Below are 71,079 nucleotides of genomic sequence, written 5' to 3'. Positions count from 1 at the left end.
GTATTATTCTATATGTTGGCAAATTGAACACCAATAAAAAATAAATTTATAAAAAAAATAAAGTGCAAACAACAAGTTAATTGACAGGCTGACCAACTGGCTGAATAGATAAATGGAGAGGATGAGATCCAGAGCCCAGTGAGAAGTTTCCAGAATCCTATCCCTCTCTCCATCTCTCCCATCCACCCTCCTATCCCTTCAGCCATCCACTCATCCCATCATCCATTCATTCATCACATATGTATGGAGCTTCTATGCTGGCCCTGCCCCATGCCGGGCTCTGGACCCCAGAGAGCACTCACATGTGCATCTACCCGCAGACCCCACCAGCAGAGGATAGAGGCGAACGTACACACCAAACAGGTAACATACTTGAAAATGTTTTGTACTTTGAAAACCCCTTTGGGATCCCTGGGTGGCTCAGCGGTTTAGCGCCTGCCTTCAGCCCAGGGCGTGATTCTGGAGTCCTGAGATCGAGGTCTGCATCAGGGTCTCTGCATGGAGCCTGCTTCTCCCTCTGCCTGTGTCTCTGCCTCTCTCTCTCTGTGTGTGTGTGTGTGTGTGTGTCTCATGAATAAATAAATAAAATTAAAAAAAAAAGAAAGAAAAAAAACCCGCTGCGAATGGTCAGAATTTTTCCTCTCAAGGCTTCACTGCTATCCCTGGCACAGAGCCTGGTCCTGATGAAGGCCCTTTATAAACACCAAAATGGGCTGAATTAAAAAACAAAACAAAACAAAAACAAAAACAAAAACAAATTGGGCTGAATTGACCACTTTGGGACTTGAAAGAGGAAGTGATAAGACATTGTGATATAGATGGAGACAAGACAAGGCAGACATTGGCATAATTTCCACACCTGGGGTAGCTTTTAGTATTTTTGCCTTGCAGGGGCTTTAGTAATTACTCAGACCTCAGTTCAAGTGTTAACCCTCCTACTTTCTAGCTGTGTGATCCTAGGCAAGTTACATCACCTCAGCCTCCAGTCCTCATTTGCAAAATAGAGATCAATTTGCTGAAAGTGGTGTGAGAACTAGGTGAGGTTTAAGTCCCCGGCCAGGGCCTGGCACACAGTAAGTGCTCAGTAAAGACAGCTCCAAGTGCCTGCTCAGGGGGGAGAAAACGGAGGGGGTGGGTCTCTATCCTGACCCTGCTTCTACAGCTATATGATTTTAGGCAAAGCAAGTCAGTTCTCTGAACCTCCTCTCAGGTTCTGATCCTGGCAAGGAGGGACCGGGGAACAGTAAGTAAAAGAATACAGAGTCCTGGGGCACCAGGTGGTGGCTGCTTAAGTAAAAGGGGAGGACAAAGTATGGAGAGAACAGCAGAGCTGCCTGCCTTTCCTCCTGGGACTGTGATCTAGTGGGAACTCCACGTCCCACCATTGCCAGGCTCTCGTCTCTTCCAGAGCATCCCTAGAGCCTCCTCTCTGGCCTCTAGGACCTGCTCTGCATCAACGCCTCCAGTGCCTGGAGCCGGGTCTGAGGATGTCACACCTCAGACAGGTCTCCCCATCCTTCAGGGTGCCTCTTCTAGGAAGCCCTCACTGGCTCACTTAGCTGGCCCTTCTCACTCTCTGCCCTGTAGGTTTTTGGACAGGTCTCTTCCTTGCACACACACACGCACACACATACACACACACACGACTGTCAACTCCCGGAGGCCAAGGTCTGGCTGGGATTTGCTTCACTTCCTATTATGGCTGATGCAGAGTGGACTGATACGTGTTTGTCAGTTGCATCCATTGGGGTTCTTTGGGTTGCTTGTAATGGGAAATTCAACCCTAACTGACTTATGCGTGAAAGGGAGTCCTTGCTCACATAACTTGAAGGTCTGTGGGTTTCAGGCGTGGCTGAATCCGAGCACTCAAAGGAAATTTGGGGGGCTGCTTCTCTTCAGGACGTGGCTCTGCTTTCTTCTTCATTGGCTTCATTCTCAAACTGACTGCCCCTAAGAGGTGGCGGAAACAGCCACTGGCAGCTCCGGGTCCATGCCCTGTCTTAACAACCCTAGCAGAAAGAGGGTATTTCTTCCTTAATATTCCTTCAGAAGTCTAGGGCTGAGCCCCATTGGTCCACCGTAGGGTTACATGCTGAGCTCTGAAGAGTTCACAGTGACTGGGGCGAAGGAATACAGATGGGCCGGTATGAACACACATACCCATGAGAGGAGGCAGGGGCGCAATGGACAGAGGGGTAGGAGGACAGTCAGGGGAGCATGGCCAAGGGAAGAACAGGTTTCAAGGAGGAGGAAGTAGTGTGGGTGCCCAGGCTGAGTAAGATGAGGCTAACAAGGGCCCACAGGTTCCTTCTGCGTGGAAATTGTTGAGGACCTGGTGGGGGCTGGGTTGTGGGGTGGAAACCAGGGGATAGAGGGCTAAATGTGCCCAAGATGAGCCTGCAGCCCAAAGGGTGACCCATGGGCTCTGCAGGGAGACTGTTGGCAATGAGGAACCTCATCCGCCCAGACTAATCACCCCAGGACCTGCATTTTAATGAGGGTTCAAGGCTGAGAAGCTCAGCTCTGGGGAACTTGGCTGAGAAGGGAAAGGGGGGTGGAGCTGGAGGGAGTGGGGTGTCAAAAGAAAGGACCTGGATTCTTCCTAAGGTGGGAGACACTGGACTGTGTTTAGTTGTATGCTCTTAACAAGGGGAAAAAAAGTTAGCTTTCTGTTCACAAAGTGAAACTTCATTAATATTTCACAGGACATTGTTTCATGTTTGCATAAATCAGAGTCACATCAAATGTGACCTGACTGTATTTGTTGCCTGAAAGAACAGACATCCTGAGAGCCTCCCACTCTGGGTCTTTTGGCACCTGAAGGCCTCCCCGGGGTTATTGCTGGACCAAGGAAAGCAGGTGCTGGGGGTTCTGGGAGAACACCAAAGGCCACTCTGCTTCCCTCCTGTCTCCCCACTTGGCTCTGCATGACTTTGCTCCAGGCCGCCAGGGACCTTCAGGTTCACAAAGATGTTTCTGGAAAAGGAGGTTGAGAGAATGGATGCTGTCACTGGTGTCGCTAGGCAGAAGAGCCTTGTGAGCCACCCCTGTCAGTGTGTCTTCAAGCCATGGGCCCATGTGACATGAGGGAGGCCTAGAGGGACTTGAGCTGGGGGTCGCTTTGTTCAGGGTGTGGGGCTACCCCTGGACTTGGGGCCCTCCTCTCACTGTGGGCTCCTTATAACCCAGCTCTGGTACCTTCAGGATTGGGGTCTCTTGGCTGCCAAACTGTGAGTCATAGAGCCAGGGGGTTGCAGAGGGGTCTTGGCTTCCTGCATCTCAGTTTCCTTTGGTACCAGTGGGGAAACTGAGGCCAGAGCAGCCTGGGAGCCTTGATGCAGAGTTGTAGGCCAGGACAAGAACCTAGGGCATCTCACTTCCCTGAGACCTTGGATGACCCCCACCTCCTACTGCTCTCTGCCAGAGACTTGGGTGGAAATTCCTGTGTGGGAATGGGACGGGCAGCTAGCCTCTCTGGGCCTTGTTTCCTTATCTGCAAAACAGAGATATTAACAGCCACCTCCTAAGGTAGCTGTGAGGACCTCATGAATGATTTATGTAAGGCGCACAGCACAGGGCTGGACACAGAATAAAACAGATAGCTAAAGTGGTGCCTGGGTGGCGCAGTGGGCTAGGCGTCCAACTCTTGATCTCAGCTCAGGTCTTGATCTCAGGGTCGTGAGTGCATGGGGCTCCACACTGGGCATGGAGCCTACTTAAAAAACAAATAGCTGCAGTTTATTAGCTACCATAATGTTACTGCTATTATTAGCCTCATTTCTCAAATCCCGAGGTTGAGGTGCAAACAGGTTTAAGTATCCTCGTAGGCTGTAGAACTGGGATTTGAGCCCAGGAATTCTGAGTCCCCAGCCCTCACTTTAGTCATATCACTTCTCCGAGCCTCAGTTTCTCCATACTTAAAATGACACTGATCCTGAGGGATGGCTTTGAAAACCAAGCAAGGTCATGAAAGCCAAGTGGCCAGCACAGTGCGCCTGACCAAAAAAATGCTGTTTTACCCAAGGATCTTCAGACGCGGTGTAGGCAGCGTGGTTAGCGGGGACTTGGCTCCACCTGGTGGTGTGGCCTGGAAACTGCACCCCGTCCCCCAGACGTCCTTCCGGTCTGCTCTGGTTGCCCCTTCTGGTTGCTCCTTCTGCTGGCTCCGGGGGATGGGGGAGGGGTGGGGGCAGCCAAGGCTCCTGCGGCTTCCACCCCTTTCGTTGTAGGGGCACGTCTATGGGGCGCAGGGGTGCCGCGGAGGGTTTGTGCGTTCTCACACTCCCTGAGGTTCGTGTCCACATCTTTGCCCACTTGCCCCCTCTGCCTCATCATTTTTAGACTGTTACCCGGTGGTGGCAGTTTGCTACGCTTCATGCATTTTCTCAGGATTATCCTGTAAGATACGGGCTATTCTCACGCCCATTTTGCAGAAGAGGAAGCTGAGGTTCAGAGAATCAATGGAAGAGCAGGATTTGAACTCCGGTCTGCCTGACTCCAAAGCCTGTGCCCTTCACTGTTGCAACAGGGGCCACCCACTCCCTGAAACAACCCCCTGACGGGGGCACGATGGTCACAGCCTGGCCTTCCCCTATTACAGCACCTCCCTGTGGTTCAGTTCTTAAGAAGCTTTTCTGCTTAACCAGCCCCACACTGAAATACCTTTCTGGAGAGATATTCCATCTTACCAGTTTTGAGCTTATCCAAACCCAAGCTCTAACAAAGGGACTATTTGCAGCTTGGCTGTGGGAGATCATCGGTGTGTGAATCAAGATGACAGCCCCTCAAGGTGGGGTCAGAGGGTTCCACAGGGACTCTCCAGGGTGTAAACATCCTTACCGTAGTCCTGGCAGGGGTGCCATGCTGATCCTAGAGATAGGAGGACCGCTGGGTTTCTGCAACTGGCAGCAAAGAGAAACATGAAAAGATGCCTCCTTGTGGTAGTCATGATTTTTCCAGAGGCCCCTCTGGCCTCTGGTCTTATCCTCTTCCATTTTCCCAACATTTTAGAGACTGTGCATACTTTATAGGTGAGGAGAGGAGAGGCCCAGAGAGAGGATGGGACTGGTGTAAGGTCACCTGGAGAGCTGGAAGCTGAACTGTGGCTTGAAATCAGGTCTCTGGATGCCCAGGCCAGGGCTCTTTTTGGCCATCTTCCCTGGCTTTCACCACAATCATGGAGAACTCCCAGGGAAGCAGCTAGAAGGCTCTCTGATGAGCCAAGCTACCCCTGGCTCTTCAGGGAGACTATAGGCTGCCCTTCCTGCTTGAGGGGGGGGGGTCTTGTTTCCTTCCGTGCCTCTTCCCAGAGACCCAATCTTGGTGAGAAATCTAGAGGAGGCAGAGGTGGCCTGAGGTAAGCTATGATGATAGTTCTGAAGCCTGGCCAGGGCTGCTCTCTTTTGTCCACTGCCCTCTCTCCCTCCCCACAAAGAACATAGGGTGTTTGGGAAATAGCCTGGAAACACAGTGACATGATAAAACCAAAACAAAACAAAATTCCTCTGAGACTCCGAAGTCAGTTGGTTTTATTAGAAAGCTTCTCACAATGGAGCTGTGGGATATCTCAGGAATCTCACCACAATGCTCTTCACCATAATGTGAGTTAGCTTGGAAACTTAACCATAATACTAAGAACAACCTCATTTTAATACCAAGAGAATGAGCTAGCCCAGAAACTCAATGGTAATACTTGCACTATGGAATGAGATATTCCAATAATTGACTGCAATAATGAAATATTTTAGGGACTTCATAGTAATCTTCCCAATGGGGAAGGATATCTCAGAAATCCCATAACGCTGATCATTATGGAGCAGAAAATTTCAGGAATTTTATTGAAGGGTTAACTATTATAGAGTGAATGACTCTCTTTCAAAACTCTTCACTATGGAGTAGGTTGGTTCAGGAGCTCTACCTTAATGCTGATGATTATGGAATGGGCTATCCCAAAAACTCCACTCGAACACTGATCACTACGGATGGGCTACTTCAGAAAAATCTACAAAAATCACAATGGAATAGGAGACCCTAGAATTCCAGTGTGACACTAATCACTGTGGAGTGGGCTGTCTCAGGAACCCCACTGTAACACTGGTCACTGTGGCATTACTATCTAAAAATCCAGCTTTAGTGGTCATTATGGATTAAAATATGGATTCTGTGTCAGGTGGGCTCTCCATGGCCCCAGGATTTTACACATGCTTTCAGAACCCCCAAGAAAGGACTGCTCAACACTGAAGAAAGCAGTGAGGTCGAGGGGCAGTGGGGATGTATATAAGAAGAAAAACTTACTTTCAATCAGCCAGTTAATGAAAGATGCTGGGAAGTGTTTGTCCTGGGGAAAACCAGAAAGCCTCCATTAATTGAGCACCATCTGTATGCCAGGCCCTTAGCCTCTCATTTGATCCTTCAACAAACTCACAATATAGGGATTGTAGACAAGGAAAAGGAGACTTGGACATGTGAACAGCTTTGCCCAGGTCTTACAATGAGCTGGTGGCAGAGCTGTTCCTAAAATCTGGACTCCCAACTCTGACCCTGGACACCTGAGTGTTGGAAGGTATGGGGGCTGAGCTTCCAAGGTCCCTGAAGGTTCTACTTTGTGGAACAAAACACATTCCTCATAATGAGAACTTCCCATGAGTTGAGGTGCTGGCAGGATCATGTTCATGCATAGAAGAAGCTCAGAGGGGAAGGATGCAGGAGAGGCCACCATGGGCCACTCCCCCATCATGGATCACTCCTCCACCATGGACCCTACATATTGTGATGCCAGGTAACTAACTTGACTGTTTTTGTTTTAAGTATTTAAGTCAAAGGGAAAGGGAAGTAAACCAATAAGCTTTGAGTCCCTACTCTGTGCTGGACAAATAACCAGACATCTTCTCATCTAATCATTTATATGATGATATTTCATGTGTATCAAGATACCATTGATTAAGATACACATTGTTTAATGTGCCACTAAGAACTTTTTAAAATTGTCAGCTAGACTATGACATACCACTGAATCTAAGACATATGCCAGTTTCAGAAATGTTACAATATGTGGGGGGGGGGGGGAATGTGTATCTTGGAATTGATGATCTATGATCACTTCACATTGGTCTGATAATCATTCTCATATGATAGATGAGAAAGTTGAGGCATGGAAAGTAAGGGGATCTGCCTGAGGTTGCATAGTCAAGCAGCAGCCAAGCCTGCCTGCCTCCAAAACCATGGCACATGCACCTCTCTTAATAGGGTAACTGTAGCACATTTGTCTGGCCAAAGGAACCACAGTGAGTGATGGGATGGGGCCACCAATGAGCTAGTCTCAGATGCAAAGATATAGCTAATCTCAGAAGATTCCTAAGGAGAGAAAATGTTGCTTGTACCTGAAAGTCCAGGCGGTAATAAGGCTCAGATGATGGTGGCACTTGGGTGAGAGCAGAGTAAAGGCTCCTAAATAATCCAAGGGAGTGAACATCTGAAGGAGACAGAGGGACAGAGGTGACAGTGGGAAGGAAGACAAGAGGAAACACAAAAGATCAAGTTGACTGAGATGCAGACTCATGAAATGAGTCTTTCCTTTGTCCTCTGTCTTATACAGACTTATCCAGCAGAGGGAATAATTCCAAAACTGCTGGAAAAATACATTGTAGCTCCAGAGCCCTACCAGCTTCCAGGATGAGAGAGTGAAACATTCTTAACTTGGCACATAGTAATCTGTCCATCCACCCATCCATCCATCCACCCATCCATCAACTATCCATCATCCTTCATCTTTCCTACTTCTCTTATATCCACTTATCATTTTTTTCTATCTTTCCTCTATTCTTCATCTATTCATCCATACACCTAAATTCCCTTTCCTCCATTCTCTTTTCCATCATATTCTGCCCATATCTCCTTGTATTTTCATTCTTCAATCCACCCATTCTTTCACACATGTTTTCATCTTTCTATTTTACCATTCTTCATATTTCTGTCCTTTGTTCCATTCATCCATAGTCCCCCCTTTCATCTCCAGTTCATACTCCAACAAAGTATATATGAAGTAACTACTCTGTACCCAACTAGAAACAATGAGACAAACACAAAAAAGACTATAATAGAGTCCCTCCCCTCAAAGAACTTCTGTTCTAGTGGAAGAAACCAACAATTACTACACAATATGATAAGCATGCTGGATAGGTGTGCACAATGTCGTGGCAGTCCTGAGGAGGAAGTCAGTCATTCTACCCGGAGAGATCTGGAAAGGCTTTGGGGAGGATAAACCATTGGAATCACACCTTGAAGGGGTGTGGGATTTTTCCAGGCAGATGGAGGGTGTAAGAAGTCATTTAAAGCAGAGCTATGATGTGTCAAAAGGGCCTGGAGATCAGCTGGCTGGAGCAGTTGCAGGAAAGACCTTGACTGCCAGCTTTGGGGGATTGAATTTGATCCACCTGGTAATGGGAAGCTACAGAAGATTCTGATCAGAGGTGTAGTTCAGAAAAATATCTCTGGAAGTCATGAAGGGGAGAAAACAGGAGTGGGTTGGGTGACTACCTCAATGTTCCAGCAAGAGAGTAATGCTCAGGCCCATAGCACATCTTACTTTTCAGAATGCTCAACTGTTGATTGATGATGTAGAACCAGAATCGGACTACTGGACACAGCTGAAATACAGATGAGCAGAGGTCCCTGTGATGGGGGACTTGGGCCACCCTTCCAGCAGCCCAGCCCAGCCCAGCCCAGCCCAGCCCAGCCCAGCCTCTGACTGGCCATGTACAGTGGAATGATTTTATCAGAGCTTTTTGTAAACACAAATCTCTCTCTTTCACAGGTGAAAACTACTTGGCACACATTAGTCCCTCAGTAAATGTCCCTTTCTGCCCTCCTTCCCCCCAGCATCAGGGACCCAGACAGAGAACAGGGCAGCAAAGTTCTGGGAGGCTGGAGGGTCCAGGGATAAAACTGTATTGCATGAGCTCCCTCTCTCTACCTTGGTTGTTCCTCTGTACCTCCAGCTGATCTGCAGGGTCTGTTGGGCCCACTTTGCCAAACTTACCATGTTAGGTAAGGAGTTCTGCAGAGTCCGTTTCAGCATGAATTTTGTCACTGAAGAGAGCAGACTGGGAAGGGGAACAGGGATATTCAAGATAACAACATTATAGCTAATGGTACAAAATGTTTTTTCCACTCCAGAGATTAGTCTAAGCACTTGGCATCAGTAACTCAAATTACCATAATAGTTAAAAACTATTGAAACAGATGATTTGCCTCCCCACGCCATGCCCTACTTCCTGGCTGTGTGACCTTGTCCAATTTACATAACCTCTCTGCGTTTCTCCTGTATAATATGTAAAAGAGAGTTGTTGTGAAGATTCAATAAATGAAAGATAGAGATGGGCTGGAGGACAACCTATCAGCAGTTGGGCAGCTAGCGCCTCCCCAACAGATGGTAGCTTTCACATTCATTGTGACTTGATTTAAGGCACATAGAAGGCATTTCCTCTTAGAAACCATGTTCTAACATAGTGGTTGCCAACTGGCAGGTCTCAGGCCAGAAGAGGCCCACAGGTGTGTTTTCTTTTGCTAGGACAGTCTTTTAGAGTTTTACAGTAAATTTTCAAATTTAAGAAATAGGTAACTTTACATAAAAACCCAAACTTCCAGGTCCTGTTTAAGATACAGAAATCAGATAAGATTGGACCCACCTTCTCAAATGGCTACAGTCAGCTGAAGCCAAAGAGGGACTGCCCTCTTCAGATGAGGCATATAATGTCTGATTTGCCACAGTGCCCGCCATTCTTTATTGTATCCCTAAAATTGAAATTGAACTTGGATGTTGTATTTCTCTTAACTGGAGCCCACTTACTAATTTCTGCTAACTTCCTACCCCTAGTGGGTATTTAAATTTATAATATTTGTTCTAAGGCATTGAATTAAGAATCTGGGAGTTAGAAAGGACCGCAGACAGCAGGCAGTTGGGTTCTCAGGCTAGCCTTTTTTTTTTTTTTTTCAGGCTAGCCTTTTTAAACCTTGAGTTACAGCAGCCATCTGTGATTTACAGTATCTTTCTCAACCATGAAATAATGATTCTAGAGAGCATCCATTTAGATGGTGATTAAGTTTCCAGCCCAGCCTCTGAACACCTTTTTAGGGACTGGTCTGTCTGAAATATAGTGCTACAGGATCTGATTAACCCTTAGCCTATTGCTCTTAAACTAAGTAAGCATGCATTTTTAGATCTCTTCTAGTGAACCAAGCTGAGGCTTTTAGGGAAGACCACAAAAGTGTTTTTGAGACATCAGTTTATTTTTTTACTCTCCAATCTATCCCTCCACCCCTATACCCATCCATCCATCCATCCATCCATCCATCCATCCATCCTCCCCACCATTCATCCTTGCACTCATCCTCCCATTCATCTTCCTATCCAATCAACTACTCATCCTTCTCTGTCTTGTTCTCTAGCGTATCTCCAAGAACAACACTGTAGTGACTGGCTCAATATTTGTTGAGTAAATAAATGAACAAATGAATGATAAATATAAGGCAGCTTCTGCTCATGTAGTCAGACATACTCAATTACAACATAACATGAGAAGTGATATGACAGAGATCCTGCCCAGGATCTCTGTGTGAGCACAGACAAGGGATCATGCAATACTGAGGGCCACTTTTAGGGAAGACGTGTGCTTCTAGCAAGAAGCTAACCTCTCCTGTTTAGAAATATACGTTCCTTGGTGGAAAAACCTGGGCAAAGGTTGAACTGAAATGAGAGATGCTCTGGTGGTATGGCTTGCTGTGTCCTGGCTGTGGTCCCCAGTGAGCCTGGAAGCTGCCACTGTGCATACCATCATCCCCCACTGCACCCTGCACAGTGCTCAGCCTTCCCTGCATGGTACCTACTGTGCTCGCATGTGGATCCCGGTGAAGACAGGCTGGCAGTTCTGCAGAGTGAGTGAGACTTGGCCAGATCTGGTCTGGGGCAGTGCTAAGGGAGCCTTGATGGTCACATCCAGCATGGAGCCATTGAGGAAGCTGAGCAGCCTGGACACCCAGTAGGAGGACAGTGTGAGCTGAGTTGCTGGGTTATCTCCAGATGGGGGCCTATGCAAGAGCAACCTGGGAAGTCATAGCCAGGGCACTCCCTCAGTCCCAGGCCAGTCCTAGGGGCAAGTCACTGGGCTTATTTTCCCCACCTCTGCAGTGCAGAAAACCCTCCCCTTCCAGAACAAATGTTTGGAGCTGTTCTAAAGGCTTCCCTCAAGCTTGGAAATAACCACTGGCATTTATGGGTTTGAGAGGTGACCTATACACATTTTTAAATGGTGCCTGCTTTTCAGTATATATTGTTAACTTAATTTGTTTTTGAATATATATTAGGAAGTAAGTTAAAGTAAATTCTTTGGTTTAATTTACTTTTTAATAGGTAATAAAATTTCACAGTTCAAGATTCAAAAGATGGAGAGAATGCACAGTGAAAAACCCACCTTTGCCAGTGATCCCCAGGCACCCAGCAACCCATTGGGATCACACACATCACCAATGATTTCAATGTCTCCTCCTAGAGATATTATGTGCACATCCCATCCACATATATGCTGGGTTTTTAAAAAAGATTTTATTTATTTATTCATGAGAGACACAGAGAGAGGCAGAGACACAGGCAGAGAGAGAAGCAGGCTCCCTGTGGGCAGCCTGATGCAGGACTCCATTCCAGGACCCCGGGATCATGACCTGAGCACTCAACCACTGAGCCACCCAGGTGCCCCCAAACACGTGTTTAATTTAATGTCTCTGAGTTTTTGTTTCTTGTTCTGTGAAATGGGCATAATAGCAGGGCGTAACTTTCTTCTAAGGTTATGGTGAATAATATACTATATATATTAAAAATATATTTTATATACATTTCATAAAATAATTCATATATAAATATAATTCATAAAAGCCTCAGCACAGTCCCTGGAATATATTAATCACTCAATAATATTAGGTATGCTTTGTCACTGTTGTCATCTCTTTGGAGGACAACTGGCAATACTTACCAAAAGCTATAAATTATACGTCTGAGAATTCCTAAGTAAATAATCAGATATCTGAACAAAGATTTATAAGGCAAGATAGTAATCATAGAATTATTTATCAGAATTAAAATTGGGAGGATGCCTGGGTGACTGAATCGGTTAAGCGTTCTAGTCTTTATTTCAGCTCAGATCATGATCTGGGGGTCATGAGATTGAGTCCTGAGTTGGACTCCATGGTCAGTGGGGAGTCTGCTTGAGCTTCTCTCTCTCCGTCTCTGTCTCCCTCTGCTCCTGCCCCAACACTCACATTCTCTCTCTCAAATAAATAAATAAATCTTTAAAAAGAACAATGAAAATTTGGAACAACTCAGGTATTTAACTTGAGTGGAATGGTTAAAATGTATCATGGTACATCTATGTGATGGAATATTTATTGCCATTCAAAATGGTGCTGAAAAAGGTTTGGGTAGGAGCAAACTAAAATGTTAATGGCCATTGTCTTTGGGCTGTGAGTTTAGATTTATACTTCAATTTTTTCTCCAAGTTTGTTACAACAAAGCATACAAAAGTGGCAGAAAAAGTAGATTTACTTTCATACCTAACTTCCTATTAACAATCATTGCTATGAAGCTTACATGTTTAGAAAGATATTGTCAAGGGCATTTTGCAGTTGTTTAAAAAAATTTAAAAACTACCCATACCTCCAGGGATTCCCTTCCATGACCCCTTCTCTAGCCATGAATGGTTACTTAACCTTGGGAAAATGATAGTCAGTCTGGTCTGAAACTGCAGTTGGAGGTCAGAGAAAGGATGGACCTTCCACGATACCTGGACGATGTCAAAGTCAGTGATTTTGAGCCTGCAGAATAGGAAGTGTGAGAGAAAGTGAACCAGCAGAAATTACCAGTCTTTAAACTCAACACCCAAACTGCAATGTGGCCTTTCCTCCATCCTGAGCCCTCCCTTCCTTAACCTGGGTTTCCATTCTGAATCCTATCCCTACTGGACAGGGAAAGTATTAGTCAATAAATGAAGTGTTTTCAGTTCATTAAAATGCTAAGGGAAAATCAAGACAGATTCAAAGCATCCCTGGGAACTGTCGTGTTAGCTTATAACAAAGATGCTGTTTTAATCACTGGGGTATTAAATAATAGCTAAGATATCAGCTGAGAAAGGTTTCCTCTGTACCCTTTTCCAGTGACATTTGTAATTCAGTAGGGGCTTGGACAAGCTTGCATAAATCCAAGAGATGAAGCCATACAGGAGAGTGTTGGGCAGTGGGTTGACAGTTTGGAAGAGGAAGCAATGTCTGATGCTGCCTTCTCAATGTCGACTTTCCAAGCAAGTAAGTGAAACTCTGATGTTCACAGCACAGGGTGTTATCTTTCAAATACCTGCAACCTCTACTAATTAATGCTTTGGAGAACTATTTTATTGCTAAAAGACTCAAACTCACCAGCTGTTGAGTTTCCCAAAAGGAATTGTGCTCTTCAGAACATCGTTGATTCCAACAAGACTCCCATGGCCACAGAGCCCCCCAAGAGAACCGTTGCAGAGCAGGCCCTCCAGAGCCAAGGACCCAGCTGCCTCCAGGAGGTGATCTTCGCCAGCATGTAAGGTCCTGCTGCCCAGGAGGATCCTAAGTAGCATTTCCCTCTTCTGGACCAAGTTCTGGCTGTTGAGAATGATGGCTCCCAGAAGTCCTTCCTGAGCCAGGAGATCTTTGTTGAGGACATTTGTTTGGCTGAGAGGGTCTCTAGATTCCATTTCAACACCTTTTCCTTGACTATGATGAACCAGGGGAGGCAGCACACTGCCTTTGACTGGACTCCTGTGTTGGGGAGCCCTGCCATTCACTGGAGTTCCGATGTGGCCAAGATTTCCAGATTGCACTTTTATATTGGGACCAGAGGGGCCAGAGATGCTGTATCCAAACTGATTATGAGCTAAGGATGACCCAGCCTCAGACTTGCCATAATCATTATGTGTCCTAGCTCCAAAATGACCATAACCAAAAGATACTGCAGCCCCAAATTGATTATAACCTCTAGATGGCCCAACTCCAGACTGACCATGACCATTAGGTGACTTAATTCCAAACTGACCATAGCCGAAAGATACTCTAGCCCCAAACTGACCAGAATCTGGAGATGACGCAGCCCCAGAATAAGTATAATGATTAGATATCCTTTCTCCAAACTGAACATTTCCTTCTGATGACGTAGGCCCAGATTGAATATAAGCATCAGATGGCCCAGCCTCAAGCTCACTATTCATTGACAAAGCCCCAGACTGACCAAACACACCAGATGACTCGACTCTAGGCTGATCCAGTCCACTTATTGATCTAGTTTCAGACTGACTAAAATGACCAGATAACCCATACCCAGGTTGGCCATATCCTCCATGTGATCTTGCCTCAAACTGACTGCCACCAACAAATGTTCCACTCCCAAGATGACCATTCATTGACCTTGCCCCTGATTGACTATTCTCTCCAGATGACTCTGTTCCAATTTGACTATACCTGTTAAATGACCTATCCCCAGGTTTACTACTCATTAACCCCACCCCAGACTGACCAAAACCACCAGTTTTCCTTGACCCAGGCTGACCATTCACTGGCCCTTTCCCAGATTGACCAAAACTACCAGATGATCCAGGCCCAGACTGACCATTTAGTGTCCCTGCCCCAGATAGACCATAGCCACTGGATGACCTATCCCCAGTTGGACTATTCATTGACTCTGCTCCAGATTGACCCAAACCACCAGATGATCCAGGCCCAGACTGACCATTTAGTGTCCTTGCCCCAGATAGGCCATAGCCACTGGATGACCTATCCCCAGTTGGACTATTCATTGACCCTGCTCCAGATTGACCCAAACCACCAGATGATCCAGGTCCAGACTGACCATATTGTCCAAACGACCCTGTCCCAAACTGACTGTGGCCACCAGATGACCCAGCCTCAGTTTGACTATAACCACTCAGTGGCCTCCTGCTAGTCAGACTGGTCATAGACCCTATTCCAGATTGATCCAAAACTCCAGATGACCAAGACTCAGGCTGACCATATATTGACTCTGCCCCAGACTGACCATACCTTCCAGATGACCCACTCCCTAGGTGATCAGAGCCAACAGATAGCCTATCCTCAGTTCGACTATAATCACCAGAGGACCTATCCCCAATTTGACCATAATCATTAGATGATCTATCACCAGACTGACCACTCATTAAGCCCATCCCAGACTGACCAAAACCACCAGTTTTCCCTGACCCAAGCTGACCACTTACTGGCTCTTCCTTAGACTGACCCAAACCACCAGATGATCTAGGCCCAGACTGACCATAACTGGCAGGCACAGCCACCCTAGATATGACAGCACTTTCTACAGAAGCATCTGTGGGAAGGCCACTGCCTGAGACATTCATACTTCCCACACCTGTCTTCCTATCATCTTGACCAAACTGTCTGGGGGGAGTCACTCCTCTGTGGCCTAAAGATCTTTGGCTAATCACATCACTTTTGTCAGTAGGGCCTTGACCCCTCATCTCACTTTGACCAAGGTAACCCACAGTGACCTGATTGGCCACATGGGTTCTCATGGGTGGAATAGGACTCGGACCAGCCATTCTCACTGGGGGTGCGGTCAACAGGTTGGTTTTCGGAGTCAGGGCTGGGAGCACACTAGATTTCTTAGGCTGGAAACTGTACTCAGTGACATCTTCAGTGTTAGGGTCCTTCAGAGAAATGTACTTCTGGTCATTCTTAGGGGAGTTCTGTTCAGAGAAGCGGGCATCTCTTCTGCTACTTGAACTGCTGGTGACTTGAAGCTGCTGGTTGCTCCCACTGAGAAGGCCTGTGCCAAGCACACCACCATTGCCAAGCACCCGGCCGGTCTTGAGAAGGCCTGTGCCCAACAGGCCACCGCTGCCCAGGAGACCTCCACTTCTACTGCCTGCTGGGACAAAGACGCATAGGTGAGTCCAAGACCACATCCTCCCACTAGCACCACAAGAATGAGGAGCTCAGCCCACAACTAGCTCTGTGACCAAGCCCAGGAGCCAGAATAAGGATTGCCCTCACAGATTTAGAACTGAGGGCACCCCGGTGGCTCAGCAGTTTATTACTGCCTTCGGCCCAGAGTGTGATCCTGACACCCCGGATCGAGTCCCACGTCGGGCTCCCTGCGTGGATCCTGCTTCTGTCTCTGCCTCTCTCTCTCTTTTGTAAATAAATAAATAAATAAATAAATAAATAAATAAATAAATAAATTCTTTAAAAAAAAAAAAAGAACTGAGACTAAATCCCTTACTAGATTTTTTTGAGCTTTGACTCAGGAGGCAATGACAAGTCAGATACAAGGTGATCACACTGGGGTCATTTGTGGTGGAACAGAGAAAATGATGAAGTTATGCTCTGAAAAACAAGCACTGTGGCTTCATGGGGATGGGGAGCAGGTAATCACTTAGTTTTTGACAGCTCTCAGATCTTGGTGTTAGTGTTCTAGGAGGCCTTGGGAGGCTTCTGAACTTTGAAATCACTGGGATTACACCTCTCCCCTTTTTATAAATAATTTTTTTTTACTTAACTATTTTTTTAAAGAATTTATTTATTTATTCATGAGAGACACAGAGAGGGGAGAGAGAGAGAGAGACAGAGACACGGGTAGAGGGAGAAGCAGGCTCCATGCAGAGAGCCCTACGTGGAACCCGATCCCAGGTCTCCAGGATCAGGCCCTGGGCTGAAGGCGGCGCTAAACCACTGAGCCACTCGGGCTACCCATTTTGTAGGGAAAGTGTCTGTATCTTGCAACCAAATAATCTCTAAAACAGAAATTGGTATCAGGATTAGGGTTCCAGATAAGAAATCTTCAGAGAAAATATGGACCAGACTCTGGAATTGAGGCATATGAATAGCTTCCAGTCTTTTATCAAAAGATTGGGAGCTATAAATCTATGCTATGTGGTTCCAAAGCCATTGGCTCAGCACTTGGCTGCAATCTCCTGGGACTTAGGTCATCAGAGACTAAGACTGGAAAGATTTGCCTGGGAACAATGTGTAACAGGAGAATATTATAATCAGAGAGTAGAGAGGCAATGTGTGATTTGTATTTGATTTAGGAATGCCTAGGTGGCTCAGTCAGCTGAGCATCTGCCCTCAGCTCAGGACTGGTACCGAGTCCTGCATCAAGCTCCCTTTTCAGTGGGAACCCTGCTTCTCTCTCTCCCTCTGCCACTTCTCCTGCTCATGCTCTCTTTCTCTTTGTCAAATAAATTAATTAAATCTTTTTAAAAAAACCCATATGATCTAGACTCCAAATTGTATTTGAAAAGGATTAGGAACCTCTGGGAAAGGCAAAATTCCTCCTGTATCACCTGCATATCTAAGAACTTCTAATGAATCAGTCTTGGTGACAGGTGTCAGCTTGTCCAACAGAAGGGAGTTTGCTTCTGAAATCTTCTTGGAAGGAGCTTCCAGGAAGGATGGGGCAACTTACCTATTTGGGAGCTAGAACCTCCAAACTGAGCATGGCTTGTGCCAAGCAGGTACCAGGGGAGGAGGAGAACCCACAAAAATGTCTTCATGTTCATTCCAAGTCCCTGTAGACATAAGAGGGAAACATTGATCCAGGAGCCCTGGCATCTTATCTGATTTTCTCTATCACTTTCTACTTGCCTTAATCAAGCCACTCAATTTTTCTGAGACTAAGTTTCTTTATCTGTAAAACTGCCATATTTTTACTTGCCCCATCTCTTGAGAGGAAAACAAGACATTGGCCATAGAAGCACTTTGTAAATGTGCAGCAATTCCTCTGCACATGTAGTCCTAATAATGACTAGCACTTACTGAGCATGTTATGTGCCTGACATTGTGCCAAGCACTTTGTCTGCATTATTCCATTCCATCTTCACAAAAACCTTATGTAACAAGTGCTTTTATCATGCTTGTTTCATGGGTGGAGAAATGAGGCATGGGGAAACAAAATAACTTGCCCTAGATCACACAGCTGGGACTTGACAGTAATAACCCAGAACCAGGCAGGCTGGCCCCAGAATGCACACTATGGTATGCATACCACACTATGGTATGATGCTTCCATTGGTAGACATGGTTGAAGCAGGAGTCACCGTTTACTGAGGACCTACTCTGTGCCAGTCTCCCATGCCAGGGGCTTTCCACCCTACATTTCACTTAGTGAAATCTTAACAACCTTGAGGGGCATGCACTGTTAACTCCAAGTTATAGACGAAGAAATGGAAGTGAAATAATTTTGCCCAAGGTCACTCAGTGGTAATGACAGAGCTAGAATTATGAAATATGGTTATTGTTTGAATTTGCTCTAATACTTGAGCTAGTGGATGAGATTGCTATGGTAGATTGCATTTTCCAAAGATGACCACAACTATATATTTATTCTGTCCCACATGTTCTTCATACAGTATTATTGGCATTTCCCCATGGGGAGGGGGTGTTCTGTATTCCTTCTCCTATAGTCAGGGTGAAACTGGTGCTTGCTCCAAAGAATGCAGCATAACCAAAGTGATGCTTTGTGATTTCTGAGGCTAGGTCATTAAAAGAACACAGCTTCTAGACTGGACTTCAGTCACTATGTTGAGAGATAGCCCGGGCCACACAGGTAGGCACTCCAGCTGACAGCCCCAGGTAAGGACCCAGCTAATAGCCGGCACCACCCACCAGACATGTAAATGAGCAAGTCTTCAGGCAACTAGAAACCCAGCCAATACCTAATTCCAGTCTCATGAGACTTCAAGCTGGAACTGTCCAATTGAACTGCTCCTGAAATCCTGATAGAGGCCACCAAGTGTTGGGGGCAGTTTGCTATGCAGTAATATCAGATGAAAAGGAAATGATAACAATAACTACACCCATCCCTTATCACAGTCATCACAGAAATCTACTTCCCCTTGGGTGTCACCTCCTGAAGGAAGGCTTCGATCTGATATCCCTGGATCATAGCACAGGGACTATCTGTATGCAGTAGGCATTAATGGGAATAATGAGAATATTCTTCTCTACCAGTTTCCTTCAGTTCAGTCCCGTCACTGGGGAGGCAATGAGACCATGGCACGGTGGGTCGTGAGCTGTGCCAACCTCCTCAATTCCAGAGAAAACCAGCAAAGACTCCCCTTTGGCAAGGATGGAAGTAGATCAGAGTGGGGGCTTGTAGGTGGTTATGGGGGACAAGAAGATCTGCCTTCCAATTCCGGCTCCACCATCTAATTGCTGGGTGACTTTGGCTGAGTCCCTTAGCCTCTTTGAGCTTCAGTCTCCCCAGCTGTAAAATGGGGCCAAGAGCAGACCGTTCATTACAGGCATGGTACTGGGCCAATGAAAAACCCTTGGTGATGGCAATGATCATGGAAAGATAATTGCTTAATAATCGAACGGAGCTTGTGGCCTCTTGAGAATCACCTGGAATTTATTTTTCATATTGTAGAAACTGGGAAGGAATGGCCCCTATCCACTAACCCTAGGCCTGGGCTTTTTTTCTGCACATGTTGGAGGTGGGGAGGAGACAATGTAAACAGAGCAGGGAGGGGAAAGGCAGGGAAGGGTCCTTAACAGTCTTTCTTGTAGATCAAGACTGACAATAGTTGCTTTCCATAAGTCTAGCCCAGGAGGCAAGGAATTCAGATGCCTTCAGGACCCAGACAAGCAGCTCAAATGAGGGAAGAAGGCTGCCATGCACTAGAGGGCAACTGCCTTTTAAAATGTGTAGCTCTTACGAGATACCAGCCAACTGTTGCCACAGGAGAAATGTGGACCCCTTCTGGTTAGAATCTAGAATTTTCCAGAAAAGCAGGGATTTTTTTTTTTAAAGTTCTTATGCAAGTGCTTGTAAAATGGAGGGTCCCTTTTGGCAAGGTCCCCATTTTGTTCACTGCCATATTCCCAACTTCCACAGTAGGGCCTGGCTCATCACAGACATACCAATTTGTCAAGAGAGTGATTTGAAGCTCTTGATTTTAAGCTACTGGCAAATAAGTCAGATTTTAAAAATTATTTAAATATGCTTTGTGGAATAAACACACACACACACACACACACACACACACACACACCCCTGTGGATCCATCCCTGGGACTGCCAGTTTGAGAACTCAAATCCAAAACTACAGCTAACTGAGCTGGATGGAAGGAAAACACCCTAAGGAGCTTGGGATTGGAGGTCACTGGGGTAGGGCAGGCCCCGGGCATGAGGGGCACATACAGAATGTTGGGTTGGGGCTCTTACCTGATGGATGCTCATGGTCTGAACATGAGTGAGAAATGCTGGAAAGAGTGGCCTGTGGCATTCCTCCAGGCCTCAGGTTGACCAGGGGGCTGAGAGATGGAGTCACCATCAGGACCTCCCAGGGCCACTCTGCAGCCTGAGTGAGGGGCAGCGGGCACAGCCAGCACACAGACAGGGAGGACTAGTTTCGGGCCTCAGTGTACCCCAGGGAGTGGAGGGCAGGAGAAAGGAGGTACCAGGGCTTCTGAACTGGATTAATTTGATTTAGAAGAAAGGAAATGTGAGAGAGAGCTGACAGATGCAGCAACAGGAGTGGATCTCACGGGCAGTATGTTGAATAGAAGCTGCCGGTATGATTCCACTTACGTGGAGCTCAAAAACAGACAAGATAAAACTCACACATGGTGATGGAGGTCACAGGAGTAGCCCCCTCTGGCGGGCAGGTCTGACCAGGATGGGAAAGAAGGGAGCCTTTTGGGTAATGGAATGTTGTGTCTCTGGATCGGGGCAGTGATGACATGGGTATACACCTAATAAAAAGCCATCAAGCTTTACGTTGTACTGTATGTGACTTAAACCTTAAGTTAAACCATGTGGAAGAAAGAAAAACAGAAGGATGGCAGGCAGGCTGGAGGGCACTCCTTGCCCCTCAAGGGCTGAGAAGCTTGTCATATCTATTACGCCATTATGGTTTTTACTACCACGTTTCAGTGGCTCTGAGGCAAAATTTTTTCCACATGACTGTCCCCGAAGTCAAGAGGCGTCTTACAATCAATGTATTTAATTCATAGTGTGCCTGCTTTCTTGGTAGTACATACAAAGGAGTGGTGTCACACTGCCAGTGCTGCCCTTGGAGTCCCTTTGGAGTACTCCCCCGCAGATGACGGGGGTGGGAATTATGTCCCATAAATTGGACAGAGTAATGGAATAACTACAGTTAATGATCATTGTTTGCAGACACCCAGCTATCAGTCCTCACCCCACTACTCCCTTGGAGCCCCTGTAGGAGCTAGGCCCTGTGATGGCTGGTGCCCCCTCCTCACCCAGGGCCCGTGGGGAGGCAGCCAAAAGAGTCCCAGACACGGAGCACCTGTTCTCTCTGGGGCTAACAGTGATCCTCCAGAACAGTGACAGGGACAACCGCAATGTGCCAGTGGTTTCCTTAGGCCTGGTCCTGGGATCAGCACTTATCTCACATCATTTCTGTGTCCCCTCTTACTGGGTAGAGAGTGTTCTGAATCCTTAATATTTACCACAAAGGAGCAAAGTCAACACAGCATGTCCATAAGCCCACACGTTTTTGGTCTTTGGATGAGTGGGCTTTGAATTACCCATAGGTGTGGTGTTGGCTATTTGACAGACATCATATACCAAAGGTGGAGGGTCCCCATTTTGCAGATCTGGATACTCTGAGGCCTCAGAGTCACTGGGGTGGGTGAGTGTCAGAGCTGACACCAGAACCCAGGGCTCCAGCTCCTTACCTGGGTTATGGCTCCCTTCACCTAGGACCTTCGGATCTCAGCCACCTGCCCCTGGAGTGAGGGCCAGAGGTGGAGAAAAGCTTAAGTAGCAGGTGGGTGGAGGGGGCGGGCAGATGCCCTGGGGGACCTGAGCCGGGCTCTTGGAAGACTGGCCACTTCTGGCTGATACCAGAACAGAGGGGGAGGGCTGGTGGAGAGCAGGGCAAAGGCTCAGCCCAGGAGGCCTGAGGAGATGAGGCCATGAGGCCATCTGGGCCGCCAACTTGGGCGGGGAGCTATCATTTCCTGAAACCACCACAAATCCATGCATGTGTATCTGAGTGTGTGTGTGTGTGTGTGTGTGTGTGTGTGTGTTGTGTCGTGTATGCGATCTGCGCATGTGGGCCTGTGTCTGGAGGGGCTCTCTGCAGGTGTCCATGTGTCTGTGTGTGCATCTGCCAAGTTCTGGGAGGAGGTCACAGTTTCCACCTGATTCCCTGAGGCCCCCTAAGCACTCCAGAAGTTAGCTTCTATTTTAAGGTGACTTCCTGTGGAGTCTCTTGGTTTTCTCGAGGAAAATCACTGATGTGGGGAAGACTGTCTGCCCTCCTGTGGATGTCAGAAAGCTCTAAGTTTGAAAGGAAACTCACATTTCTGGGAGGACAACTGGATTCTTGAGAAATGCTAACCTTTCCTTGAGAAATCTATTTCTGAGATACTTTGGTTCTAAAAAAATTATTTTTTTAAAAAAAGATTTTATTTATTTGTTCCAGAGAGAGAGAGAATATGAGGAGGAGCAGGGGGAGAGAGACAAGTTGACTATGTGCTGGAGCCCACTGTGTAGCTCAATCCCACGACCCCAAGATCATGATCCGAGCTGAAATCAAGAGTCAGTCCCCTAACTGACAGAGCTGCCCAGGCGCCCCTATTTGTTTCTAAAAGAATTCTAATGACAACTCAGTGTTTCCTCAGAAAACCAGTGTTCCATCAGAGTATAGTGTCCCTGAGGGAGCTGCGCTAATCCTGTGGGAATTCCAAGGATTTGTCAATGTTCCTAAGGAATTTCGGTATTCCTGGGACAATTCCAATTCTGATGGAGAGAAGTATGCCAATTCCTCTGGAAATGCCAATACTCATGCTAGAATGCTTCCTCCTGCCAAGGGTCACCAGAGGGGCATCAGAGCCCCCAGGTTGGACCTGGAGTCGGCATGGGGCTTTAGGGGCAGGTCCCAGCTCTGCCATTGGCCGATTGTTGAACCTTGAATGTGTCACTTCCCTTCCCGGGTCTTCGATTTCCCCCTAGGCACTGGCCATAGCAGCACTTCTCTGGTGGTCAGGAAGGGTGGCTTGCATGCTCTAAAGGGTGGTGCCATGGAAGGGCTGTTATAGCCACGAGGATGGTGGGTCTTGCTGTTGCCATTCACTCATCCTCAGCGTATTTTTCCTGGGTCCCTCCTGGGGTGAGAGGAATGTCAGAGGAGAGGAGGTCTTGGCCCAGAGAGGCAGAGGGGTTCAACAAGGTCATACAACAAGTCAGTGCTGCGCAAGAAGGGACCCAGGTCCCCGGATCTCCACAGGCCTCTCTTAATCCCACTTCCTCATCCCTCCCAGGCACCCAGGCTGTACCCAGTGCCCTCAGGGTGTCACTGGTATGGGCATCTGGAGTCAGTCATAAGGTAGCCCGGCCAAAGGACACCTGGGCTAGGCAGGCTGCCTGGCAAGAGCTGGCTGGCCTCCTACCCTGCCTGCAGGATCTTGGCCCATTTCACACCTCACTCAGCAGGAGGAAGATAATGGTGGGACGATGCCAGGACTGAGGGATGGGACAATGTGGCCACACTCAGGCAGGGCTGAAGGCCTCAGAGCCAAAGAGCCAGGGTGCCCCTTGGGTAAGTTCCCTCTGTCAAGGCCTCAGTTTGTACCATCTGTAAAATAGGAATATGGGGGTCTGGAGACCTCCATCTGGGGAGCCTGGCAGGGGGTTTATCTACTGAGGATGGGACAAACCATCCCAACCAGCCTCACCCCTAACCTGCAGCCGGCTCTTCCCTAGAGTATGGATGTGGAATCTGGTGGGCTGTCCCTCTCTCTGTCTGTTCACAGCCCCGGGGATTTATATGGGGTGTCACTCTAGAACCCTGGAAGACACACAATGATTTTTAGTTGGAATAACCTCCTCTGAGTAGACTCCAAATCTTTTTGTTTGTGCTAATAGAATTAAAAAAAAAAAAAACAACCCTGTGCCTCTTGCATCCTCTTTATTGAAGCAGAACATACATACATAAAGTGCACAAATCCTAAGCACAGAGCTAGAGGAATTAGTGTAAAGTGAAGCTTCCCATGTTACAGGCTGACTTGTGACAACCTCCTAAATTGATAGGTTGAAATCCCAACTCCCAGGGTCTAGAATGTGACTTCATTTGGAGAGAGTTTTTAAAGAGGTAATTCAGTTAGAATGGGGTCATGAGGGTCAGCCCTAATCCAATCTGACCAGTGTACTTACAAGGAGATTGGTGCTCAGAGGGGAAAAGATAAGGCAAGGGAGTGTGAGGGGTTGAGATGAAGGGGAGAAATTTTTGATATAGAGGTCAGAGAAGGCCTCACTGAGAAGGTGACTTAGAGCAAAGACAGCAGGAGGTGGGAAAGGAAGCCATAATTATACCTAGGGGATGAGCAATCGGGGCAGAGGGGACAGCATGTGCAAAGGCCCTGGGGATGGGAAAGGTGCTAGTGTGTTAGAGGAATAGTTAGGAGGTCAGCAAAGCTGTTGCAAAGCTAACAAGTGGGACAGGGGATGGGGATCCAGGCAAAGAGGGAAGTGTACTTCACTGCACCAAAAATATGTATCTTGCTTAAAAGTTTTTCAAATTTTTTTTTACCTCAAGGCACTAAGTATTTAAGATAATCTTTTACATTGCTTTCATTATAACTAACATTCATGTATAGTCTATTAATAATAATTGAGTACAAACTAATATTGATTCCGATTTGGACGTTTTAAGGCAATGAACAGTGATTTTTCTCAATTTGTTCTTTTATCTGTGAATTAATTCAGTCATGAGTAAGAAGGAGGCATGATTCAGTGACCCAGAAGAGACTTAATTTTCAATTTTGGAGAACTAAGCACTACAAAAAATTGTTGTTTATTTGTTTGGCAAATGGGTGGACACAGGGAGTTTCATTAAGGCAGTGTTGCTCAATTCTTAGAACTGCTTCCAACATGTATGCCAAAAATCATGAGATGGTGTGTGATCAAAGATTGTGATTGTTTCTCAATAATTCTAAGTAGATTAAGACTGGTAGCAGAAATAACACTCTTGTTGAAAGCAAACTGAAAGCCATCTGGCTTGCTTCCCAGACAGTGGTGGGTCACCACAGCCCCTTTGTTTAGAGGCCTGGAAGGTGAGGCTCCGAGCCCATGCCCTTGAGTAGGGACTGGGGACTGGAGTAGGGAGAGAGAAATATCTTTCATAAGGAGGGAGAAGGAATGTTTGTACAGGGAAGGTGGGAAGCTTTGTGAGAGGAGCCATTCCTGAGAGGAATGTTCTTGAGAGAACACAGAAACATTGGGGATCAGGAAATGGGCAAATAGAGTCCCATAAAGAGTCCGACAGATGAACCCATGGAAAGTTCTCTTGGGTCTCTGCTCCATCCCATTGGACTCGGTATGGCAGTGCATCTGTGGGCTCTGGGCTGAAATCCTGAGTCTTCCCTTCACTATCAGCAGGTTCTCATATTAGTTAACTAGCTCAACTAAGCCTCAATTTCCTCATCTATAAATGGGGACAAGAATAAGGAAATATGGCAGCTGGCATGTGGCAAGTGCTCAGAGAATCTTAGCTGCTTCTGTGAAAATGATATTACTTTATCATTATTATACTCATCAATTAGAGGCTATCTTGGGAGTGAGAAAGGCTGGAAGGGCAGAGCCTCTGAAGCTCACTCTCCTGCAACTCAAGCATCTCCCCCTCCCCAAGAGCTGCTTTTCTATCACCCTGCCCAGAAACCCTCATTTGACCAAAGAGCTCAGTCTGAACACTCCGGTGATAAGGACTGCTGATTCTCACCCTTACATGCCCCTCCTCTAGGCACTTTGCATGACCCCATGTTTGGCTCGGTTTAAATGTCGCCCCATAATCTCTGTGGCTTAGGTTAGAAGCACGTGCTCTGAAGCTAGGACAGCCTGCTGTTGAATCTTAGCTCTGCTCTTCACACACGGGGTAACCTCAAGCTATGCCTCTGAGCCTCTGTGTCCTCATCTGTCAAATGGAGTCACGGCTTGTACCTACTGTGAAGGGCTGTTGTGATGGCTGGGTGAATCACCTGCCAAGAACTCATCTTGATGCCAGGCACCAAGCAAACCTGAGCCAAGGCTGCTGTTAGGATGAGGGCACAGAGCCTTGTGCGCAGTATCAGGAGACCTGGGTTGTCACTGAGCCCTGCCTTTTCCTTGGTAGGTCACACCGTTCCCATGCCATCTGTGAAATGGGAATCCCAACCCCAGCTTTGCCTCCCAGACCCCAGATGAGAGTCAAATGAATCACAACTATGATGTACTTTGTAACCTTCCAGCTGGGAAGGGTCTGCCCAAGACTGGGAAGGGGCCCTGGGGTCTGTCTCTGGCTCTCTGGCAGTGCCGTGGAGAGATGATAGGAACCCAGCATTCAGAGGCTGCGTAGGGGCCAAGGTCCCAGCACTTGCAGCCCTGGCAAAGATTTCCAAACCCAAACTTGGCCCCTCAAACAGTACAGATGCCTAAATTCAAAGGGCAGTAGGGAAGGGAGGCTGTCTTACTCATCTTGCACCCCAGAACATAGTAGTTGCTCAATAAATGGTTATTAGATGAAGAATCAGATGTGTGGCCCATGCTAGGGTAGATCTGGGCAGGGACAGGAGGAGGGAGACTTTTCTGGTGCAGAAACCAGGAAATGAGGTCCTGAACCAGGACAGTGACAAGTGGCTTGAATGATCCAGGCAACTTGGAAAGGGTGGCTGTGGCAAGTCTGGGAGGAGGGAGGATGGCAGGTAGAGTGAGGACAGAGAGGGCTCTTAGGATGCAGCCTGCCAGGCAGGATGGGGGAGATGCAGAATTCCCCAGGGGGGCAGGTGACTGGTGCTAGCCTGCAGAGGAGATGGGGCGGGGGCAGCAGGGCCAGGGACGGTCAGCTCAGCATTGACAACAAGGGCTCCTTAGAGCTGAGCCCTGTGGCTCCCCTAGGGCAACTGCCTGACTTGTTTTTATCAAGCCCAGGCCATGCCAGTTTCTGCATTTGCCCTTTTCCAAGTCACCTTTTGCCTGGAAAGCAACTGGGGCCAGGAGTTGACAGTTGAGTGGACTCCCTGTTGTGGTTACCTCTACGCAGGGGAGAGGGCCAGACTCCCGGGACTTAGGGGATCACTTAAAACGCCCTCAAGTGGGCACCTGGGTGGTTCAGTAGTTGAGCATCTGCCTTTGGCTCAGGTTGTGATCCCGGGGTCCTGGGATTGAGTCCCGCATTGGGCTCCCCACAGGTTCCTCCCTCTGCCTGTGTCTCTGCCTCTCTCTGTGTGTCTCTCATGAATAAATAAATAAAATCTTTAAAAAAAAACCCCACACACAAAACAACACCCTCAAGTAAGTCAGGCCCGGTGGGGTTCAGGGCTGGGCATCAAATACCTGGGTCCCAAAATCTACTGTCACCTGCTTGCTATGTGCCCCTTGCTCTCTCCCAGCCTCAGTTTCCCTGATTGCACAATTAAGCTAGTTGACTAAAACAATGTTTCTCCAGATCTTTTACCCAATCCACCCGTGAAGTTAATTAAATTCAGATTCCAGTTCCCCATCTCGAAGTTATGGAATCAGAAGCGCTGAGGAGGGGGATGCCTGGTGACCTGCATTTTTACACGCTGCCCTGGGGATTCCATGTTCACCAGGCTCTGACTAAGACTCCAGCCTTTCCTGCTATGGTCTACCTCGTCCATCTCAGCATAGCCCATGGCAACATTAGGTTCCTCTCCTCCTCGAGAACTATAGCTCCCCACTGTCCATAGGAGGAAATCCAAACCCTTCAGCCGAACGTCCAGGCCTCCACAATTCGGTGCCCACTTACCAGCTCCATCTTTTACTAATCATCTGCTCTGATCAGACTAGTCATTTCTCTATTCACCAGATGCTCTGGGCTTTCCTCCTGTGCTTCTGCCCTCTTTGATGAAGTGAAAGAGACCAGGTTCTGAAGTCAAACCTGGGCCACATTCCAGTTCCTCTGCTCACTTGCTGTGTGGACTTGGGCAAGTTACTTAACCTCTCTGAGCATCACATCCTCATCTGTGAAGTGAGGATAATACCCTTCTTCTCCCAGAACAGCTTCAAGGATTTTGCAAGATAATGGGTAGGAGATGCCTGTCACTGCTCCTAGAACTTGCTAGACACTTAATAAATGGTGGCTCCTTCCCCTTGTATTCTCTCTTTGTTGACAAAGAAAGTGGTTTCAAAGAAGTGGCTTTGAGAAGACCATGACCAGAATTGTGGGGATGGACAGGGCAGAAGGATTCTTGGGAGTTTGTATTCAAAGAAGAGGCTCTCTCATTTGGGATGGTGCTGGCACAGGGGAGGGCCACACTCACAGCAGAAATGATTCAGCAGTGGAGAGTGTGGGAGCCACAAGCCATGGGCCAGGGAGTGTGGTTCATCATGTGGTTTGTTGCTTTTCAGATGACATGATCATCTTGTGAGCAACCCTTCCAGGAGACCCAACATGGGTGTCCCACCAAACGGACCACTGGACAACAGAGATGATCACCACCTCCAGGCAAAGCCAGCACACAGAGAAGCACACATGGGGTCTCTTTCTCAATCTCTCTCCCTGGTCCTTTCAGCCATTTGTGTGTGCGTGTGTGTGTGCTGTGCCAACTCCTTGTTGCCCCTCATAAGATCACCGCCACCACTGCTACCAGCGGATTGTCTACTGTCCTCATGCCACTCCTGCAATCATCCAGGCACCTCTTTCCCCATGATAAATGAGCAAAACTTGTGTGGCACTTAGCACAGTTCTGAGCAGTCTCTCCATGGCCACTCATTCAACCCTTACAAAGCTGTGGAGAGGTTAAGGTGCCTGCCTGTGGCCACAAGCTGTGGATGGCAGGATTAGACCAGGTAACCTTGCTCCAGGCCATGCTGCACTCATGTGTTAAATTCCCCTCTGTGTCAGAGATAAGGAACGAGAACGTGGGACATGCACACGTTCCCTACAGAACATTCTTATCTGTCCGGGAGTTTTGCTTGTCAGATTTTAATGTTTCTAATGAAGACCAGGAATCCCACTATGCCTCTTAATGTCCTAAATGAGTTAACAGAGGAGGATGGGGTGTCACCATGGGCCACAGATTCTGTTCTGAGGAACTCAGCTGAAGGGATCAGAGCACCTCCCCCCTCCATCCACTGGCTGAGGGTTACCAAGCAAGTACAATGGCCGATAGCAGCTCTCATCTTTCCCCAAATCTAAGGGAATTGAGTTGGTTCTGGGGCCTGGGTATCTCAAAATCTGAGGATGCTGGCTTTAGGCAAAAGGCAGGAGTCTTGTAAATAGCCCCTGGGTCTTCCTGGCACCATATTTAATGGGGAATAAAAGTCCATAAATCTCCATGGCTGGCTTCTCTCTCCTAGGGTCCTATAAATTCATCTGATTGTGATAAAAAGGAATCCAAGCATCAGCTTGCCTAGGGATGTACAAAATCTCTAATTTTGACAGATTCTAAAACAATCATGTTTGATTAACCAAAAGTCCTTATAACTGCTCCTCAGAAAAATCCTTCCCATTACACACATGATCGTTGACAAAGAACCAATGTTGACACCGTTCTCCCCCAAAGACTCATGTTGGGGTGGCAGGAGGTGGTTGGCTGATGTGGGACTCTGGTCATGTTTGGGAGTGACAAGCTGTAGGTTAAATGAATGTCCTCTCTGTGCCTGGCTCAGGACTGGGTATCCACTCGGTGCATGTTTACTAAGGTGACCTTACATCCCTTCTGCAAAGAACAGGCCCAGCTTATGCCTTATTACTAGTGTCCCTTTCTACTCACAAAACTGTCCCAGTTTGAGAGGCACCTGGGGGGCTCCGTCAGCTAAGCATCTGACTTCAGCTCAGGTACTGATCCCAGGGTTGATCCCCGAGTCTGGCTCTGTACTCAGTGAGGAGTCTGCTTCTCCCTCTGCCCTTCTCCCTGCTCATGTGCTCTCTCTTTCAAATAAATAAAATCTTAAAAAAAAAAAAACCTCTCCCAGTTCATATAATAGATTAGATGGCTACACCAATGTAAACCTCATTATGATCCATGTGTCAGTATTTTGGGGTTTTAATTTGAGAGCAGGGTGCGAGCTTCAGAATGTTATTGATCTAGGAAAGAACCCCAGCACTGCCACCTACACACTGTGGGACAATGGGAAGTTAGCTTCTCAAAGCCTACACAGTCTCATCTGTGTAATGAGAAGGATGAGGGTTCATACTTGTATGATGGTAGTTGTGAGCTCAGCACAGTACCCAGTACATAGTAAGTGCTCAATAAGTGGCTGTTGTTATGGTGATGGCATTGATGATGGTGATGGTTCCCCTTTGTTGATTCAAAGGACTTACCTTCTCAGATTATCAGAAAAAGGCCCAGGCTGCACAGTACAGACCAGATGGGCTCAGCCTGGGAGCCAAGGAGTGGCTTCGTGGCCTTCAGAGCTATGGTCCCCTTCACAGTGCTTCTAGATCAGAACCCTCTGCTTACATGGGGAATGCCCCTCACTGGGATTGGTGATAGGATCTTGGCACTCCAGCCCCAGATGGGACCTGGGTTCAACCAGAAACTGGCAAGGCTTGCAAGGGCATCAGACAAATGCCAGGCTAGAAAGCCTGGGATCAACAGGCTCTACAGAAGGACGCTGGCAGAAACCAAGCTTCTCTTTGGATGCATGCTAAACAAAGCAAGCAGGTGGAAGGGAAGTCCTCGGGTTTGAGGACTGGACCTGGCCTCCATTGCATTAACATCACATGTGGCAGAAGAACAGCCCAGTTAACCCACAGAAGCATGACAAATAATAAATTGTTGAGTTTTTTTTTAAGCCATTAAGTTTGGGAGTGGTCTGTGATGCAGTCATAGGTATTTCCTAAGAATATATTCCTAGGTATTTCCGGAATTACCATCCTCAAAGGCAATTTTATTAAACACACCGCCATCCTGTGCTGTGTGCACTACTTCAGTCTGGGGGATGCCTTCTCATTTCTGAGCCTCACTTGGCTCAACTGAAAAGTGGAAGGACTGGACTACAACAGGACTCCTTCTAGTAGGGGACCTACACAACTGAGACAGTAGGTGTGGGATCGGAGATCAGGGTGGTGAAGGTAGGGGGGAATACAGTGAATTTCAGAGGCAGTAGGATTGCTCACAGGTTTCCATGGCATTGTGACAAAATAGCCATTTTGATGACCTGGAAGGGCCTTTGTGACTGCTTTGACTAAATGAGTATCACAGAAGTGAAACTATGTGACTTCCAGAACAAGATTATAAAATGCCATACAGCTTCCGTTTTGCCATCTTGGGAGTAAACCCAGCAAGCACATGGACAGGACATGTGTAGGTGTTCCGGCTGACAGCCACCATCGACCACCAGACAGGTGAATGAAGAAGCCTCCAAAAGATTCAAGCCCCCAGTTCTGAAGTCACCCCCAAGCTGTTCTTCCCAGCTTGAGGTCCCAGACAGCTTGGAGCAGAGATAAGCTGTCGTGACCCACAGAATCTGTGAAGAAACGAAAATTATGTTTTATGCCACCAAGTTTTGAGATGGCCTGTTACTCAGGAATAGTAGTTAAAACTACTAAGGGAGTTCTTCGTGGGGGGCTTCGTGGGGGTGGGGTTGACAAATAGAATTTGCTATTTGTCAACTACAACTGAGGTAGAGCATCCATGAAGTCATGGGAGAAGTCTCACTGCAGGTCCTGCTATGAATCTGTTCAAGGACCGCCCCCCTCCCTCGCTCACATGCCCAGAGCTGGAATGCAATGCTGAGGGGCATCCTTGGTTTACCAATGAAACCTCAGTATCATCCAAAGCTTGTGGAAATGCACAGTAGAGGCTTTTCTCACTTTTAAATTTAAAACTACAGCTTGGAGACACTTAGCTGACTCCGTCAATGGGATGTGTGACCCTGGATCTTGGTGTTGTGGGTTCGAGCCTTACATTGGGTATGGAGAGTACTTAAAAAATAAAACTCTTTCTTTTAAAAGTAAAACAACAGTTCATTTGGTTTTGTCATTGTCAACTCAGGATGCGGTGGTGATTTGATCAAGTTCATCACAAGCTGAAGGAGGAGGGGGCAGATTAGTCAAGCCCTGAACCATAGGGCTGAGTGTGAAGATCCTCTCCTGTCAGCTGCACTGACCCACCATGCCTGGCTCCTCTCGCTTCCCCAGAAATCCAAAGCATTCTGGACCATGCATTCTAATTTGGACTCTCAACCCCATGCTGTGCTGCTCAAATTCTGATCTGATCCGACCTCGTCTCTTCCTCCTTCCCTATTCTTCCAAATCTTTCCATTTTCCTATTTCTAAAGAATGCCCGAGCGTGCCCTTTGAAGGTTGAGAAACCGTAGCCAACGGAAAATGAAACGAGTTCTTTCTAACCCAAAAGTTTCCCCCAAAAGTCTTAAAAAAAAAAAAAAAAAAAACCTAGAAAATTAAATCGCAGAGGGAGTTAAACTTGGAGCATGCGGGTGTGCTTTAACGTCTGAGGAAGGTGTGCGGGACCTACGGAGGGCTTCGGGGCCCTCCTGCAGGGGATGGCGCTGGAGAAGGGGGTGGGGCAGACCTGCAGGGCCTTGTGGGCGGCGCTGGGGGACCTGGATTTGGCTCTGGATGTCACGGAAAGGCTCGAAGCAGGGCAGGGCGGTGTTTGCACGCGTGCAGTTTAAGAAACCCTCTGGCTACGGAGAGTAGTGCCAGACTGGAAGAGAGGAGACCAGTGAGGAGGCTCGAGCAGTGGTTCAGAGGAGAAAGAACGGGAGGACCCACCGCGCACGCAGAAATAGAAACAAATGGATTCGTGAGGATTGACAGGAGGCGGTTCTAACAGGGCGGCAATTAGGGACGCAGGATCCACCTGCGGGGGAATCAAGTTCCGGGTTCTCTCCAGGCACCGCCCCCCGAGGCGGGACTTCCTCCGCTCTAGCCTTTCCCGGAGCAGCCTGGACAGGAAGTCCCGCCCCACTCCTCTCCGAGTCCCCTCCCCTCGATTTCAGGAGCTGGGATTTGGGCGTTACCAAGGACACGGGAACGGAGACAGGGGAGGAGTGATGGGCTGTGAAGGCGCCCACAGGGGTCTCTGATGATGATGTGTTTATTCCCCAGAAAGGTGGATCTTCCTTGACCACCCAATGCTGCTTCTTCCTCCCCTTCCCTCCTTGATATTTGTCCCTGTTTATTCCCTCCTTCTATGGCCCTCAAGACAATCTCAAAATAACCTTTAATTTACTTGTTCAAATATCATTGTTTATTAAGCCTTATCATGTAAGGCTTGTCTTGCGGACTAGAATCTAAGCTTCAGGAGGGCAGAATGGGCACTCAGAGAAGCAGCGATTGAATGAATGAATGAATGAATGAATGATGCAGCCAGGAATAAACCCAACATAATATTGAGTTATAATAAACTATTAGGAATAAACCTAATGAGAAAAAAAGTCTTTAAAAAAAAGTCACGGGGGGCGCCTGGATGGCTCAGTTGGTAAAGAGACTGCCTTGGGCTTAGGTCATGATCTCGGGGTCCTGGGATGAGCCCTGCCTCCGGCTCCCTGCTCAGCGGGAAATCTGCTTGTCCCTGCCTCCCCACTCATGCCCTCTCTCTCTCTTTCTTCTACACATAATAAATAAAATCTTTTTCAAAAGATGACTGCGAGGCAAAACTATTTCAATTATGCTAAAAGGGGCTTCAATGTTTCTGTGCCCTCTCAGGGCTAGAAGCTGAAACTGCTCTAAATGTGCCCTATGGCTCTAAACATATCCAGAGCTGTTTGGGAGAGCAGCCTCTGCCTTGCTCTGGGAGGGGTTCCTTGGACACTCTCTTGCCAGCATGTCAAGCGCCCTTCCTTGTCCTCAACTGAGCCCTGATCAGAGCCAAGGGTTCTGGAGTGCCCACACTTTAGAAACCAGCACTAACCACAGCAAGCACAGATTGAGCACTTACTGTGTGCCTGCCTCAGTGCTAAGCACCTCATGGGAAAAAAATCTCATTTAGATAGCTGCACACTTAGAGTGTGATAATGATTATCAATATCCACTCTACAGACGGGAGAACTAAAGTTCAGAAGGCTGAGGGCCTCACCAAGTCAACAAAGTGACAGAGGTCGAAGTTGAGCCTCATCCTCCCAACTCCAAGATTCTTATTCTTTTTTTTTTTTTTTTAGATTTTATTTATTTATTTGACAGAGAGTGAGAGAATGATCGTAAGCGGGGGCGGGGGGGGGTGTGGGGGGAGGGAGAAGCAGACTCTCCACTGGGCAGGGAGCCTGATGCAGGGCTCAATCCCAGCACCCTGGGATCATGACCTGAGCTGAAGGCAGACACTTAACTGACTGAGCCACCCAGGGGCCCCCAAGATTCTTGTTCTCTAATGACCTCCTGATGCCAGAGTTGAGCTTAGTGATGCATAAAGCTGTCCTGTGGCAGGGGAACCTCTCTGTAGAATGCAGCGTGATGGTTTTTAATGTGAAGACACTGGCTCTTCCTCTCACTGTCTGGCAGACAGGTTTTCCAGGAGCCTTTGGGTGGGGGTTAGAGGAACAGGTGCTCTGAGAGGACAATACATGGGCAGGGGCTAGGTTTCATTGAAGCTCTCATCATCATTGGGCTTTATTTCTAGAAACCAAGGGCATGCTTGTAAAGAACCAGGCTTTTGAGCCTCCTTGCTCATTTTCTGGGCTGTTGCTGCATCTGTGCCTCCTTTGTTTGCAGCTGAAGGCATGAGATGCCTTGCATTTCTGTAGACTCTCTATGCAACAGAAGTTTCACTATTCCCCTGCCCCAGCTATGTCTCCAGTCTCATCTTCTCAGGAGGACACAGGAGAGTGTGGAAGACATTACTTGTGCTCACCAATATATCTGGTTTTCCTCCCCTTCCTCACTATAAGAAAGGATCACACTTCCCTCCTCCTGAAGGTCAGGCAGAGTCATGTGACCTGCTGCAGCTAATGAAACATAAGTGGAAGTGATGTGCCTCTCTTCTTAGTAGATGCACTGAAGTAGTGCTGGGGTGTGACTCTATGCTTTCTTTCTGCTGAGAACTGCACACCTTTAGGGCCAAATTTAGCCTGGAACTTCTCCCTTTAGCTTATGAACAGGCGCAGTGTGGTGGGTGGTTAAAGCATGGGCTCTGGAGCTAAATCATCAGGTTCCAACTCCAGCTCTGCCACTTTGCAGCTGTGTGACCTTGGGCAAGTCCCTGCATTTCTTGGTGTCTCGATTTCCCCACCTGCAAAATAGGGACCTACCTTATGGTGCTCTCATGAGGTTAAATGAGATCAAGTCACAAAGCCCGAGTACAGGGCTCAGCAGGTAGAAAGCCCTTGATGAACATGTGCTCTCAGAAAGATGGGACAGAGAGTCTTTTTTTTGGGTCCCTTTAACCTCTCCCCTGGGACCTGGGATACACCTGTCCACCTTTCTGGACCTGAGCAAGTCATGTTGGGAACACAGAAAAGGAGAGGATAGAGAGGGGCAGCTGGAAGCCAAGAAAAGAGTGAAGACCCTTGTCATCATGGCACACAGGAGCTAGGCTGGCTATAAGGCAATGCCTCTGGCAGTGTGAAGCCTGAGGATTCTGACCTTGTTGCTTCTGAGTCTGGGCCCCCCCCCCCCATGTGCTGAGGTGTGATGAGAAAACTGAGGCAAGAGGAATCAGCTAAACTGAGCCCTGAACCAAGGCAGTGAGAACTGAATTAAATCTCTTCCTGTCCATCTGTAGGGTCCTCAGAGGTGTCTGATATTTTTCAGTCATGAGTTGAACCATCCTCCATCAGCTCGTAGCTACAACTGCCAGGTGCCCCCAGTGCAGCCATGGAGGGAAGAAACACCCAGACCCTGAGGGAGGGTCCTCTGTGGAGACTTGCCCCAACTGCAGGGAAATTGGCATCTTTTATTGAAAGTGTAAAGTGCGCAGTGTGGAGTCTGGCATGGAGTCCAAGAGGTCTCAATCCACCAGGGGACCTCCATCCCAATGCAGGGGCTGCCCATAAGATTATTTGCCAGAAGAGTCACTGGTTGGTTACCTTCTTGGGTTGGGGGCAGGTGGGAAGAGGGTTGGGAAGCTTGGGAGGGATTTGTTGTTTGGGGTGGAAGGGACTCAGAGCTGGAGACTGTGTCAGGCAGAGCCTTTCCAGGGCTAGCTCTGGTTTCTTCTGGGGCTGCAGTAGCATCTCTGCCTCTGTCATTCAGGCACTCAGCACCAGAAGGTCCTTGGAGGTCAGAACAGAGAACCCAGTTAGTGGAGGAGATGGCTTCTGCTTAGAACCTCAGCAGTCAGCTGTCTGTGGATTGGGTAAGGCACATTTCCAGGAGCAAGCAACCGTGAACAATGAAGATTTATTGGGATTAAAGGGACCCGAGGAGCACCCTGGCCATGTCATTAGCTTGCCCAGTACAGGAGACCTAAGGCAAGACCCTTCCCTCCCTGCCTCTCATCTCCTTCTTCCCCCAAATAAGGGAACCAGTCTTGAGCCTCAGTCCACATTCTTCCAAAATCAATTTTCATAACTAAAAACATCTACAACAAAGTAAATAATGGAGTTAACCCATAGAATGAAATAAATACCCATAAGTCTGTACTGATATAAATCATTGGGTAAATAAACTAATGGAGGAGAAGGGATGGCTCTTACTTGTAGAAAAATTTCAACTAATAAATGTGGAAGGAGTGATAGCAATAGAAAGTCTCCATTAGGCAGATTCCACAGTAATAACTGTTGCAGACAAGAACCATCAAAGAATGGCAAAATGAGTGGGAGAAAGTGTGGTGAGAAATAGGATATTTGGGTAGTTGTCTCCAACTATCTCCTCATGAGATATTTATCAGTTACAATGGGAAAAATAGTAACTTAAGTGGGAAAACTGGCAGGGACTTCCTTGACCACATGATCAAAGTCAGTATCCCCAGGAATAAGACACTGACATTGCATGCCCCCCATGTGGTGCGCTGAGAGGGGCACAGCATCCCTTCAGTGGCGTTCTTGCCAAAAATAAATAACCTCAATCTAATCACGAGAAAACATTGGTCAAATCCAAGTTGTAGGACATCCCACACAATGGGCCAGACTCATCAGAAATGTCAAGGTCATAAAATACAAGGAAAATTTAGGAACTCTCACACATCAGAGGACACTGTTGCATACTTGGATCGACAGCCAAGTGCAAAGCAGGATCATGGATCCTGAACCAGACAAAGTACAGTAGTGGGAAAACCATTGAGAAAGGTCTGTAGATTAGTTAATAGTTTTATATCAATGTGAACTTCCTGATTTTGATCATTATACTCTGGTTATATAAGATGCTAGTGCCACACAAGAAACTGAGTGAAGAGTATTCTAGTACTCTCTGTACTATTTTTGCAACTCTCCTATAAGTCTAAAATTGTTTTTAAATGAAAAGTTAAGGGGTGCTTCGGTGTCTCAGTCAGTTAAGCATCTGCCTTCAGCTCAGGTCATGATCCTAGGGTCCTAGGATTGAACCCCACATTGGGCTCCCTGATCAGCAGGGAGTCTGCCTCTCTCTCTCTCTCTCTCTCTCTCTCTCTCTATCTCACCCTCTGCTCATGGTCTCTCTCTCACACAAAAACAAATAAATAAATGAAAATCTTTAAAAAGATAAAGTTAAAATAAAACGTTAGATCCATATAATAATGATGAGAAGGAGAAGAGGAGGAGGAAGAGGGGGAGGAAGAAGAAAGAAAAGAAGGGGAAGGCATCTAAGTAGCTCAGTTGGTTGAGCGCCTGACTCTTGGTTTCAGCTCAGGTCATGATCTCTAGGTCAGGAGATGAGCCCTACTCTGTGCTCAGCAGGGAGTCTGCTTGAGGTTCTCTCTCCCTCTGCCCCTGCTCCTCCCACCATGTGCACGTGCACACACTCTCTTTCTCTCAAATAAATAAATAAATAAATAAATAAATAAATAAATAAATAAATATTTAAAAAGAAGAAGGAGAAGAAAGTAGTTATCACTTATGGAGGCTGTACAAGATCAAGACTGGGCTGGGTCTTTTTTTTTTTTAAGCTTATTTATTTAAGTAATCTCTGCAGCCAGTATGGGGCTCGAACTCATGACCACAACTCACATGCTCTACAGACTGAGCCACCCCGGTGCCCCAAAGCTGGATCTCAGTGGTTCTGCACCTTTCAGATCCAGCACCCTCGTTTACATTTTATCACAGGTATTTGTGTTGTCTCCTTTAATATTCTGAAATGAAATTCATAATCTATATAATCTTCTTACATCCCTTGCTGGAATATAAAGAAATAAAATCATTCCCACTGATTTAAAAAAGGCCCTTACATTGGGAGGGGGCTTGCAATACAGCCCCAGTCGAGAACCACTGGTTGGAACTGCGTCTATTATTCCAGTACAAAACCGACTTCTCACCAGCTGAGTGACCTTGGGCAAATGGCCTACCTTTTCTGATACTCGGGTCCTTCATCTATGATGTGTGGGCAAGCAGTGACCAGGCCATGCTGAGGCCCAAGTGTATGTAAAACAGTGCATGGGGCAAAGTACATGCTTGGGAAATGGGATGATGATGATGGTGGTGGTGGTGGTTGTGGTAGTGTTGTTGTGGTCATGATAAACTTGTCCCAATCCCATCTATATTTCCCTGCCCCGTTTTAAAAATGAATAACAGCATTAAAATGCTGTATCTCATTTAATTTCAAACTTGATGAGTGGACATTATTTTTCCCCATTTTCAGATGAGACTGAGGCTCAGAGCATTGCTGAGGTCCTACAAGAGCTCAAGAGATGGGACCACCCACGAGCACTGTCCTACATCTGACCCCTGCCCACACTGCCCCTCCAAGGTCACTGCCCACCTCCCCTCACTGCCCCCCTGAGGCAGTAGGGTGACACCCCTGGGCTGAGACCCAAGCCTGGCAGTTGTGTGAGGAGCTGGGCTCTCTGCATACCACTGGACGCAGTATGGATGCGGCCACCTTTTGAAAGGAAATTGTCATTCTGGAGCAAAGGCCCATTCTTTCCATTTCTAGGAGTATGTTCTAAGGAACATATTGAATCCTGAATCCAGAAACAGGTTTGTGAACCAGGATGTTCACTACAGGATTCCTTATCATAACGAAGACACTGATAATGACGGACACTTCTAGGATGTTTTCTATGTGCCTGGGGCTGTATAAGGCACTTTACAGTAGAATCTCACTTTATTCTAAAAGCAGCCCTGTGGGGAGGTGCTATGATTAACCCCTTTACAGAGGTAAAAACTGAGACGTTAAGTGGCTTGTTCAGGGTCGCTCAGCAGAATCAGAATTGGAACCCAGGCCACATTCTTTAACACTAATGCCCTACTGAGCAAAGTCATATTTAAAAATAAACCTCCAGAAAGATTGGAATGAAAAAGAGCTAAGTGGTCATTTTTAGGTTGCAAATATGTATCCAAGAGGATAAATGTGTTTGTTTAATCTTTCCTGTATTTTCCGAATTTCAGGTAATGAGCACATGTGGCTTTCATAGTGGCAAAAAGACCTTCTGCATTTGAATGTCAAGGCACCTACCAAGATTATAATTAGCAATTACTTCAGGAATATTTATCCAAAGGCCCATCGTCCCACTGTCTGGGAGAGATCTGCAGGGGCCAGGACTGTACATTTTATTCTCTGCTGTATTCCCACCTCTTTGCACATCGTCTGGCACTCAATAAAAGTTTTTCCAATGAACTACATGGCACTTCCACTGTGGCCAAGCCCCTTACTGCTCTGAGCCTCAATAGTCCCATCTGCAATATGGGAGCAATGACGTCTGTCATAAGGATGAAAGGTATGGTGGATGGGGAAAGGGTTCTTAAGGGTTCTTCAGCCTTGTTTCTTGTTCCCTTAGCGCCCCCCTTTGAAGGAAGAGGCCCCTGATGCCCCACCCTTCCACTCCCTTCTCCTCCTCCTCCCAACTCCTGGGCATGGAGCCAAGAGCAGAACAGAATGCTTCTCCCCTTACCTCCAAGACGTCGATGTCTGCATTGCTGAAGTCAATGTTGAGGATTTTGGGGAGAGGGACACCAGAGCCCAGCACAGCTGTGAAATGAAACAACAGCCAAAGGGTCAGGCATAGTCAGCATGGCCAAGAGGCATTACAGGAGGCCACGGGTATTTTCAAGGAGACCAGCCATTTCTTTTCCATCTCTAGGCCTTTGTCCTAGCAGGTGCCTCTGCTCCGAGCACACTCCCTCACCCTTGCCTGCCTGCCCAGTTTCTGAACTTTCCAGGAGACTCTGGATGTCACCTCTTCTGTGAGGTTTCCCCCACCCCAGACCAAGCAACCCTGGGCTCCTGCCATTCCCTTGAACTGCCCCCTATCTTTACAGAAATTAGTTCTCTGTTTCCCTATCTGTCGCTTCTACCCAGATTGTGAGTTTTTTTGCAGGCAAGGACTATGTCCCCAGCATCACCCAGCCCTGCACTGGGCACAGAGGAGAGGACAGGTGTTTGCTGAATGGAAGCATCTGTATATGGAGCCCAACAAGTGACCGCCATGGGTGTATCATTTGCTTTTAGATTGTCAGAACTTACACAGATTCATTTTGTTTCATGTTCTGGGAAAGAAGGAAAGAAGGAAGGAAGGAAGGAAGGAAGGAAGGAAGGAAGGAAGGAAGGAAGGAAGAAGGGAAGGAGGCAGGGTGGAAAGGAAGGATGAAAGGGTAGGTGAGGGTAACTGACTCAAGTGAAGTTAAACAGATTTGCTTAAATAAATAAATAAATAAATAAATAAATAAATAAAAATAAATAAATAAACAGATTTTCTGCCTCCAACAGGACTTTTCAGATAATGAAGGACATTGAGAATCTAACCTAGAGCAAAATATTCAGAAATTCCCAAACTGGCTTGGCCATGGAACCCTCTTCTTAAGAGTAACTTAGGACTAATTTTTTATGGAACCCACTTTTGAATCATGACCCTGATCCAATATCTCACTTTTGAGAATGGTAAACTTCGTTGGAGTGAGAATGAGCGACTTGCTGCCAGATTCATACCACCTCTTGGTGACCAAGCTGGGTGGAGAGTCTCTACCTCTTGCCTCAAAGGTCAGCCCAGCTCAGCCTGGCTCCTGACATCATCCTCTCCCACCAGGGAACATGCATGGCCTTGGTGACCAGGGCTTTCCTGTGATTCCAATTCAGCCTCCTCTGGTGACAGCTTCCAGGATAAACTTCTGTTTGACACAGAGAGCTCCCCAAATGCACCCCGGCTGGTAGAGCTGATACCAGGCCCTCTCCATCCTCTTCTCTAGAAAGTGAAAGTGGGGAAAGGGAGGGTGGGGGTGCATTGGCGGAAGTGGTGGGGGTAAGGTTTCCAGGTACAATGGGGTTCAGCTCTCCTAGCCTCCAGTAGCCCCCGAGTTCAGGAAGCTTCCTGATAACATCCCTGAGGTACCACAGAGAGGAGGAATCATGCTCAGTCCCATCCTTTTGTGAAGCTGGGCAAAGAATACCCTCTCACTGATAACGTGGCTGCCTATAGGTCAGATGCTGGGTTAGAAGGCTTTGTCAGAGCAACTTTAGCTTTATCTGTACTGAATGAACATTTTTTACAACAATAATGTATTCATATAGTCCCTGTATAAGTAAAATTAAATACATGATTAAGAATCAATCAGGGACCCAACAATGTGAATATACCTAGCAATATTAAGCTTGTACCTAAAAACAGGTAAGAAGGTAAATTTCATGTTATATGTGTTTCACCACAACTAAAAATAAACACTAAAAAAAATCAGGAAATACCTTGGATTATATTTTTTCTTTAATGGAGAAAAAAGGAGTTTAGAAGAAAGTATAACCAGATGTTGAGATTAATTGCCTCTGGGAGGTGAGATGTTACTTTCTAAGCTGTTCTGGGCTTTCTATAACTTACACACATATCATTTTCATATGTAATCAGAAGTTTACATAGATAACCAGAAAAACAAAACAATCGGCCAGATAAGGAAGAAGGGGGAGGAGGAGAAGGAAGAGGGGGAGAAGGAGGAAAAGAAGAAGGAGAAGAACACAGCAGAAGCAGCAAACAAGGAAGTTGATGGACCCAGACAACATTTGCATTCAGAGGGTTAAATAAATAAGCTTAAAATGAAGGTCTCAGAAATACTGTTGAGGCAGAATGGTTGTGTGTCAAATATGCCCAACAAACCAGGAGCCGCCAGGTCCCCAAGTCATACACGTTCCTAAGCTCTCACCGTTCATGGCAGGCAGAAACGCCAGGTCAAAGATCTTCCCGACCAGCACCTCCAGGAGGCCAACCTGCAGGAAAGAACGAGAACTCAGCCCAGGCAGGGGTTCACTTGCTCGGATCCCCAGGGCTCCTTGAGGCCCAAGCAGGAGGCATGGAGCTGCTCAGGGAAATCTGGCAGCTGCTGTGACTCCAGAACCACCCAGTTGGACAGCAGCAAGGCACATCTGTCCACCTGCTGTCTGTGCAGTTGAGGAGACTGAGATCCAGAGCAGGGCAAGCTCCAGTCCAAGACTTATGGTGAGGCAGGGACTGGGGGAGGCCCAGGGCACGTAGTCTCTGGTAGCTCGCTCTGCAGCCACCATGGTGTCATGCAAGGCCCTTGGGCTTGGGCTGTGTAGCCAACGCTCCAGGTTCCCAGCCTGGTTCAGTCTCTACAGGCCTCTGGTAAGTTTCCCTCACCTCTCAGACCTTCAGCTTCCTCAGCTGTAAAATGGGCCGGCAAGCCCAGCTTGCAAGGATGCAGCAAGGGGTACAGGCGGGTCAGGTAAAATGCCCAGCCTTGAGACTTTTCATGTGTGTGCACTCCTAACTTCCCTAAGCATAGGTTTCCACATCTGAAAACAGGAGGAAATAATACTTCCCTTGTATAGTGGTTGTAAAAGCCAAATGTAAACTCCTCTATGTAAAGCACCTGCCTTGGGGTAGTACCACATGGTAGGACAGTGACAGGAGCAGGGGACTTTTATCCTAGCGCTGTGACCTTGGACAAGTCACCCAACTTCTCTGCATTTGGCTGCCTTATTTGGAAAATGGGTTAATAATTGTACCCAAATCATAAGTTTGTTGGGAGGATTAAATAAGAGAAATTTGTTTAAAAAAAAAAAAGGCTTAATTTGGTGCCCAGGGCCAGTCTCTGTTGTCCCAGAAATATTCTCTAATTTCACACTATGTGAGTTTCTTTTGCTGCTTGGACTCCAGAGATTTCCGTTTTGGTCCCAGCTTTGCCCCAACAACCAGCTGTGAGGCTTGTCAGTGCCCAGCCCTGGGGCCCAGTTTCTCCATCTATAGAATGAAACTGGTGACACCAACTCCATGGGTTGTAGAGGCCGGGGTCAGAAAAACTCAAAAATAGGCAACACAATAGATATTTGAGTTCCTTTGCCCATGTGGAAATCTCACCCAAGCTCATTTGGGAAAGCAAGCCTCTGTTAGTCGTCAATTTGTAAAGAAAAGAGGGGACATTTCTAGAGATTTCGGTGGTGTGGGGGACCCAAGAATAAACAAAGAGATGATGAAACAGGACCAAACCCTAGAAGCTGAGCATCTCCGATTAGAAAAGCAGAATTCCAGAGCGTGGTGGTAAAGTGTGGTTAGAAATAAACCCAGCCTGCTTGCTAAGGCTCAGAGTGGGTTGGCATTGCTCAAGATTACATGGGAGTGGCAAAACCAACCCCCCCCGTGTGCCACGCCCCCCATCCAGAGAGGCAGGGGTCTCCCATGGGACATGACTGACCCTATCACCTCCCCTCCCTGGAATGGAGGGATTTGGGCCAAGTTGTCTCCATGGGAATAGTCAGTAAAACGGAGCAGCCTCGCAGGCAGAGTTGGAGCTGTGAGTCAGTAACTCTGTCCCCTCCCTGCCTTTGTGGGCCTCAGTTTCCCCACCTGTAAATGAGGCTTGACAGAGATGATGCCAATGCTTTGGCATCCGCAGACTCCCTGGGACCCAGCCAGCATCCCAGAAAGGGATGCCATTCCCTTCCTCTGAGCTTAGTACTTACATCAAAGTTGCCTACGTTTGAGGTTCTGAGGTTGAGGTGAGTCCTGCCAGTAAAGCAAACAGCCCGTTAGAAGTAGTGATTGCCTGAGAATCATAAGAGCTTGTATTTCAATCAACTATCAGAAGCCCCCCTCCACCAACATCTCTCAAAGACCTCACCTGACCCCGGAGGCAGTTAATGAGATCAATGTTGAGCTCTGCATATTGAGCACTATGTACTGGATGTGATGCTGAGGCTTTTATATCATACACAGTAGCCACCTTATCTGAGATTTCATTGTCCGTGGCTTCAATGACCCGCGCTCAGGGGCAGCCTCCAGAGACAATCTCCCTTCTGACGTGTTGTCCAAAGGTCAATACTAGCCTGACATTTCATTACAGTGCCTACGTCATTCACCTGACTTCATCTCATCACGTGGGCATTTTATCATCTTACACCATCACAAGAAGAAGGGTGAGTATAGGGGTGCCTGGGTGGCTCAATCAATTAAGCATCCAACTCCTGATTTCAGCTCAGGTCATGATCAGGGTGGTGAGATCGAGCTCTGTATTGGGCCCTGCACTGAGCATGGAGCCTGTTTTTCCTTCTCCCTCTGCTCCTCCCTCAGCTTGTGCTCTCTCTCTCTCTCTCAAATAAATAAATAAAATCTTAAAAAAAAAAAAAAGGATGAGTATAGTACAGTATTTTGAGAGAAACAACATTCACATAACTTTTATTATAGTATATTCGTATAATTGTTTTATTACAAGTTATTGTTGTTAATCTCTAACTGCACCTAATTTATACATTTATAAGACATACTCAGGTATGTCTGAGTAGAAAAACACTGTGTAGCCAGGGGGTGGTACCAGCTGATCCTTCAGGCATCCACTGGGGGTCTTGGAACATATCCCCCATGGATAAGGAGGGACTGCTGTACACAAGGCCCTGAGGCAGCAAACCCACCTCTCCAAGCCCTAGTTGTTTCCTCTGTAAAATGGGAGAATAATAATCCCAAATCTGCAAGGCCATTGCAAGGCTAAACAAGACAATGCCTATAAATACCAAGTGCAAAGCTGGGCACGTCATCATCATCACATCCATCGCTATTATTATTATTGATATAGTAGTTGTTGGCGGTAGGTCCTTTCTATTCAGCTCACGGCATCACCCACCCTGCCCAGATCTCACCAGCGGTCTTAGCAGTTACAGCCCAGTTTCATCCTTGCAGACTCTCAGATTTACCCAGCCCTGACAGCCATGCAAGGGGACCTCTGGTGTCCTCCCGGGCGTCCCTTCAGGAGCCGGCACCAGGCACGGCAGCACCAAAGAGAACTTTCTGAGCAGCAGGGGCCTGAGTCTGCAAACCTCCTTACTTGTCCAGCTTGGCGTCGATCATGAGCTTATCTCCCTCTACGGAGAACATGGCCAAGAGTTCTGTGTCCTGGAGGAAAGGAGAGGAGAATGAGGCACCACTGCTGGGCGGACTCTGTGTGCCAGGAGCTGGCTAGGAGCTGCATGAACACAGTTGTCCCCCGGGATCTTGGTCAAACCTCCTTTTACGAGTTGAGATCCCAGTAATGCTCCCTAAATAATGGATAGCCCCCCTCTGGAGGGAAGGGTTGAGAATAATAAATTGCCTATGTTTGCTGACGCGTGGGTTGCTTTCAAGTAAGTCAGCAGAGCCAAGTGAACATTCCTCAGAAAGATACTATCGCAGGGAGCAGCGATTGCTTGGCTGGTGGCGGTGTCTGAGCTGTCTCAGAGCGGGTGGGGAGGCCTGCAGCCTATGAAATCTGCTCCAGATGAGCCAATGCAGATGGGATTGGGCATCCCCAGTGTCAAGCACAACTACCCCTCACCACCCCCAGCAGAGGGCATAAAAGGTCCAGACTCAACCCCTCTCCAGCAGAAGCCTTATTATAGGAAAGTCCCTCTTTGCTTAACTCCTTCCCCCACCAAAAACATAAAATAAAGTAAATTAGTCTAATGAAAAAAAGGAAGCTCCAACACATTCAGGTGATGTTACTGCTAATAGTAACAATTATTGGGATGATGGAGTGGGAAGGGGCCAGACCAGGCAGGGCTGGAGAAAAGTCATGGCTGCATCTTAGGGGCACTGGAGAGTCATGGCCGGGCTCTGAGCTCAATCATACAACATTTGGGCGATTGATAGAAAAATTTTCACACCATAGGGACTAATCAACAAGGGGCAGCCATTTCCATTCCCTGGATGAGAACCAACCCTTTTAATCTGGCATCTGATGATGCCCAAAAATGACCCCCAACACACCGTAACTTGGCATGCTCTAGCCAAGAATACCCACTTCCCAGATTAGAGGTGGCTCGTTTAGTCTTGAGCACTGGGAAGAGAGACTGAGAAAACATAGCAGAGGGAACAGAACCCCAAGTGTCTGAATCTAAAGGTTTAACCACTGAAGGGGAAATGGCATTTAATACAGCACATTGTTTCAACAAATATTTACTGAGCATCTACTGTGTGTGGGACCCTATGCTAGGCTCTGAGGATCCTGTAGTGAATAAGACAATTTGCCTCTCTGCCCAGCAATAAACTAACAAACACATTGTATAGTGACAGGTTAAGAACCAAGTAAAGCAGGGGTGGGAGAGAGAGAGAGAGAGAGAGAGGGAGAGAGAGATGGGAGGGGAGGGGATATTTTAGATAACTGGTCTTGTGAAAACCTCTCTGGGGAGGTGACATTTGAACAGAGACCTAAAGGAAATGGGAAGTGAGTAATGAAGAGACCTGGGGAAAGAGCATTCCAAGTGGAGGAAACAGCATATGCAAAGGCCCCGGGGTGGAGCTCCACCTGGCATGTTGGTGAAATAGCGAGGAGCTGAAAGGTAACCAGGGATGATCTAGAAGAATTTTATGGGTTATTGTTAGGGGATTGATATTTGTTTCAGGGTTGAAAGGAAATATTTTGAGAAAAGGAGCCACATGATTTTAAGAGGATTCTTCTCTATGAAATAACTGGAGATTATTGTATTTGTATCTGTCTCCTGCTAGGTACCAGGGACATGAGAAACTTATGGCATGACAGGTTCTTCTCCAAGTATCTTACTAATGCCCTGCTGCCATCCCCACAAAGTAGAGGAGAAAATCAAGCCCAGAGAGAGGGAGTGATCCACCAAAGTTCACACAACTAGAAGTGCTAAAGACTGGATTTCAATCAGATCATTTGGCCCCATGTTGCGCTTGTAGTCACTATGGTTGGTATCATGGAGATTTGAAGGGATCTGGGGACTCAAGAAGATCACATGGCACCCCCCCCCCCGACACTCACCACATCAATGAGGCAGATAGTGGTCTCAACGTCATTGGGCTGGGAGACCATGACCTCAGAGGTGGCAAACACCTTCACCAGTGCCTTGTCCTTTTGCAGCGTCACCGAAGGTGGGTTTGGCACCTGGATCCTGATGGTGAGTGGGCGGGACTCAGGGTACTGCTGGAACACCTAGGGGTGGACAGCAGGCCTGAGTGAGTGGGGCCCCGGGTAGTGAGGGTGCCTGGTGGGTCATCGGCCAATCTCTAAACACATGGCACAGGGTCTCACATCGGGCACCTTCAGATCCAACAGCTGCTCCAGCCCTACACACCACATGCAAAGACTCTTACCTGCTGCTGGGTTTGGGCAGGGGGCTGCCCTCTCTGAGCCTCTCACATAGGGTTACTGGGAGAATTAACTGTGGGGGTGACGCCAAAGCTCTGAGCTCAACGTCTGATGCCTGCAAATGCTAGAATCTGCTGCCGAGCAAGATGGGTTCACCTGGACATTCATGATTGTATCAAATCATTGCAACAGTTCCACAGGGTATTTTTTCTCCATGTTACAGATTTAAAAATTGTAAAAAACTGATTAAAAAACTGAGGCTCAAGCAAATTGTCCAAGGCTACCAGGAGAGCTGAGGTTCCCACACAGGAGTATGTCACTCAGAAGCCCAGGGCCTCCCTCCCCTCCTGCTCCCTCTGGATACCCCACTTGGAACAGAAAGTCCACAGTTTGGGGTGCCTCACAGTGAAGTCTCAGAGCAAGGTGTAACCTACCTGGATTTGCTGGGGTCTCAGGAGACCCACTACAGGAGGAACCTGAGCCTGTTTGCTGCAAATGGACTCCCCAAAAGCTAATTAGCTAAAGGAATAATTCATCAGACAATCAGTTCCCATATTTGCTAAATAATTGCTTTACCAAAAAATTTACTTTAAGGAACACTTTTTTTTTTTTTTTAAGATTTTATTTTTAAGTAATCTCTACACCCAAAATGGTGCTTGAACTTACAACTCAAGGTCAAGAGTCACATGCTTCTGACTGAGCCAACCCGGCGTCCCCAAGAAACACTTTTCTTAAATATATTAAATGAACATAAATATATGGGAAAAACTACACAGTTACTTTAAAAAGAAATTCATAAAAATGGAAACTTCCGTGTGCAATGAGGCAGTGTGAATCCTGGTCTTGAGAAGACTATTCATTTTCTTGAACACATTCAAGGTGAAATTCTTTTGAACAAAGCCTTTTGATTGGTCTGTTGGCCAATCGGGTAAATTCAGTCAAATAACCACTCAGTGAAGTCACCCTTTGGTAAAAGGGCTTTTGACAAATCAATAATTTGGTGACTTGTCTTTTCACAAAGGGATTTTCAGGATAGCTGGAGGGGCCTAGCCCAACATACACTGTTTCCAACAATTAGCAACAGTGGAGAGGTTACCTCAAACTCTGCCCCCTGCAGCAGGAGACCCAGGATGCCCCTCCCAGCTCTGATGAAGACTCTCCTGGTGACTCCGCCCCTAGTCTGAGTCCCCTTGCTACAGACTCAGCCCCAAGTCAAGGTCTGAGTCCCTGCTCTAGCCTGGCTCTGCCACTGCCACATTGTGTGACCTCTCTGAGCCTCTGTTGCCCTGTCTGTAAAATGGATTGATCCTCTTTTCTGGCCACACTAAGAGCGGGGGTGGGGTGGTAATCAAAACCAAATTAAAAAGTATTATTAACTTTTTTTATAAGCTCTAAAGTGCAGTGCACGTAAGAAGTGGCCCAATAAATAAAAGGTCCAGTTGGCTGAGGGCTCTCCCCGCCTGCCTCCCAGGGCTGCCACTGTTTATGACGTTAGATCACAGAGTTCGGCCATTCAGCTTCTAACCACATGAGGGCGATAGTGACCATTTGTTGAGTTGGGTCTCCCTTCCTGAATTACTACCAGAAACAGGTAGAACAGCGAAATGTCTAAAATGGTTGTAGATTACAGCAATCCTTTAAACCTGCGTGACACTTACTACGTAAGAAGCTCTTTGCTGCCAGGTGCAGGGTAACAGGCTTGGGACCAGCGCTGGGACAAGAATAAAATTCCAGCTGTACACAACTACTAATCTGACCGGAGCACATTTGCCCCCATCCCTTTTAAAAAGATTTTGTTACTATTAACAAGAACAATAATAGTGAGCATTTATCAAATGCCAGCTCTGTGCCTACATTCAAATCCCAGGTTCAAATCACACAATGAAGTGGGTGTTGTTATTCCCGTTTTCCAGATGAGAAAGCTGAGGCCCAGAGAGAAGTCCTTTGCCTACGATAGTGTGGTTGAGACCTGCTAAGCTAGAATTCAAATTCATCTTTTTCTGCCTCCAAAACCTGGTTCTTCCCATCTTTTTTTTAAAGATTTTATTTATTTATTCATGAAAGACACAGAGAGAGGCAGAGACACAGGCAGAGAGAGAAGCAGGCTCCCTGTGGGGAACCCGAAGCAGGACTCGATCCCAGGACCCTGAGATCACACCCTGAGCCAAAGGCAGAACACTCAACCACTGAACTGCTCAGGCATCCCTGGCTCTTCCCATCTAAGCCATCGTGCACCTGAATGTGCTCTGTATCTGCATCTTTACATGAATTATCACCTTCATCTCCCTTACTCTCCTAGACCAAGCTGTGGAATAATCACTAGCATCCTTTTTTGACAGATGAGGAAGCCAAAGCTCAGAGATATAAAGACTCTTGCCTGAAGATACACAGCAACAAAGTAGCCAGGCTAGGATTAGACCTGTGCAGGCTAGTCCACTGCTAGAGCTCTGAGTCTTTCCATCTCAACCCTCCATGCCCCCCACTTCATAGGGATTTGGGCACCATATCTTTGTCACTACCCACCCTAGTGCTGAGTGTCTCCTCTTCTGACCCAGTTCCTGGGACAGCTAGAATGAGGGTAGGGCTGAAGACAAGGGGATACAGCTGCCTCACATACCTTGGGAATCAGAGCACCCAGCGTGGACGTGGTGAGAGGAGGAAGCTCTTCAAACTGCAAGACAAGAAGGGTCATGTGAACCCTGAGGCTATGGAGACAGATAGGAGTTGCTAATGCAGTGATTAAACTTCTACACACCCTCAAACAACCCCTGGGGGCATCGTCTTCCCCTTAAAGACCCCTTAGGAGGCACTGCAAGTCCAACAACCACCACCATACTGATCACGGTAGGTCTTCTGTGGTTGAGTGGACAGGGCCAGCTACTTAAGCTCACCACAGACATGACTTTACAGAGCAGGAGGGAAGACCTGACTCTTTGTCCTCTAAACGTAGTTCTTGATTAAAACAAGGTGAGCCTCAGTGAGTCCATGTGCATAACCCAGTGTCCACTAAATGCATCATTCTGCCATAGCTCTGGAGAGCCTATACTATTATTTCCTTAACGTTTTCTTTCAACTGACGTGCTTTTGAAAACCTCAAATACTAAAACATGGAAAGCCAGTACCATCTGACAGAAAGAAATGGCAACTGGAAGAGTGAATACAATAAAAGCAAAATAACACCATTGCATTCTGCTTGGATATCATTGTCTGTGGAGGGCTAGGGCTAGGGGTGTGAGTTCTGTTCTCTCTTGAGTTAAAAAGGGGACACTTGAAAGTGCAAGAAAAGGTTAATTATATACTAGCACCAAATGGAGACTTTCCTCTTGATGGAATCAAGATGGGCACAATTCATATGCTGTTTTTTTGGAGAACATATTATTCTTAGCAGATACACACAAATTTATGGAGTGAAATGTCATGCTTCCAAAAACATAAATTGCTCAACAATAGCTAGGTAGCTAACTAGATGATAGATAGGTTAGATAGGCGGATGAATGAAAGGATGGATGGATGAGAAGATGGACAGAGAGAAGGATAAATGGGTGGATGGATGGATGGATGGATGGATGGATAAGTAGGTGGGTAAATGGGTGAGTAAGCAGATGGATGGATTGGTATATAGGAAGCAAATATGGCAAAATGACTGGTGAATCTGGGTGAAGGATATTTGGGCATTAATTGTAACTTTACTGAAGGCTTGAAATTTTCATAAGAAAAGATTTGGAAAGAAAATTATTCTAGATTATACCTTATTCTTACGTGTCATTTCATTTTTTAATATCAATGTTTACCAATTTATCAATGTTTACCATTTTAAGCACTTATATTGGGATACATATATAGGAATATATATTGTGCTTTTAAAGAAAGATTGGCATAAAATTAAATAGAACTGAATAGGGAGCAACTTTCTCATCATATGATTTGACATTACTTCATGCCGTGGGTGTGAATCAGCTAACATCACTGTAGGCACCATGCTTTGGTAAACACTGACATAGTCGATCTATGAGTGGGGAATGGACTGTCTACTACTGTTGCTGCTTTAAAGCAATTTCCCCAAGGCTGTGGGAACTAGACAGGATCAACAGGGAGCTGTCTGCTGCCCAGCCCAGCCCACCTCTCGATGGCGCCATGACTCACCATGCCGTTGGTGATGTCAATATCCAGTGCCCCTTGCTTCTGCAGGAGGGCCAACACCGAGCCCAGGAAGTTGGCAGAAATGGCCAGTTGTGAGTTGGTGTTGTCGCCCATGGGGGGCAAGTCTGGCATCTTTTGTCTGGGACTCATGGCTGGCCGCCCCAGAGGGTAGTCAATGAGCTCTCCTCCAGCCTCCCCAACCAGAGTCTGGGGAAGCAAAGAAGGAAGGGGTCACAGGGGAGGGTACAGGGAGATGAGTGGAAGAAGAGGCTGAGACTGGGGTAAGGTCCTGAATCTGCCTCCAGGCAGCCTTCCTCGATTGAACCCACTGGGTCTGAGTTTTCTTTTATGACCCCCATGTCTTCTTCATTTGTGATGGAATGGAACCTCTTGCAGTTCTCATTTTACGACCACTAATAATAAATACATCCTTTGCTTTAAATACATGTGTGACATAGATTCTTCCTCCCTCAGTCCTGCTAAAACGAGTCAGCATGTTTATGGATCTGCAAAATGCCATGGCGTATCTGCTCTCTAAAGACCAGACCTTTCCATGGACTACAGGTATTGTGTGATCTGACCCCCCAAGGGATTTCACCACTTCACAGAGAGCCACTCTGTCCCTCCTGCCCTGGGCAGTCCCTGCCACCATCTCACTACCCCCACCGTGGCACCTTCCCACACACTATTCCCATCCCCCACACTCTTCTCTTGTTATGGCCCACTTCTGTGGCAGGTCTCAGCTTAAGTGTCACTTCCTCCATGAAGCCCTCCATGACCTCCCTGGGTACATCATATCTCCTTGTTTTAGGCTCTGATATCCTGGGACCCTCTTTCACCACACTCATGATCTTTAATTGTGTATTTGTTTGAGTGACTCTTGGATGGCTTATCCTCTCCAATAGATTGTAAGCTCCATGAAGGCCAAGATTTTATCTTGCTCACCATTGCACCTCCAGCCCCAGCCCAGAATCTGGCAAACAGCAGGTATCCAACAAACATCTCTTGAATAACTATTGTTTATGAATATACTAGGTGTGATGTATATAGGTGCACAAGAATGCTGTGTATGTGGCAGCATGGGTGTGCATATGCAGGTCTGTAACTGATGGAGCAAGGGGAGAAGTACTCATGCTGGTACAGCCCAGGGGAGGTACACATGCGTGTGTCCCATGCACAGTTAGGAGCCAGATTCAGTGGTGTGCTGGAACCAGCTCATGCCAGCTCAGAAGCTGTGACATTCTATGCATGTCTTCCCAACACTTCATTCAGTGATATCAAGTTGGTAGCTTGAAATTGGCCACAGTAGCAGTATTTAGATCATGGAAATCAGCAAATGCTACAAATTGGGACTTTTTTTAATCATGGAGAGCCAGATGTTAGTACTTATCACTACTGGCCAGATTCATTCCTCCTGGAAACCCAATCCCATAGTAGCAGAAGGTAGATTGCCTGGGCTTAGATCCCAGGCTCGCATCTATTCACTGTATGACCTTAGACAAGTGGCTTAACTTCTGTGCCTCAGTTTCCTCAATAAAAGTTCACCTTATTAAGTCATACGGTTGCTATGAGGATAGCCTGAGTTAATCTACATAAAGCACTTATAATGTGCCTGGCAAGCAGTAAGTGTTGGCTGTGATTGTTTCCTGATGTGGCTCCTAGAAGGTCCTCAAGTCATCAAATGAGGGCTCTGTTCGAACATTGTTTCCCATGAACTGAGTAGAAGCCCATGAGCCTGACGCTCACACCCGGGCCCACCTCCCCTTGCCCCAAGCCCCGGCACTCACATTGAGGTCCAGCTCCAGAAATTCACCAGTCACAAGCGGGAGGCTGGAGAAGGTATACTGGACACTTCCCAATATCCCCAGAGGAACCAAAGCTGTAGGGAAAGATAGAGGTCACAGGGAGTCCCCTTGACCCTCCAAGATGCCTTCCCTCCTTGTGCCCCAAAGCAGGCAGTGCAGCAAGGTTCCAGCTCCAGACAGCATGAAAAGAGCAAGAGTTCTGGGTTCACATTCCAGCTCTGCCTCTTCCTTGCTGTGTGAACTCAGGCAAGATGCTTTACCTCCCTGAACTCCAATTTCCTCCTCTGTAAAATAGGCTTAATATAACTCTTTGGGCTTGAGATTCTGGATATGGATAAGCTTTGTAAACTGTGAAGTACCATGACCAGGGAAAAAGTTTTAAGGTTCCACAATATGGTGCTTAGTTGAAGCTAGGATTTCTCTGACTGCTTGTGACCAATAGCCCCATCTTTTGGGCTCTTCCTCCCTTGTTCCTGGCCACAAAGGGAGAGAATTTTACCTACCTGCGAAAGCCATCCTCAAACTGCCTAGGGTCCCCAAGAAATGGGATCACCACCTAAGGGGGCCTCGCTGCATGACTATAGAAACTATAACACCTCATAAGTTAGGTGTCTCCATTATGTTGGCCCATACGAAAGGAGATCCCTGGAACCAAGCTGTGCATGAACTATGGGGCAGGCTTGCCTTCAGGAGTGTTCACTCAGAAATCTTGCATCAACTTGACAGGAAGAGCACTAGGTGTTACACTATATGTTGGCAAATCGAACTCCAATAAAAAAAATATACAAAAAAAAAAAGAGAAAGAAATCTTGGATCATGGAGTGGTACTGGAGCCTGGTACTGAGGACCTGGACAGTCTCCATGGTGTCTCCTGCTATTTGCTCTCTAAATCCTCTGTGGGCTGAAGCCAACCCCCCCATTTTAGAGATGAGGAAACTGGAAAGTCCTTCCAAGTCCACGCAGTTGTCGGGGCAGAGCCAGGGCTCAAAGCCAGCCGCCCAGTCCCAGTCCAGAGTATTAGCTTCCGGGCCAAGTGGGAAGCTCCTCCTCCCGGGGGGATGTCTGACACCAAGGGGAAAGGCCAGGTAGCCTCTCTCTTGTGGCATCAACCACACCACGCTCCATGGGCCTATGAGAGCTCTACTGTTCCCACCATATTGGAACCTCTTCCCAGACACTCTATGTCCCCAGTGCCTTTCATGGCTGGACCCAGATCAGGGCTGGTAAATGTTCCATGGGCCTATGAGAGCTCTACTGTTCCCACCATATTGGAACCTCTTCCCAGACACTCTATGTCCCCAGTGCCTTTCATGGCTGGACCCAGATCAGGGCTGGTAAATGTTGGCTGAATGAAGCAAAGCAGGAAGCACTTACAATCCACGAGACCCAGCTGGTCATTGACAAGACCCAGGACCACGTCCACAATGGGGCAGAGCTGTAGGGGGAGATGGCATGAGCATGTGATGGGGCTGGGGTTGGGGAGAGAGTGCATGAATAATGATCATAGCTAACATTTACCACCATGGGCTCCATGCTGGGCACTGACCTTTCCCAGGGGGAAGGCTCTCTCATAATCCCCATTTTATAGATGGTAAAACCAAGACTCAGAGAGGGGATATGATTGTCACACAGTTTGGAAGTGCCCGAGCTGAGAGTCAAACTAGAAACTGCATGACTTTTAGTCTCCACTTCCCTATCCCTTCACTAATTTGTCCCTCCATATTCCTCTCCGTCCTCCCCAGACTTCCAAGAACATGTCCCAGCTTCTGGCTTCCTCCATCCCTCTGGGTCACCTGCACGCCCACAGGGATGGAGGCTGGACTGTGGTCCCTCAGTCTGGGGAAAGTTTGTGCTTCTTGCTTCCTGTCTTGGGGAGGGTTCTTACCAAGTCAGGGAGGACGTTGGCCAAGACTCGGTTCACTAAGTTGTCCACGAGGTTGGGGAGAAGCCTGAGAAGAGAGGAGTGGGGAGGAGGAGGGAGCTCACCAAGCTTGTCTACACTCAGGGCCCCTAGCCAGGCCCTGAACAGCAAGAACTAGAAATTTGTTTTGAAAGCCAGAAGGGTGGTGGCTGGACCTGACTGGACAGGCTACCCCAGCAAATAGTTTGACTTTTCATTCAATTCATTCACTCATCTGTCCATCCATCCATCCATCCATCCATCCATCCATCCATCCATCCACCCATCCATCCATCCATCCAACAAACAAATGCTCCTGGAACTCTGCAATGGGCCAGGCCCAGGCCAGCATGTTCCTGAGTTATGAGTGCAAAAGGTGCTCCCTCCTGCTCATCTGCCCCTCTAGAGGGCTGCTTGCCACAGCTTTGTGCAGTCTGTCCAAAGAGAAATGAACCTCTTACTTTATCCAAGCACCTAGCACCGTATCTGGTGCATAGTAGGTGCTCAATAAGCATATGTGCAAGGGAGGGGAGGAGAAACCCTGGCCGGCAAAATGTGCTCATTTGGTCCACAAGAGGAAATGAATCGTTGATGTTGAAAAGTTTGGGAGATAGGGTGGGTTCTACCAACAAGGAAACAGGTCCAGAGAAGTGGTACAGGGCAAGTTTAAGTGCATCACCCAGCTATAAACTAACTGTCCTAACCAACAAGTTAAGGGCAGAGGGAGGCAAGAGATCATAGTATTGATTCAGAGACAAGACATGTAGATGGACAGACAGACAGACTTTTAAAGCAAGAGTTTGTTTCCTGAGGCCCTGCAGTGACGAGAAGGTGGCTATCCCAACACAAGGTGTCACCGACAGCTTGGTCGCTTAAAGATCCATCCTCCCTGCCCCCACTGAACACTGCCCTGTGTTTTGGTCTCCTTTTTAAGTGGATTCACACCTTATGGGGCCTTGCCTTGGTTCCAATTCTCATTGGGTGATAGGGCCCTTGAGAAGCACATGCACGTTTATCCACACATGGGTGCATGTATGTACATACATGTGGGGGCGAGGGATAATTTTAATTTAATCTGTGTACATTCAGGGCACAGACTGTTTTTCTCTTTCTGGGAAATTATCCAGCAGATACATCGGTCCACATTTAAAATGCACATAAATGGTTATTCATTGTAACCTGCTGGTCAGAGCCGAAGATTAGACAAATTGCAATGTCCCCACACCAGTGGACCGGATCAATAAACAGAGGTGCTCAAGGAACAGTGGAGGCAAGGTTTGAACTGCAGGCTGCTTCTAGAGCCTTTGCTCATGACCATCTGGTTTGTCAAAGACAGACCACTGCACCTTCCCCCCAGGCACGCCGCTGCCCACTGGTACTCACCCTCGAAGCAGCTTGACTTTAATACCTCCCAGGAGGGTGTCACATCGCTCAATAACTAGCCGAGGGTAGCCCGTGCGGTCCATGGTCAACCGCACCTTGGCCGTTATGTTCACTTCCACGGCGATGTCCAGGAAGCCAATGAGACTAGAGGAGATCATGGGGCCAGGGAGATGGTGAGTCAACCTCAACTCCAGGCAGCTCAGCTTCATTCAGTTCTACCCAGCACCTTGCCCCTTGGGCTCCATCCTTGCTATCCCTGCTTCTTGCTTTTGTGCATCTATTATGCACCTTGCTCATCTCTAGGTGTCCCAAACTGAAAGGCTTCCCCGGTCCCTCTACATCTGTGAACAAATCTGTCTCCCCCTTAGTCTATGAGAGCTTCCAAGGCTAGGAACAGGGGTGAATATATGAATTCCATAACATAAATTCTGGTTTCCATGGTGACCTAGTTTTACAGACATGACCCCGTCCCATAGGGAGAAATCAGTGCAAAAGTCCACTCCCTAAGGTCCTTTGATAAGCACGTACTTTGTGGCAGGCATTATTCAGGGAAGCATTTGCTTGTCTTTCCCCACCTGTGGCCACAGCCACCTGGAAAAGGAGGTGTTAAATCGCCCATTGCAGGTGAAGACACTAAGGCTCAATGACATTAGGGGGCCGACCCGAAGTCACACAGCTTAAAAGAGGGTCAGGATTCAAACTCGAGCTGTCACTTGTCTCCAGCCTCCCAGAGTTTCACAACCACGTAGGCTACCTTCACTGCTGATGGGGACCACGAGATGACCTGAGACCGAGAGTACTGGTAACTCATTAGGTCTTACTATTCCCCCACATGATGGATGAAGAGGCTGAGGTGCAGAGAGGGGGAAATGACCTGCCCAAGATCTCCCAGCCAGGACATAGGGTGACGGGGACCCCTCTAGGGCCGAGGGTACGCACCTCTTCCCGTTGATGGCCACACGGGTATACAAGCTCAGGTAGACGCCCACGCCAGGCAGGAGCCGTACCGACACCCGGGGTAGGGTCAACTCCACGATGCGCAGCCTGCCGAGGACCCAGGGTGGTGAGATGCTGGTCACCCCCACTGCCCGCCACCCCTTACTAGGAATGTCCCGTCTCGCACCACCTCCTTCTCTGTGCTGCATTCATTCCTCCTGGCTCTAAAGAGACCTGAGGTTTGTGGATAGAACTTGGAAAACACAGAGAAGTGAAAGGGAAAGAATGCCATGGCCCATGCTCCTATTGCTTGGAGACCCACTGTTTACATCTCTATGCATTTCCTTTGAATCATTTTTCTTATAAAGATGCCATTTCCTCTGCTTGTACCTGCCCCCTCTTTGCCTGGTTCCTTCCTACAAATTCCCAGGTGTCAATTTAAGATCCTCTTCCTCCAGGAAGCCTTCCCTGACCTCGCCCATTATACATATCCTCATTTCCCCATGAACTGGTTACCAGTGTTATAACTGTATGATTATTTTCGGGTGTCTTTATCAAAGCCCATATACCCCATCAGCCTACAAGCTCCATGAGGACAAGAGATGTGTCTTTTAGGCTAACCACGTGGCCGCATGCCCAGTGCCGACACAGTGGCCTGCACATAGGAGGGGCGCTAAGTATTTGTTGAATTAAATAGTGAATATGAGGAGACTGGCCATACTTGAAATCATATATGTGTAATTTTAAAGCCGTGTGTGTTTTCCACTTTAACTATGATATGACCATTTTACAGATGAGGAAATCGAATGAAAAGAGTGGCCTAGAGTCACACACATACATAAAAAGGTGAGCTGAGACTCAAATTCAGAACTGCTTAAGGACAAGACCCAAGCCATAGCACTTGGAACTCTGAAGATGTCCAGTCCTGACACCAAGCCTTGATGTGCACGGGGCTCCCACTCCAGGGCCCTGGGGTCACCTCGTTTGTAGGTTCATCATCTGGACTTGATAGGGAGAGCCGGGCCCCTCCTTACCCAGTGATGCCCTGCACCGTGCTGAGGATGCCGCCCTCGCCGAGCACGCCCAGGACTCCGCCTCCTCCGAGAAGTCCTCCATCACCAAGGAGACCACCTCCACCGAGCAGGCCACCTTGGCCCGACAGGATGCCATCGGCTGCCAGCATGCCCCCAGTGCCCAGCAAACCACCTGGGCCCAGTGCCCCCGTGGCTACACCGGGCGGGATCTCTCCAGGCCGCAGCTCTCTCCGGTGACGCCGGCCCAAGGCTGCCGCACCTTCGGCGGACCTGTACCGCCCGGGGCCCCTGTGGCCCCCGTATGCATTCTCGGCATTGCGGTAGTCGCCGTGTCTGAGGTCCCTGATGCTTCCATCTGACTCAAGGATCTCACCGTATCTGTATTTGCCCCCCAGCTGAGCGGTGTTGTCATTGGTCTCGATGTGACCATACTTGTAATTACCGCCAAGCTGGTTGCCATTGGTATATTTTGGGGGGCGCTCTCGGACATGGAAATCGTTGTAGGGAACGCCACTGACACCTCGGGAGAATTCAACGCGTCTGTAGTCATTGTAATGGTGTCGGCCACCGCCCAAGAGACCACCACCGCCACCCAGCAAACCACCACCACTGCCACCCAACAGCCCCCTACCACTGCTGCCACCACCACCTAATAAACCTCCCCCAACTCCGTCTTCACCCCCTCCACCCCTTCCACCAAGCAGGCCCCCCAGGAGACCACCGCCCTTACCACCACCACTACCACCCAATAGCCCTCCACCACTGCCACCCAACAGCCCCCCACCACTGCTGCTTCCGCCACCCCACAGCGCCTCACCCCTGCTGCCTCCGCCACCCAACAGCCCCTCACCCCTGCTGCCTCCGCCACCCAACAGCCCCCCACCACTGCCACCCAATAGCCCCCCACCACTGCTGCCTCCACCACCCAACAGCCCACCACCACTGCCACCCAATAGTCCCCCACTACTGCTACTACTTCCACCACCCAGGAGCCCCCCACCACTACCACCCAGGAGCCCACCACCACTGCTGCCACCACCACCCAATAAGCCTCCCCCAACTCCGCCCAACAGGTCGCCACCACTCCCTCCGCCCCCACCACCAAGCAGGCCCCCTAGAAGACCACCACCCCCACCACCTCCACCTCCACTTCCACCAAGCAGACCCCCCAGGAAAGGTCCGCCACCATCACCACCAGCTTTACCCATGGGCACCTCTCTCAGGGCTGAGCGGAGAGCATCACTCTGCTGTAGGGTGCCCGAAATGGCTGCAGAGAAGCAAAAGTTCAGTCAGGGCTTTCTCCCACAGCCCGCAGGTGCCAGCTTTGGAGCACTGCTCAGATCTCTGGCCCCACTTTTCCCATTGGTAAAATGTCGGGGTTGAATGGGAAGACACCTCCAGGCCAATCCAGCCCTGACATCGTGGCAATCTCACTAGCTGTATTTGCACAGCTAGTGCAGACCTTGACCTGCACACACTTTAACTAGATTTCTGTATCATTCACCAAACCTGGAAAGATTTTCTTCTTCTTTTTTTTTTAGATTTTATTCTTCATCCTTCCTTTCGAGTGTTCCATACTTTAGAGCTTATAAACCTGCTAAAACAGGAATTGAAGCAGGGCTTGTCTTCATTTGCCAGATGACAAAAATGAGGTCATTTTTGTCAAGAATTAAATACAGGAATAATTACAGCTCCCACATTTAGGGCCTCCCATGTAGCAGGAACTGTGCTAAGTTTTCAAAAGGCTTTTTCATTCATCCTCATCTCTGTCCTCTGCAATGCAGCCAAAATCACATCGATTTTGCAGATAAGGGAACTGAGGCTCAGAGAATTCAAGTCTTGGACTTAATGTCACACAGTCAGTATTTGAGCCCCAGGAAAGCTGACTCCAGGACCCAAGCTCTTAGTCACTGCAGTCTACTGCCTCAGGGGTAAAGTCCTGAACATGGTGTCTTGCACACCATAAGTGCTCAGGAAATGGTAGCCAAAAGCAAAGGGGGGAATAATTTACCCATTCACCTGATGCAGAATCTGCCAGTGAGGAAGAGGGTCCTTGGGAACTTCAGAGTTGGCTGGACAGCCCTGCCCACCCTATGTCACCTCTAAGCCCCTGCAGGCTTGGACTCACCATTGCTCAGCACATCTTTGGTAACCCTGAGGACAGTGTTTGTCTCTTGGAGGGTGCCACAGACAGCTGCCACACACAGAGCAGCCACACACCAGGCAGTCCACATGCTGGCGCAGCTTTTCTGCTGAGGGGACAGTGCATCAGGTGGCTGTGGCAGGGAGTCACCACCCTGGCCAGCAGATGGAGCTAGGCACCCCCCACCCCCACCCCAGAGTCATATTAAGATCCTGAGGCCCAGAGACTGGGAAATGTACTGAGGTCACATATAAGGCAGGTCCAGAATTCCCAATACCATCTTCTAAGTTTTTAAAAATGCAATGAATCTGGATACATAAAGCCGATTCATTAACCAAACTGTTCTAGAGCCATGGACATCTGATTATCTCCCAAGATGACATTTCCAAATGGAACAACAGGGAGAGGGGTCATGAGGATTCCAACCAAAATAGCAAACTAGAGGCAGACAGGTTCTAGAGATCTCTCCAGCATCTACCCCTCTGTTTACCCACCAATCCATCCATCCTCCCATCCATCCATCCTTCCATCCACTCATCTTTCCATCTGTCCATCCATCCATCCATCCATCCATCCATCCATCCATCCATCCCATCCCCCTATCCTCTCATCCATCCATCCATCCATCCATCCATCCATCCATCCATCCTTCTATCAGTTCATCAACCTGTCAACACATTCATCTAGTCATTTTTTTCAATGCATCCAGCCAGCCAGAAAACACTCCTACCTCTTTGGAGGAGACAGTTCTCCACCACGTAGTTAATATTAAGGGCTCTGTATCAGAGCTATCCGGATTCTAATCCATAGACAAGAGACTTTACCTTTTTGAATCTGCCTCCTAACCACTAACACATTGTGTTTGGTATGCAGTAGAAGCTCAATAAACTGCAGCTGTTGTTATTGTCTTGGTACTATTATTTCAGAACCCTAAGAAGTGGGTGTGGAGTGTTATGACATTGGAGGTGAAGAAGCATGCATTTAGGGGTGAGCTCCTCAGCCTCTAAGAAACTTTATTTTGGTGTCTCCATGCCCTCACCCACTTCTCTCACTCCCTGAACTCAGTCTATGCAGTTATCAGCTTCCCAGGATCATCGACTTCCCTCTGGGCCAAATTGTGAAATCACTGGCTTCAGCTCCCTTCACTTATGTACCCTCTTCCTTTTCCCAGGTTCTACTTCTCTTGAAGTTCACAAAGCCCCCAAGTTTTCCCCCACTCCCATCTACTCCCAGAATATTGGAAGCACTCATTTATACTAGAATATGAAGGACTAATATGTACACAATTTTTTTTCTGGTTCCTTACCTCATTCTAACCCACTATCTAGAAAGTTCTGTGTTCAAAGATGGATCACCACCTTCAGTTAAAAAGATGGGCTCCAGTGGAGGGATTTCTGGCAAGCAACTGAGGGGGCTCAAAAAAGTAAAGGTATCAGGTACCCCAAATCCCTGGGAAATGTTAAGTGCAGCTCTGTTAACTCATGTAACTGGTGTGACTCAGACCCTTTTGTTGGTCCCTGAGAGACTCTCCTGACTATGTCCATATTATAGGCAAGACAACAGAGGATCAGAGCGGGGTCACCCTGGCAGGTCTCCAGTCTGAGACCCTCCTCATTGCCTCCTGAGGCCTCAGCCTCCCCCTGCCCAGACACTAAATAGGGAAGGGGCCCCTCCTTACCCCTGCAAGGTCCCTGCAGCTCAGACTTGAGAGGTCCTGTTCACGGGGCCCTCTGCTTTTGGCTGAGTCTAGTTACAGGCCAGCCTTATATAGCAGCTGGGTCGGAGCCCAGACCTAGAGAGGGAAACACCATGTAATTACAAGAGATCGGAATCCAGATGTGCTCTGCAAATTGGGCATTGAGCCCTAAAACCACAAAAGTTTGCGGTTTGTGGCTAATTCTGAGAGCTATGTTCAGCCCCGGATGGTGTCACATGAGCTGAAGTTTATCAGCCCCTGGTCTAGGCACATTACTGGAGACTCCAGCTTGGCCCCCAGATGGGAGAACTAGAAACATCAACAGATGCATCTGGTTTTCAGCTCTAAGCCAGGCATTGCCTCCTCCAGATGGCCTGGGCAGCCAGAAGTCCCCCGGAACTGCATTCAGCATCAGGGTGACTGGGGTTCCAACTCAGCTCAACCCCCGACTCGCTGTGTGAACTTGGGCCAGCTGCTTTCCTCCTCTGTGCCTCTCATCATTTCCATCTATTAAATGCCTCACAGGACTGATTCGAAGATTCAGGGAGATGCATATAGGTCTGATTCTTCAAACTAGGGGCTGGTGAAGAAAACAAGTAGATGGACTTCTTTTGACCTGCAGAAGATTTTTCTCCCAATATTTCATTCTGAAATGTCCACACATATAGCAAAGTTGAAAGAATCGTACACTGAAGACCCACACACTTGTCACCTTACCCCCACCGGCTACATTTACCATTAACATGCTGTTACACTTGCTCCATCACATATTCATCCGTGCATCCAGTAATCTGTCTTCTTTAAAAATGTGTTTCAAATTAACGTGCAGAGAACTGTCCATTTCCTTTTAAACACTTCGAGTTGGATGTCAGTGTGACTGTTTTCTGTGGCTGTAAAGTTTACATACAGTGAAATGCACCAATGTTGAGTGTTTTATTTGTTGAATTTTGACAATTTTATCCAACCATGTAGCCCACACTCTTATCTCAGTATAGAACATTCCCATCACCCCAGAATGTTCCCTCCTGCCCGTTCCCAGTCAATGCCTCAGAGGGGCCACTGCCCCTCCAACACCTGCTAGGACACATCCCAGGCGCCTTCCTTTGCCTCCAGGGTGGATCTGCTTCACATAGTCCTCCTCTCTGTACAGCCTGCTGCTCATTCCACCCCCTACCCCCACCCCATTCCCTGTCTCTGAGTCTTTGCATGTGCAATATTTGCCACTGAGTACCCTTCTCCAGACTCCATTGGTCATAATCATCCAGAAATGCCAACTGCTCTGGACAGCTTTCTGTGACAGCCTCAGCCCTGACCCTTCCTCTGGACCACCCAGGGCCCTCTGCAGCCCACAGGAGGTGGTGTTGCTCTGGGCAAACCAGGCCTGTACCCCACTCCCAGCCAGCATGGGTGCAGATGCCAGTGTAAGGAATGAATGAACACGTGCTCTCACTCTCCACTGGTTGAGGAGCTCTCCGAGTCCTGGATTCCCACCCCCCACCCCCTGCCAGGGTCCTGCCTCCGTGTTTCCATGTGTTTCATTGATGCCACCTCCTCCTTGCCCCCACCAGGAGCTCTTCGGGGGTGAGGAGGCACTTCTATCTCCCCATCAAGGCCTGCTCTCAAGTCGAGCTGAGAATGAGTATGTTTCCCTGAATTCTGCACGGAGATTGCTTCCTGCTCCCTCCCTGGACACAGTGGGGGCATGGAGTCCTGCCAAGTTCATTGTCATCACTGGCCTCTGGGCCAGCCCCACTCTGGGACTCAGTTTCCTCATTTAGAGCGGGTGCATCAATAACCAGGCTCTGGAGCTAGAGGCTGGATTCGAATTCTGCTTCCACTTCTCTCCAAGCCTCTGTTTCTTTGGTTTTGGGATGGTGACTGGAATGGGTCCACCTCAGAAGGGTGTTGTGAGGATTAAGGGACTTAATCACAGAGAACAGGACCCGACACATGGGAGGTAATGATCCACAGGTGGCATTTTTGTCTTCATCACCCGGGTCCCTGCTGGTTCCTCATGGCAGCAAATCTGAGAAAGCCTCAAGCAGTGTGAGGAGGGGCATAAGCCCCAGCCCTGAGCTACCTTATCATTTGTGGGGTCTGCAAGGGCTCTAGGGCAGGGACCTCGAGAGCCACACATACCTGTGTGCCCCCTATGTCCTCTCTGCTCTCTCCACCCTGGACAACCCCTCTCTGGTGCATCAGCCGGGCCAGCTGAGAAATACACATAACTGCCCTTCCCTCAGTGGGTTTGTGGGATTTTGCAGCAGGTGTCTGGAGTGTGCCCAAAGCCTCAAAGGGGCTCAGTAAACAGCAGCCCCCCTTTTGGCTCCGCATTGTCTGGCATTTAGTGTGATATAAATGCTTGTTAAATACATATATTTCCTTTTAAAATTGAAATACAATGCAAGAGTGGCACACTGGGTGCTCCCCCGTCCCCACAGGGACCAGTGTACCCTATAAACTGTAGAGGGCAGTGCACCCAGGAAGGTGATTGGCTACTGCCAGTCACCTGAGGCTCCGTGCCCTCCTTGGTCCTCAGGCCAGGCCCTGGTGGCCATGAGTCTGGCTTGTCCCCTGGAGCCTCAATAGGATTAAGTACAACTTTGGCGCCAGGGAGATCACCTGGGATTAGTGTCCAAAAGGCACCTTTGTCTGTGGCTGAAGCAACCAGCCCCCAGGAGGTGACTCACCCAAAGGTGACTCAGTCACACAGGGGGCCACGTGGAGGGCTCGTGCCGGGGGCTGAGGAACCAGGAAACAGAACCAGTTCCGCTACTGCCCCTCCTTCAACCAGGTCTGTCTCATGAACTGTCAGCTGCAGGGGGTGCAAGGGGGCTGCCCATGGAGGGGCCTCTCTGCACATCTTATTTCATCCCCCTGCTCTAAGTGCAGAGGTGCAGAGCCTGGGCTCTGGAGTCAGGGGGCCTGGGTTCAAATCCTGCCTGGCCTTGTTGCTTCCTAGCTGTGTGGCCGGAGGCCACTTAACCTCTCTGTGCCTCAGGCTCCTCAACTATAGATTGAGGATAAAAACAATTCCTAGAAAGCAGGGTTGATTCAAGGAGTCAAAAACATAATGTATCTAAAGCACTTGGAACATGAAACATATAATAAATGGAGCGCATATTAACTTTTACAGCATAGCAAGGAAAAGCCCAAGTTTTTCAGATCAGAAGGATCTGGTTCAAATCCCGGCTCTACCACTTAGGCGCTGGCCCGTTCCATTTCTCCGAGGTTCAGTTTCTTCCTATGTAAAATAGAGCAGTCACACCCACTGATTATGGTCGCTGTGAAAATTAACTAAGGTAAGGAGTGTTAAGCATGTAACACAAGACTGATATACAGCAAGCGCTCAGTGGAGGTAAGCTGCTTTCGGGGCTACTCTCTGAAGCCTCAGGACTCACCTGGATGAAGCAGATACTGTCCCAGACCTTGCAGCCCTCCTGGTCAAGTGGGAAAACGGGACCAAGGAGTAACAGTCCAGTGTGACGGGCACAATAATGGGCCCTGCCCATGGCACAGAGAGGCTGAAGGCTGCAGAGCCCTGCTATGGAGGGCCGGCAAGTTTGTCAGGCACACCTGGGGAGGGGTGATGCTCCCGGAAGAGGGAAGAGCCATGTGAGGGCCTGGCTACACGTCATGCGCATTTACCATGTGCCAGGCACTCTTCCCTGTGCTCCAGAAAGATTTGCTCATGTAATCCTCAAACGACCTGTGAGTGAGTCCTAGAGTGTTCCCATTTCACAGATGAGGAGCCTGAGGCCCAGAGGTCACTCCATGCCTTCTCCATGTTCCCAGGGGAATTGGCTGAGGCCAGGTCATGGGCAGCTTTGAATGCCAAGCTGGGATCTGGGACGCTCTCCTGCTGGCAGTGAGAATCCAGACGATGGCAGGCTGTCAGCGGTGGTGAGATGGTCAAATGAGGTCAAGGAAGGGCTGGAGGAGGATGGGATAGGAGGGCGGAGGGAGGGAGCAGATGAAGTGTGGGAAGAAGGCAGAGCCACGTAGCTAGCATGAGCTCACCATCCTCAGTGCTGGGTAACCCTCGAAATCTTATCACTCTCATCCCCAAGTTACAGATGAAGAAATCGAGAGTCAAAGAGATTGAATGACTTGCCCAAAGCCATGTGGCTAATGGGAAGCTGGGATGGGATATGAACAGAGAGCTGACTTGGGCCACTCACTTAACCCCTGCCTCGTGGGAGTTGCGAGACAAGGGGAGTGAGAAAAGGGTCAAAGATAAATCCCAACATGTCACTTAGCACTGGGCATGGCATCCATGCCAATATGGGCCGACAACTGTAGGGTGAGTGGATGTGGTGGAGAGGGAGGAAGAAAGGGAAAGGAGGTGGGAGGGTGGATGGATGGGTGGTCACAGGGTCATTCTTATTAATGCACAAACATTCAGATGGGCTCCAATTCTCCTGTCTCCCCAAATCCTGAGCCACTCCCCAAAACTTCTTTGGTACCTCTTCATTCAAGCCTACCCAGCAGTGCCAGCTTGAGGCCATTCCCCAGAACCCACCCAGGAAGCCCAACCTGAGCAGCGGGGGAGAGCCCAGGACCAACTCTGCCGCGGTGTGGTCTTGGGCCAGCCAGGCCCCTCTCTGGCATCAGTTTCCCCATCCACACTGTAAGGATTCAGTGTAGTTTGTTCTGAGACCTATCCTGAGGGAAGTCTACCACTGCTGTGCAACCAGTAGGGATCCCTCTGGGGCAGGACCAGGTCATCCTTGCGTCCAGGAATGCTGGCTCCTTTTCTCCCAGAAAAATTCCTATTCACCCTTCAGCTCAGAATCACTTCTGAGAAGTGTCCCAAAGTCAGACAGAGATGGACAGACACAGAATCAGACAGACTCAGGGACAAAGTGAAAGACACAGTTACTTAGAGGTGGCACTTGGGTGGCTCAGTCAGTTACACATCTGCTTTTGGCTCTGGTCATGATCCTGGGGTCCTGGGATCAAGCCCTGTATCAGCTCCCTGCTCAGCAGGGAGCCTGCTTCTCCCTCTCCTCCCCTCTTGCACTCTCTCTTGCTATCTCTGTTCTATCTCTCAAATAAATAAATAAAATTTAGAAAGAAAGAAAGAGAAAAATAAAGAAGAAAGAAAAATTGAGAGAGTGAAGGGAAGTGGAGGCCAGGGGAGGGGGACACGAGGAGCCCAAGGCAGAGGTGAAGGAAGATAGGACAAGACACAGGGGCTTCCCAGGCCAACCAGGTAAGTTTGGGAGGCAAAGTTATAATGACCAAGCCTCACGTCCGTCACCCTCCAGGAGGCCTGGCCTGGAGCTGGCAAGGGTCCGAGAAACAGAGGCCCCTGTGTGCCTGAGGAACAAACCAGGCGGGAGGTGCTGAGATAGAGGAGTGCTTTATTGAAAGCTCAGAACTCTCCACTGAGACCAAAGCACTCTTCGCAGCGGAGTCCTGTGGCCAGCAGTCCCCACCCCAGACTGGGGGCAGAGCGCCTGGGTGGTCCTGGGTGGATAAGGGACACTAACACTGTCACCAACACAGGCTAGAGGCTGGGAGGGAGACTGAGACGGGTGGGCAGGTGCACAGACTCTGGTCCTCAACAGGGAGGGCGGGTGGCCATGCTCAGCTTCAGGATGCCACGGTCAGCACGATGGCATTCTGCAAAGGAGCAACGGTTCTCCGTTAGCCCGTCCATGGCACCCTCCACTCCTGCTGCCATCTCTAATCCTCCTGCCACCCCCTGGCCCCATGCCCTGGGGTTAGCACGAACCTGGAACCCAGCAGGGACTCGTTAACTGAATGAAGGAACAAGTGAGTGGCTGACAAATGAATGACACCCAGTGTGGGAGGGGTCACTGACTTCCCAGCCCGAGTCAGGAGACCAAGTTCAAGTGCCACTTCTCATGCTAATTTACTGTGTGGCCTTGGGCCAGAAATCTGACCTCCTTCATCCCTGAGCGTCCAATGAGAAACATAGGTCCCTGCTCTGCCCACCTCCCGGAGCCAGTCTAAGACTCAAAATGGTACCCAACAGAAAAGGATCATGGGACCGTGTTGGTATTCAGTAAGAAAAAGCGTCATGATCCATGAGCCATGCCTGTCGCAGGCGCAGGATAAAGGAGAGACGGGACCTGGATTTGCTACCCCTGGGCCAGGGGAGCTGTGACTCTGTGAGTGAATCAGAGATCCCATCCTATAGGTCAGACATGTGCCTGCAATTCAACAGGACAGGACGCGGTGATCGACTGGCAATGTCTGCCCTGGGAGAATGAGGAAGGGGTTCTAGCCCATGTGGTCTGTTTGCCATTCCCAGGTGAAGCAACTTATAATGCCCTGAGCAACTTAGGGAACCATGCAGGGACAGATGAGGCAGGGCATTCCCCTTAGGGTGATCCTAAGGCTTATCTAGGCTATACCTGTGGGGGAAGCTCACCTCGATGATCTCCAGGGCTGCATTGGCAAAATTGACGTTGAGAACCTTCGGCAGGGGAATTCCAACATCCAGGTTCACTGTGAGAAGGAAATGGTTGAGAGCAAAGGTATATGGGGGCTGGGACCAGTTTCCTTGAGTCAGCCAGCCATTTCTCTTCTTGAGGACTCAGTTTCCCTTATTGGCAGACTCCTACTCATCCTACTAAACCCAAACAAAATTGGTCCTTTTCTGTACTGTCATCAGTGGCTCCCCTCAGGTTCTGTCAGTGTGAGGTCCTGTCAGTTCTTTGCACACTCTGAGTCATCTACATTCTAATCATTTGTTTATATGACTATCTCCCTCTGGATTGTGAGCTTGAGGACAAGGACACTGGTCAGACAGCTTTTGGAGCCCAGGGTCTGGTGTGATGGAGATGCTAACCAATGTGGTTTGAATGGAAACACCAGTGCTTCAGTTTCTACGTCTTAGAAATGGACATCAACCCCTCTCTAGCCTCAGTGTCTCTATCAGAGCACTGGACAGTCCTGAGTTCGGACACTCCCTGTTTCCAAGAAGGTAGCAAAGTCCATCCATACCATTGAGCTTCGGCACGTATGCCACCCGGATTACTTGACTGAGCCATTCTTCTAAACGGGATGCCTGCAACAGAGCACGGAGAAGGCTGGGAGGTGTGGCTTCACGGGGAGCAGCAGGGAATCCAGAGGTCCAGCTGCTGAGCCTCCCCCAACCAAGCCTGAGGACACAGTTCCTGGTGGGCACAGGGCCCCCTGGGGGGGCTGTTCATCAATGATCCCAAAGGACACTCTGATTTAGGACAGCTTCATGCAGGCCTCATGAACTTGGAAGAGTTGCCTTCCTAGAGAAAGGTGCAGTGTCTGAGAAAGAGCAGAAAACATGCGCAGCTCCAGTAGAACTTTGATTCCTCTCCATTCAGGGACCCTTAGAATGTTCTAGAATCTAGAGACCACGTGGGGCTCCAGACTCAGAATTCTGAGAAGCAGGATATCAAGGGCTCTGTGGAGCTCCGAAATGTTAGAACTTTATGAGTTCAGGAATGTTATTACCTGTGTGAGGTTCCAGAATTTTGAGCCCTTGTGAAATTCTAAAGGCTTACAACTTTGTGAGGTTCCAAGACTTTGGAAGATCATGAAATTCACTTTCCTAAGATGGTGACTATTTTACACACACATACACACACGCACACTTGCTATGAGGTTTGCCCACTCTGGCTTGTTGGGGCAGAGCCCACACTGAGGTCAGCCCGTGACTCTCCCTGCCTCTTGCCACCCCCCACTTGAAGACCCCCACCACTGGCCAGCTGCGCACCCTCCCAGGAACTTACATCAAAGGCGTGGGCAAAGGAGGAGGCCAGCTTGACACTGAGCCTGGTGGAGAGAAGAGAGAGATTGAGGGGACCCAGCCCCCTCCACACCACCTGCTGAGCACTGCTCTGCCCACCCCACTCCCAGCATGCCCCGCCCCTAGCTCTCCAGGAACAGGAAACAGGGTTACAGCCCCAACTCTGCCTCTCTTCAGCCTCAACTCAGGGCACTCAGTTTTTCCACCTGTATGGACCTGTAGGGATCTAACCTTCTTCTGAGATGACTGCTACCTCTGACTCTATGGCCCTGGAGCCTAAGTCTCACTCCCAAAGTTGTTTGGCCCTGGGCAAATGGCTGAACCTCCCTAAGAGGTGGCACCCCCATAGACTAAGCACTAGATACAGGGTTCTCTGCATCCAGCAGGCACGCACTCAAGCATCCATCCGCAACCCAGATACAGGGCCAGGGCCAGAGCATGGAGACACACCTCTACTTCCTGAAGGGCTAAGGCGTGAACTGCCACCAGGAAAGGGAAGCAAACCCAGGCAGGGGGCAAGGTTAGAAATGGGGTGGCAATGCGGCCTTGCAGGGAGGAGCGGCAACCTGATGGGCCTGCGGGGGACACTAGTATGGGGTCAGGTGAGCACTGGGTGCCTATGGCTCAGGACAGGCGGATCCCAGAGACCTCTGCGAAAGCCCCCACATCTAGGGGAGGGACAGGTGGGTCTCCAGGCTTCAGGCCATGGTGACATCAC

At 48.3% G+C, this 71,079-nt stretch overlaps 2 protein-coding genes across 3 annotated transcripts in view; both read right to left on the bottom strand.

Annotated features, from left to right (window-relative positions):
* Nucleotides 1-34,302: 34,302 nt before the first annotated feature.
* BPIFB4 (BPI fold containing family B member 4) lies at nucleotides 34,303-62,693 on the bottom strand. Of its 2 annotated transcripts, none has more exons than XM_038571998.1 (17): nucleotides 62,582-62,693; nucleotides 60,889-61,012; nucleotides 59,965-60,027; nucleotides 58,761-59,280; nucleotides 57,730-57,834; nucleotides 56,791-56,934; nucleotides 55,393-55,456; nucleotides 54,882-54,942; nucleotides 53,490-53,581; nucleotides 51,706-51,909; nucleotides 50,180-50,233; nucleotides 47,236-47,406; nucleotides 45,304-45,371; nucleotides 43,949-43,991; nucleotides 42,172-42,235; nucleotides 39,939-40,015; nucleotides 34,303-36,189 (listed from the first exon to the last, which is right to left on the bottom strand). In XM_038571998.1, exons 2-17 carry the CDS (start codon nucleotides 60,992-60,994, stop codon nucleotides 36,166-36,168), a joined length of 1,860 nt encoding a protein of 619 aa, XP_038427926.1. In that variant the 5' UTR covers nucleotides 60,995-61,012; nucleotides 62,582-62,693; the 3' UTR covers nucleotides 34,303-36,165. The 2 variants fall into 2 exon arrangements, with proteins under 2 accessions (XP_038427926.1, XP_038427927.1); XM_038571999.1 differs by having other exon boundaries at nucleotides 60,889-61,009; nucleotides 62,582-62,679.
* A 5,288-nt stretch (nucleotides 62,694-67,981) lies between these two features.
* BPIFB3 (BPI fold containing family B member 3) overlaps nucleotides 67,982-71,079 on the bottom strand; it is a 16,485-nt gene continuing 13,387 nt past the window's right edge. Inside the window, exons 12-15 of the mRNA XM_038571369.1 lie at nucleotides 70,345-70,387; nucleotides 69,578-69,641; nucleotides 69,003-69,079; nucleotides 67,982-68,227 (exon numbers count right to left, since the gene is read on the bottom strand). Of these exons, the coding sequence (XP_038427297.1) occupies nucleotides 68,198-68,227; nucleotides 69,003-69,079; nucleotides 69,578-69,641; nucleotides 70,345-70,387 (214 nt within the window). The 3' untranslated portion in view covers nucleotides 67,982-68,197. The remainder of the gene's footprint in view (nucleotides 68,228-69,002; nucleotides 69,080-69,577; nucleotides 69,642-70,344; nucleotides 70,388-71,079) is intronic.

The sequence above is a fragment of the Canis lupus genome, chromosome 24 (genome assembly GCF_011100685.1).
Source record: "Canis lupus familiaris isolate Mischka breed German Shepherd chromosome 24, alternate assembly UU_Cfam_GSD_1.0, whole genome shotgun sequence".
Lineage (NCBI taxonomy): Eukaryota > Metazoa > Chordata > Mammalia > Carnivora > Canidae > Canis > Canis lupus.
The sequence above is the reverse complement of the archived record's forward strand: the minus strand, read 5'-3'. Positions and strand labels throughout refer to the sequence as shown.

What these genes read in the sequence shown, in the direction of transcription:
- BPIFB4 (XM_038571998.1), bottom strand. Translation starts at nt 60,994, where the DNA reads ATGTGGACTGCCTGGTGTGTGGCTGCTCTGTGTGTGGCAGCTGTCTGT. An exon ending in CAAACGTAGGCAACTTTGAT is followed by an intron (nt 42,236 to 43,948) that starts GTAAGTACTAAG and finishes TCTTTCCTGCAG; the next exon opens with GTTGGCCTCCTGGAGGTGCT. An exon ending in CAGACATCGACGTCTTGGAG is followed by an intron (nt 36,190 to 39,938) that starts GTAAGGGGAGAA and finishes CTGACCTCCAAG; the next exon opens with GACCTTCTGGTGCTGAGTGC.